General features: G+C 38.5%; 1 pseudogene; it reads right to left on the reverse strand.

Moving 5' to 3' along the window:
* Positions 1-40,236: 40,236 nt before the first annotated feature.
* On the reverse strand, positions 40,237-41,525 carry LOC109547550 (heterogeneous nuclear ribonucleoprotein A1-like; annotated as a pseudogene).
* Positions 41,526-72,089: the final 30,564 nt, after the last annotated feature.

A 72,089-nucleotide genomic window follows, 5' to 3' on the forward strand; every position in this document is an offset into this window, starting at 1 on the left:
AGCGGGTGAGCAGACAAGCCTCTCGGCTGGTGAGTGCCGGTCGGCACCGATCCTCTGTGCGGGAATCTCCCCGCTTTGCCCTCCGTACCCCTGTTGCTGCGCTCTCCTACGCAGCTCCGAAGCTCCCTCCGCACCGCCATCCACAGTCTCCGCCCAGGAAGGGGCTTCCTAGTGTGTGGAAACCGTTTCTCCTTCACGGCTCCCTCCCACTGGTGCAGGTACAGTCCCTATTCTTTTGTCTCTGTTTATTCTTTTTTCTTTTGCCCTACCCAGGTACGTGGGGGAGCTTCTTGCCTTTTGGGAGGTCTGAGGTCTTCTGTCAGCGTTCAGTAGGCGTTCTGTACGAGTTGTTCCACGTGTAGATGTATTTCTGGTGTATCTGTGGGGAGGAAGGTGATCTCCGCGTCTTAATCTTCCGCCATCTTCCCCTCGTCCCTATATATATTCTCTTAAGATAGTGATGATTTCAATATTTATTTACTTCCCTGGCCTGGTGTTCTGCTTTTGTACTTGGCCTCATAGTTTTCTTTCATTTTTTGCAATCTCAAGCTTTTATTTAAAATGTTATTTTATTTTCAATATTTTCTTCCAAACATGTAAAAGTGTTTTGTAGTAGTAGGTATCAATAATTATCATCTGTTTCACAACCAGAAACTTGTCTATCCTACTATTCTTAATATATACTATCTTCCACTTCTAAATATTTTACTATTTCCATTATGATTTCTCCTTTAGTGTAGTTTACAGTGTGATGGCATTTTCAGCATGTGAGGATCTTCCCCTGCCTTTTAAAAATTGCATTTCATTTTTATTGCATGGTGACAACATAATTTGGTTCATGTCAAATAGTCCCTTAAGTATTCATGGAAATGGTTTACGCTAGTATGCTGTCAATTCTTATTAAAAAATTAATTACTCACTTAAAAACATGTATTTTCGCATTGTTAGGTATGGAATTATGTATGCGCAAAGCTTGCTAATCATGTGCTCAAGTTTTTATATCTGTACTAATTTTTGTTGGCTTGATCTATCAGCGACATAGAGAGATGCATTAATATTTCCCTATATGATTGTGGATGTGTTGATATCTTTCATTAATCTGCCATGTTTTCATTTGTATATTTGAGGCTTTCTTTTTAGATCTCCTACTGGGTTTTTGATACTTTTACTTGAAGGCAACTGCTGTTGCATTTTCTTTTCATTTCTGGCGTTATCTCTTAGAACCTCAGTTCATATAGCTAAAGTGAATTTTTTACATTCTATCCAGTATTTCTGGAGGTTTGAAGTGGGAGGGTTTTCAGATTCTATCTTGCCAGGGCCTGAAGTTGACAGATTTCATTTAACCTACAGAACTGGATGAGATCACCTGGGGAGAGAGTGTAAAATGAAAAGAAGTGAGTGGAGAGCTGATCCACAGGGAACTCCAATATTTAGAGGATGAATGAAAATGAGGAAAACCTGAGTATGGCTTCCTTCTATTATAGAATCTCTGCAAACTCTTCCCCTTAGAGGGTTCATGAATTTCCAAACACACCAAAAAACAAATTAAACATAGGTAATAAAACAGATATCAGTCTTCCACACATACTCATTCATATCTTAACCAAATATATAATGTGATAGTAGGATCATTGGAAGATATTGTGTATTTTGTGCTCTAAGACAGTTTGTTTTTTCTTGTGTATAGAGATGTACCAAAATCATTCTCCTTTTATTGAGTGTTAAATATAAGGAAAGCTTTTATTGCTAGCATTTTATAAAAGTAATGTGATGTCTACTTTTATTTGTTTTATATTGAGCCCTCTGGCAAAAGACAGCCTAGTCATTGTTTTCCTGTCCGTCTTCAGATAGAGAGGGGAAAAAGCAGAAGGATTTCGAGCTGGTGTACTCTGAAAGAAAAAGCGATAGAGAAAATGGCAAAGACAGATAAAAGAAGAGGAGACTTACAATGTCAACTAAACTTTAGGGATGAGGAAACATGATAAGACCCATAGTAGAGCAAGATTAGGGTAGATCCATAAAGTTCTGACAGATTTGAGAGACCTACCAAACTTCCTGCGCCAAAACAAATTGACTAGAAATGTTAAGATATTTTCTCTTACAGTATCTCAAATGCTTCTGCAGTTTCCAAGATATAAAACCACATTGTGCAGAGATAAAAAATGATCTAAGGATACAGAGCCAGAGAACAATGATAAGTATTTGAACTTTGGGAAGGGGTGAGGAGCTGTAATGCTGTCATCGATCCTTTTTCTAAATGGGAAAATACCTACACGCTGCTTCAGAAAAAATGAAGGGAACTTCTTTACAATGGCTGAGATTTCAGATGAACAAATCACTTCTTCAACATTCTTAAATATATTAGACCAAATTTCATATGATTAGTGTGAAATCAAATTATTGAATGATACTTAAAATGTTTAATTTGGAATGTGTGAAAAAAGCAAAGTTAGAAAGCAAATAAAAACTAAAAATATGTGCATTTCTACCCACTTATTATGCTGTACTGCGGTCTCTGCTGAAAAGCAGTATTCTAAACTGTCTGTTTTTCTTAGCTTGGCCTCTGAGTTGACAGTATTTTACTATTAAAATATTTGCAGAAAATGTGTAGAATTCTGCACTTAGAATTATCACCTGGTTAGAATGACGATTTTCCTGACTCATAACTCTTTGATAGCTTAGTGGACTGAAATGAGATTACTAAACCATCAATGATGGAGGCCAGTTAACAGTTAGGTTTTTAGATGCAAAGCCTTTGTACATCCTGATCCCTCTACTCGGTTGCTTTTCCAGCCACCTCTCCCACTAACACCAACTCTTCCTTCGCTTCTAAGCTCAAATTTCTCTTCCCTAGATACCCTCTCACCCAGACAAAGCTTAGTTCTCTTTTTCTTTTTTAAAAAAATTGTATTGAAGTAGAGTTGATTTACAATGTTATGTTAATTTCTGCTGTACAACAAAGTGATTCAGTTATACAGATATATTCTTATTTTCCATTATGGTTTTCCACAGGATATTCTTTTCCATTATGGTTTATCACAGGATATTGAATATAGTTCCTTGTGCTAAACAGTAGAACCTTGTTGGTTATCCATCCTATGTATAATAGTTTGGGATTAGCAGATGCGAACCAATAGTTCTCTTTCTTATGCTATCACAGAAGCCTGTACTTTTCCTTCATAGATCTTATTCCCATTTATGGTGAACATTCCTTCAATTATTTGATGTATGCCTCTCTCCATCAGTGGACTGTGAGCTCTATAAAGCCAGTGATGAATGCGATCATATCCCCAATCGCTAGCACCAAGGCTGGCACATAGTAAGTAGGTAAAAACATTAATTGAATGAAATGAATGAAATATGGCCATTTGCATTGGGTCATATAGGCTTGTACCTCTAATCTCCTGTTTCTTCTCTGTGACCCCTAACTCATCTTCATCCCTTTTTCATTATCTACTGCCCCATTTTTGGATGTCTCTGTAGGTCAGCTACTACACTACATCCTGAGTTAAATATTTCAAAAATTTGTGCTCAAAAGGTGATCCATAATTTTCTCTTGCAAGCTTCCACTTAGTCTGTTACATTCATTTAGTCTCTTAAGGCTCTGGAGTATTTTTTCCTTATAGAGCAGATTCATCAAATTTTATTAGATTTGATTTTACAGGGGAAAACAGTTCTGTTTGGTTTGCAAGGAAGCCAGTAGACTCAGGTTGATTAAAAACCTCTTTTACAAAGTGCAGTAGCAAGAATGGAAAATGTAATAAAGCTGAAATCAGAGACATAACTTTATCCTTACTTTTTAGTATCACTGTAATTTCCCTCCTGGAGATTGCTTCATTGAAGTATAGTTTAATCTATTTTCTATAACGACTGATTCAGGCCAAGATGGCTGACATGTTATTGCAACGATTTAGCAGAGTAGGAGCATGTTACTGACAGAAGCAAAATCACTCAGCCTCACTGGGTGGCAAAGGTAGTACCGGGACCCACAAGGCTGAGCACCAGATTGACACTGAAGGCTGTAGGCACTGCTCAGGTGATTAGCTTCTTGGCTGACCACAAACCTCTGAAAAAGCTTTTGTTTTTTCTATTTGCATGTGGAAAAGAACCTTAGTTATATAAGCCATCCTGAGCTGCTGGGAGTTGTGTCTACAGTAGGCAGAATAATGGTCCTCAAAAGATGCTAATCACTGTGCTGAATGTTTGTGTCCCCTCTAAACTCATATGTTGAAATCCTAACTCCCAATATGATGGTATTAGGAGGTGGGGCTTTTGGGAAGTGATTAGGTCATGAGGGTGGAGCCCTCATGAATGGGGTTACTGCCCTTACAAAAGAGACCTCAGAGAGCTCCCTCACCCTTCTGCCATATGAGGACACAGTGAGAAGATGGCCATCTATGAACCAGAAAGCAGGCTCTCACCAGACAACAAATCTGCTGGCACTTCGATCTTGGCCTTCCCAGCCTAAAAAACCATGAGAAGTAAATATTTTTAAGTTTAAGCTGCCAAGTCGATGATATTTTTTTTATAACAGCCTGAATGGAATAAGATACCCTGCGAATGTTACTTTATATGGCAAACAGATTTTACAGATGTGATTAAATTAAGGACTTTAAGATGCTGAGTTTATCCTGGATTGACCAAGTGTAATCTCAAGAGTCATTAAATAAGGAACAGGGAGGCAGAAGGAGCATCACAATGATGTGATGTGAGAAGGACTCAACTGGAAATTTCTTGTTTTGAAGATGGAGGAAGGGGGCCACAAACCAAGGAATGTGAGCTGCTTCTAGAAGCAGGAAAAGGTGAGAAAACAGATTCTCCCCAGATCCTCCAGAAAGGAGCATAACCATGCCAGGACCTTGATTTTAGCCCCATAAGATCCATTTTGGACTTCTGACATCCTAAACTGTAAACATAATGCACTCGTGTTGTTTTAAGTCCCTAAACTTGTGATTTGCAGCAGCAGCAATAGGAAACAAATATTGTGGCCAATCATCATAATTAAAAACAATCTGCTGAAGGTCTTTATGATTGTGCCTCTCCTTCTTAGAGGCTCCATCTAAGACTTCCTGGACAGCTCAACCTTCACTTCCCAAATCTGAAGCTATAAATGTATTTATTAAAGGCATTTGAAGAGCAAGGTAACTAATATCTTTTGAGCTCCTCAAGGTCATTTCTGCGGTGACTTATTGTTCTAGACAAGGTTGTTAATTAAGGCTTAATTGAGCAACAGAGACAGTCTAGGCCCCTGACATTACATTATGTTGAAGGTGGAAAAAATCCTTGTAATCTTTGTTTCTTTCACTGGTTTGTTATAAGGTGAAATGTAGTCTATTATAAAACATTTTAAAGGCAGAGATTTATTCATACCTTTCTGTTTTAGATGAGGATAAGAAGGTAAGAATTTCTGGACTTATACATGCAACATGTGTGTAGTGGCAATTTAGAAATCAAATCCTGGTGGCCTGAAATCCTATACCATTGTTTACAAAGCAATAATTTATTAAATGGTGACAGCTTAAGAAAGTTAATGCAAGTTCATATGTAGCTTAACTAGCTACTAGGCAGCTTCTGGGATAATCTGAATTCAGTACTGAATCCAGCCTGGTATAATAGCATGCACAATGTTAGCTTAATTTATAAGCCAATTGAAAAACACCAAAAATAACCATAATGGGATTAGTACTAAAGAAGTTCCAATCCTAACCCATCAATTCTAAGGGATAATTAAATACTAATATAATAGCCCATTTTAAACAACTGCTTGTGTAATAAATCTTCTACATCTTATTCATTATTTGGTTCTCTTCCTCTGGGCTCACAGGAAGATGACAATTGCTCACCATCTCTTGCAGTTAGGCAGAGTCATATGACTGATTAAGGCTAATGGGTTGTGAGAGGAGTCGACATGGGTCCTTTCTGGGGAAAAGCACTTAATTGCCAGGGCATGACTGTTAATGGTTTCTTCCCCTGCTGTGGTCATCATGGAGACATGTGTTGATATGGAGGTGCCAAAAGACTGTGGTAGCCTGGATTTCTAAGCCTGCATGTGGAGGACAGCTGCAGTTAGCTGTTGCTGAATAAAAAATGCCCGAAAATTTAGTGGCTTATAATAGAAATTATTTATTACTTTTCATGAATATGGCTGGCTGGGTGGTTCTTCTGGTCCAGGCCAGCTCAGCTGGGACTGGACCATCTAGTATGGCCTTACTCCTTATTGGGGGCTTCATCTAGAACAGCTGTGGGCCCTGAACCTCTCTTTCCATGTCATGTCTCCTCCAGGAGGCTAATCTGAGCTTGTTCACATGGTGGCAGCATTCCAAGAGAGCAAGAACAGAAGCCCTATGGCTTCTAGAGGCTTAGCTCAGAACTCATACACGTTTACGTCCACAGCCTGGTCAAAGCAAATCATGAGAACATCCTAGATTCAAGATTCAAGGGATGGGAAAGTAGATTCTGCTTCTTGATGGGAGGACCTATGAAAATTTTGTGGCCATTTTTAATCTGTCACACTTGTTGATTTGTTCAGTCTTGCCAGACTTTGAATATGTGAAAAGTAATAAACCTTTGTTAGGTTAAGCTGTTGAGATTTGGGAGCATTTGTTACCATAGCCTAACCTAGGTTATCCTAATACAGCTGGTAATCAGTTTGGTTAAATAGGGAGGTAATAGTTCTTGCTCTACCTACTTATATAAAAAAGTTATTTTGAGGATTATCTGGTCAGAAGATGCCTTGAAAATTGCTTTACATACAACATACTGTATTTTAGAAAAAGGCATTGTATTTAGTTATTGTCTAAAACCACAGTCTGAGCCATAAAAGAAAAGACCCTGATTATAAATGTTTTTGCTGTGCTGCCTGTAAACTCAGAGCTTGTGAAGCTGTGGAGCTTCCTAGTATGCTTGAACCGCTTTCAGAAAGTATCTGGAATAATCTGATTTAGTACTGAATTTGTCTTGGATTTCACAGTATGTGCAATAATGAGCAATAATTCAGCTGAATGTAAAAGGTATACAATACCGAAGCAGATAAGTTTTGTTTCTGGAGACTCCAGCCACGCATTTTTTGCATTTTCTCCAGTCCTTGGATTCCTTTTCTCTCCTACTTTAAGTTTCCAATGTCTTCCTATGACTTTCAGTTTTCAGATAAGAACTTGTTCAAACTAATATGTAACCTTTCACAAATATGAGTAGATTTTAAGCCTTATTTCCAAGGATGGAGTACAAACATTTTTTATCATATCTACCATGCTCAATATATAAAATTAACAAAAAAGGAAAATATCATACCTGAAACTAATATAATGTTGTATGTCAATTATACCTCAATAAAAAAAGAAAAATATCATAATACCAATGTAACTGGATGCTATGACTACCTAAAAACAAGGCTTTTGAGACCTTGAGTAATCTTAAAACCATTTTTCTAAATTATCTAAATGCCTTCCTAGTATTTTATAATTAAGAAAAGATGAATGCTTAAAATCATTTTTATCACAATCATTGATTTTAAATGTTATTTTTGTCATAAGCTTTATTTCATTGTGACACTAAACTGTGTTTTCAGTCCTCACTATTTTGTGTGTAGCATGGTTATCTGCTCATAGTTAAAAAACATCACAGTTACTAGTTAATTTGATAGGTTAATATTTATTTACTTTGGACGTAGTGCAGGAGGTTGGCTACTGACATCAGTCTCACTTGACCTGAGCGTGATTGTGATTTATGGAGCGCACCTCCTGAAGAAAGAGGGGCATTTCATATTAAGGGGTCAGACTCTGGAATTGCATGGACCTAGGGTTAAATCCTATATTGCCATTTATATATGCTATGTGACCTTGGGAAACTTGATGCACTTTCTTAAGCCTATTTTTTAAAAATTTGTCAAATGGGATTAAAAATTGTACCAGCTTTATGGTTTTGATGGGAGGATTAAATAAAACAATGTGTTTGAAGTACTTAGCACAGAGAAAAAAATACGTGCTGTCTATGATGTTGTGTGAAGACTGCATAGATAATGCTCATACAAAATATTGAGAGAAGCATGTGGCAGGAAGTGCTACCTGCTTTCCAATATCCATTCCTCCCTTTAGACTAACAAGCCCTGGTTTTTAGCAGGCACATTGGCATTAAAAATTTCCCAACTTCCTTTGCACATAAGATAGATTTTTTAAGTAGAGGGAAGTAGAAGAGTATCCTTTATTCTCTTCTTTGTGCTGATTTGAAACACGTGTGTGATGGCTGGAACCACCCCCCCCCCCCCGCCCCCACACACACACCTTCCGTATTGGGCTGTTAGGGCAAGGGCCACGCTTGGAGATAATGGCATGGGGATTTAGAAGCAACATGGACCTGGACCGCCTCAATCAGCTGCCACAGCAACCCAAACTCAGAGAAGGAAATAAACTTCTAGATTATTTAAGCCGCTATTCATTTGTCCCCCCTGCCACCCTTTTTCTTATGTGCAGCTGAATGGAATCATAGAATATTATTACTCTTTAAACCAAAAGGCAGATTTTATTTCTTAAAGATTTTTTTCAAAGCTCCAGAAACATCTTTGTTTTAGAAACAGAAACCAACTATAGGAGGGCTAAAATCAGGTGTAGATGATTTTGAATGAGCTGGAAAGAATGAGTTCTCTAGGCAGGTGAATTCAATTCTAATGATGTGCTGGTGGAGTCCCTTTGCAGGTAACACTGGGGAGAGGAGGAAGGAGAGGGGAAAACGCACGCAGGAAGCCTAGAGAGTGAAGAGGTAGCTACATGTCGGGTGAGTCTTGGCAGAACCCTGTAGAGTGTATGTCTGGTTAAAGGCACAGGTATTACTGTGTGCATTTCTTTCCTTCTTGCCGTGGTGGGTTTGCCTTTATTTCTGGGGCTTAAGCGAAAGGCCTGGTGTCTGTGTATTATTAGGCTCTAATAAAATAGGATGGCTCCTGTTTATTTTTCTTGCTGTTTATAGACTTATTGCAGCAACAGCTTATGGTATTGACAAAGGGCATATTTCCATTTTTTCAAGTATCTTTAAGGGATCAGGGTGGATGAGCTGTAGGCAGTATATTGCAGGCAGTGCCACTAAGCATGAACTGGCTGTCAACTGGAGTCTGGTTATTTCGGAAATCAATTGCATAGAAAGATCAGAAAAGCTTTAAAATTGAGAGACAATTGGAGGATTACTGTTATAAAATACTGGGTTTTATTTGGTTGGATATGGGGTGTAGGGACTGAGGGATGTGGAAAGTAGACCAGCTCTCTTGTTTCTATTTGTTTTTGGTTTGTTTATTTTATTTTATTTTTTAAAATAATTAAGCTCAGCACTTAAAGCAAAAGGAAAAACTAGCTGCAGTACTGGGTTTCTCTGTCCTTTATTGACCATATGCAGATCTGCTGACCTCAGTTGCACTGGCTGAGTCATAGTTTGGGCTTGTTTTTGAGCTATTTTGTAGACAAATAGAGTTATTTCCAGCTTCTAGGAAACAATATATACAGTAAAAACAGGCCAATGTGTTTTCTCTCTTCAACATTCCCTTCTTCCTACCCGCTAAAACCCTGTACATATAAAAATGATGTCACTTCCTGTTATAATAGCATGGACTCTAGGTCAGTCTATCTGTGCTTTCTTTCAGAAGTGACTCTCCAGGAAGCTAAAATCCAAATTTTTGCACACACACTTGAACAATATTGATGGAGAAATCTAAGCAAGAAAACAAGGGTATGTGGTCTTACAAGCTCTCAATGATAGTGTATCTCATTCAGATTTTTTAAAACCCAAGGGCTAGTTCCTTAGTTCCTTTTTCTTTTAAATGTCCTTATGTTTCAGCTTTCCCCAAGGTAATGTTTATGGCTCCAGTTTCTCATTTTCAGTTTTCTCTATTGTTTTATATAGTGAGTGTCAAAGTCCAGGATGCTCTGTCAGCACGAACACATCTCAGAATCTCTGATGGTTTCTCCTTTTTTAAGAACTAGAACTTTTATTTGAGGACTAAAAGAAATCTTTTCATGTAGATGTTGCACATATGGTTCTTTTGGTGCTTTGAAAAGCTGTACTTTGGGAGGTGGATTCAGGATGCATTCTTTCTTTTGGAGAGTTCTGTTTGGAACCAAGAGTTAATGAACAAGAGGGATGACCAGCTTTGAGGAAAGTAGTCCCAGTTGTTATTTCATGTGAGGATTATTGCAGTGATTTTGTCATCTGTGCCTTTCAAGGTTTAGAACAATACATACATCTTTACAGAAAATGAAACTATGGAACTTCCCATACTGCCTCTGAGAGCTGATATGGCACGTTATTAATAGGCATGTGATATCTAAATTACTTGTAATATAAACTGAAAACATCCTCGGCTTTTGTGCTGGTTGTATATGATCCAGAATTACAATTATGAATAATGCATTGAGTTTTGCTGTTCTCTGTGATTGCCTACTTTGTTATGCAGGGAGGGCTTTCCACTCTAGTGTCCCAGATTTGAATTGTATAGTTCCTTTTTGTAGCAGCTGCCCCAGAATTATATGAGCTCACTGAGAATATCCATAGAAAATAGAAATCCTCACTCTCTATGCTTCACAGAGATACAATCTCAGAACTTTCGCCAAGGATTGGCTCAACAAGTGTAATTTAACATGTATTATGAACTGGATCTCCTGTTTTAGAACTTGTCAAACCACAAACCCTTGTATCCTTGAGACATTTGAAAAAAGAATAAAACATTTTACTCACGATCTGGATATGAACAATGGTTGAATTTTCATAAAGATAGATAAAGCATGCAAAAGGGCTAGGCCAACTATTTGTATAACGCAAATATAAATGGTACAATGTTTTAGCTTTCAGGGTTCTACAAGAAAGCTGTGTTGTCTTCAGTCTTAGCTAGGTTCAGAGCAAAGGTTTTTTTCAAGAACTGTATAAAAATTCTTCAGACTTTGGAACCATAATTCTAGGTCAGGTGGTAGACTACATTAAGGATGGCTAATGGCATAATGCTTTATATTTTCCTTTCTTTGTGGTTGAATATGCTCCAGAGTCTGGGCCAGTGCTAGGCTATAGGTAGAATTAAGTAGCTCTTGCCGTGGAGATTGCAGAAACACTGGGCAGGAAAGTAGGCTGGTGGTGAAACTTGTTAGGATTTGGTATGGTTGTGGTGGTGGTGAATAAATAAATGGCTTCTTTGGTCCCCCACCCTGCCCCCACCCCAAGTTGGGACCAAGTTGCAGGAATCAGTTACAAGTAAATCAAAGCATCAGGTTTGTCAGTAACACTAAAAAGTACTTATATCAGGATCTACATACCAAACAACCCAGGTCATAATCTTAGCAACACTGGCTGAACTCAATGAGGCCTGCACCAATCTGAATCCAGGTTAAATGAACTATGTGCCTTCCAAGAATCTTTGCAAGTTCTGAAATTCAGTTATTCTCTGAACCTTGTGAATTCCCTCAACGACAGAGAACTAGCACAGGTTGCCAGATCAAAGATTGCTTTACATTTCCACAGAGATCTCATGGGCATCTCAAAATTAACATAACCAAAACAGAGTTCTTGATTTTTCCCATGCTCTCCAAAGCCTACTCCTTTCCCGTGTTAATACACCACCAGCATCTATCCAATTTCTCAAGCCATTTCAGTCACTATTGAAAATAAGACTATATGACATTTATCTTATTTGTTAACTGTACATTTGTAGTCGTCAGGAAGTGGGTCTGCCCTATGAAACCTGTATTATTTGAGCCATTCCTCTCTATATAAATAATTAGCCAAATGTTTAATTGCTACTTACTGTTTGCAAGATATTAGACTAAACGTACTGCTCTTAAGAGCATTCAGACTTAGATGCCTAAATAAGGTTTGAGGACTGAGAAGAGAGATAAAGATGATGAATCAACTATGAATGAAGTATTGCTGTTAAACCTGCTGGGAAGATGCTTGCCCCCAGAGGGCCCAGGTGCTCCCCATCTTGTGCTGTCTATTTTATAGGGAAAACAGGACAAGCTAGTTGAAGAGCAAAAAGAGAGAACTTTTTTTTTTCAATAAAGAGAAAATTCTGAGACATTTTAGTGTCAGAATGATGGCTGAATTAGAGAGAGATGAGCAATTCAAATGCTCTCCCTCATAAATCTCATTCAGAAGGGAAATATAAGACAGATAGTTTCACTTAGACTACACCAATCCTAAGAGACAGGACACATTGATACCAAAGTGACAGATGCAATTTTAGCTATAAGAAAGCTCTGTCATCTGCCAGCTGAGCCAATGACTTGGCTAAAATGTAGGAAAGAGTAAAGAATTGAAATGAAAGCTCTACCAGAAAAAAAGAGGTTTGCATAACAAAATCTGAAGTTAGTTCAAGCAATAAAGTCTTGGACTAGCAGTTTCTCCCTTAATTGTTTCTAACTTTGGTATAGCATATAATAGCATCTTGCCTTTTATACTGACTTATTGTCAAATAGCTATTTTCAGGTTAAAATAAGAAATTTTTTAAAAAAGATGAAAAATATAGAAAAGTGTTGTAAAGTTATATTGTTTGCTTCTGAACAGGATTAATACATGACATTTAATCTCTATACTAGCTCAGTGTCACTGTAGGTCATTTATATCTGTCTTTATCAATAATACCTGTCTTAGGTTGAAAATTATATGTCAGAGATTTTGAGTCCTGGCAAATTGTGAAGCAGACAGATTTTGTTGTTGTTGCCACCATTTCTTCCTCACCCTCTTTTGGGTGCCAGGTGCCTCATTCATTCACTTATTTATTCAGTCATAAAAATTTATTGATTATGACTATGTGAAAGGTACTGTGTTGATTGTAAAGGGAGATGCAAATTGAGTGAAGTAAATGGTATGATAGATGTTATACAGCAAGTGCAGGAAAGCATGAAGGAGGAAGAAACTAACTTGCCTATAGTTCTCACAAAGTTGGTTTTCATTTGTACTTTGGTGTAATTCCATTCACTTCTGACAATTGACATAAAAATAGTCTAACAAAATGAGACAAAATGCAAATTGTCGGGGTTGCTGCTAATTGCCTTTCTCCTTGTACTTTGTGTGAGAATCCCCAGAAGATATTCCCATCTGCTCTTAATACCAAGAACAGTTGTACTTCTCCTGAATAATTGGTAAAATTTTATCTTATGGACGATGAAAGTATGGTAACTGACAGTGCTACCTTTTCTATTTAGCAAAAGCTGAGCACAGTGTATAGGTAATTTGTATATCTGTCCCGTCTATCAGCTATCATCTATCTATATCTATGTTGGTCTTGGTTCACTGAATACATTCACATTTGTTTGTCTTTTACTTTCACCTAAAGAGAGAGAGGGAGAGAGAGAGAGACAATTAGAGGATTACTGTTATAAAATACTGGGTGGGAAGGTTTTAATTACAAATATAGTTTCTTTATTGGGTATGAAATTATTCAAATTTTCTTTTTCTTGTATCCATTATGTTGTGTTTTTCTAGGAATTTGTCCAGTATATCTACAATTTTATATATTGTCTTAGACTTTTCAGGCTGCTATGATAAAATACCAAAGACTGGGTAACTTATAAACAACAAGAATTTATTTCTTGTGATTTTGGAGGCTGGAAGTCTGAGATCAGGGTGCCAACATGTTGGTGATGGAGGGAGGGTTGGCTCTGTTCCAGCCTGGATCATTATATCCTCACACAGCAGAAGGGGAGAGGGATCTCTTTTATAAGGCACTAATCCCATTCATGAGGGCTCTACCCTCATGACTTAAGCACCTCCCAAAGGCCCCACTTCCTAATACCATCATAGTTGGGGGTTAGGATTTCAGCATATAGGTTTTTGGGGTACACAGATATTCAGACCATAATTCATATATTGCATAATCCTTTTCTTATCTTTTCAATATATTTAGGTTTCCTTTCTCTTATTGGTTATTTATGTTTTTTCTAATCTTTACTTTTAACTAATATTAGGACCTTATAAATTGTTTTATTCTTTTCAAAGAATCAAGTTTTTAGTTTGTTAATGTTCTCTGCTACAGAAAACCTCAAATATTTTCTGTAACAAAGTTAGATTATGTAAATGCAAAAGATCAAATCTAAAGTAAATAAGACAGTATAGTATTGGCAGAAGGTTAGGCAAATAATACAATGGAACAAAATTGGGTATAGAAACAGATTCATACACAAAAATAGTTTGAGTTCTGGCAAAGGTGTCATGGAAGTACATTTGGGAAAGGATGATTTCTTCCATAAAAGATGCTGTGTTAATTGGATGAAGTGAAAAAAAAGTTGATCATTACTTCTCACCGCACAAAAAATTCAATATGAGATAGAATGTAAACATAACTTTTATAGCTATAACTATAAAAATTCTTGAATAAAATGTGTAAAAATTTGTTCATCACCCTGGAGTAGGCAGTGATTTTTAAAGCAAAGCATCAAAAGCATTAATGATAAAGGGAAAACATGATAAAATAAATTACATTAAAATAAGGAACCTCTTATATTAAAATAAGGAACCTTAAAATACACCAAAAAGGAGATGGTGTTTGTAATGAATACATATGGATATTTGTAATCACAAAACTTCTTTCTTGAGTATAAAGAAATCTTACAACTCAATAAGAAAAAGAAAAAAATCAATGAATAAATTGACTTGAATAGGCACTTGACAAAAGAGAATATCCAATGGCAGATACACATATGAAAAGTGCTTTGCCTCACTAGTCAACCTTAAAAATCTAAATTAAAATTATGATGATATATCACTGTGTACCCAAGAATAAAAGAAAAAGATGGCAAACAGGTAAAATCATTTGGGAAAACTGGTAGTATCTCCTAAAGCTGGCTTCTACTTAAATAAAATTCAAAAATGGGCAAAGCTAACTATTGTGTTAGAAGTCTGTGATCTTTGGGCTGGTAGTGATTTCGAGGGGGTATAAGGAAGGCTTTGAGCTATCGATAATATTCTGGAAGCCTTTGAGCTATTGATAATTTTCTAAGTCTTGATCTGGGTGCTGGCTATGAGTATCTTCACTTTGTGAAAAATCACTGGGTGGTTCAATTTAAAATTAGGTACTTTTGTTATGCATGTTGTACTTGAAGAAAAATATATTTTAAAACAGGTTATAAATAAGTGCCATTTTAACAGAGAGAAATGGTTTCAATAAAGATTTGACAGTTGTTACAATTTGAAGAATCGTCTTGAGTTCTCCAGGCAGATTCTTCCAGGCAAAACTCAACATCGTTTTGCTGCTGCCTCACCATATTGCTCCTCTTTCTCTGCCCCATTTCTGCACTCCTTCCTCCCATTAAAACTTACCTGCCTTGCATATGTTTTCTTCAGAGACTGTCTACCACTAGATAGTTTAGTAAGTTTAATATGTTATCATTCACAGTTAGATTGAGTTATAGACTTAATACCTTATTCTAAAAGTAATTGATATGGAAATTTCTGATATCTAGGCAGGCAGGTGGGGAATTTTTTTTTTTTTTTTTTCTGACAAGAATCTCTTTAAAATCACACCATATGGGGTATGGCCAGTTTAGTTTACAACACGGATGAATTCCTATAGTGCCAGGTATTTTTCCACACATAAACAGGCATTTCCAAATATTAAAATAGCATTTACCATCATTAGCTTTTTCTCCAGAAGGATTCCAACGTATCCCTAATGAATAAATTTTACCATCAGCATCATCAAATGTTTACTTCGCTTGCAATGACTTATTAATAAAATCCAGATTTCCCAAGACAATTTAAAAAAGAAGTAAAGTAATAAAGCATATAGCTTTTGTTTAAAAATTGCAGAGGAGGATTAACATCATGTAATAGGATAGATCCTATTATGGAACCTATTTATGGTTCTGAATTAACTTGATTTTATTAAGAATTAAAGAATTGTTTCTGAGGAATGGAGAGAGAACAAATAGGATAGTTTTTTCCTCAGGTTGCTTTCTTTGGTTGGAAGTGAGGGTATAAGACAACTAGGTTCATGGGTGTTAGAATTAAAGAATCAATGCTGACAAGTGAATATTTAAATAAGGATCTATTTAAAGAGTGATTCATTTAAAATAAGCTTCTTTAGAGGCAGGTTTCATTCAATGGAAATAACCTTAAGTGGGATACAGGGGTTTGCAATATGTCTGCTTTTCTGTGCATACCTGCTACACTCAGTTTATTATTTTTCTTCCAAAGAATCCAGTTTTTCAGGGTGATTTGACCTGATGAGGGCAGTGTGTACCTTTCTGTCTCAGAAGAAGTCTCAGTGTTTAACATGGGAGAAAAGTAAGTTGGAGTGAGAAACGCGGTACAGTGCTTAGGAAAGGCTGCCAAAGGCTGCTGGTGACTTTACTGGCTCTGAAATGGCAGCTTGCTTATGAACAAAACAGAGAAGGGATCAAAATGAAAAATCAGATTTTGTCAGGTTTTCCACAGTCCAGTACAAGAGCTGCTTATCAAAAGATTATTTTGTAAAGCTCTCTAATAGGCTTTCCCAAGCTCTTTCTTAATGCAGTCAAAACAGAGATAATGAAGTCTCCCCAAAGATCTGCCTTAAGAACAGCTAATGGATTTTTAGGCATTCACCATCGTCATGATTTGCTTATTAGAAGTAGACAGTTCTCTGCACATGTGCTTGTCTTTATCTCACTCCTTTGATTGGAATATAAGCAGAAAACTCTCTGTTGCATTAACTGGGAAACTTTTGCTTTTCTGAGGAATATCACTGTCCAGCCAGGGCTATTCTGAGTATGTGTGGGAAGCTCTAATGATTAGTCTGGAAAGCTTGTTTTTTGCCTTTGTCTGAGACAAATATATTTTCTCTTTCAGCCTGTTTGGCATGAGGCAGAAAGAAAAATGGACTTTGTATAGGCAGCCCCTCCAGATGCCTCTGTCCTTATATTCCCTTCTCACAATGCCTTATTATGATGGCTCACATTGGCCGGAACTGGCCATTTAGAGTCCACTAATTCTATACTCTGTAGCAGAAAGGAGAAGCCATTTACTGAAATGGAATGCTGTCTCCTCCTTCGATTTCTGTGTACTTTCTGAAGTGCTTCTAACTTCAGATGATTAACACTATCAGGGCTCATTTGTTTATACTTCAGCAGTATTTTTTCAAAAACTTTTTTGGTGTGAAATATAACAAATGTGCAAACAAACACACAGTAAAAAGATATAAAGCATAATGGTTTATCACAAAGCAAACAACTAGGTTAAAAAAAAAAGAGCATTATCTGTATCCTGTAAGTCTTCCTCGAGACTGCATCTTCCAAACCACTGACCCCTCCTCCTCCCCCAAATGCAACAAATACCTGTAACCAATATCCTAGCAACCACTGCCTTGCTCTTCTTCCTAGCTGTCCTTCCTAAGCATGCCCTTCCAGGGATCCTTGTCCTGTAATTCTTCCCAATCTTGCTGCTGTCCAATGCCTTTAGCAGCTATCTTTAAAAAGTGTGCAAGTTTTCTTTAGTAGAAGGATCAGTTTGTATTACCCGGCCCAACATTCCTGGAAATGGAGCCTCCTTTATTTTTCAATTCAACAAATATTTATGGAGTGCCTACCAGCCAGGTACTACGCTAAGAGCTTGGGACGCAATGGGAATAAGATAGATGCCCTTTCTGTTCTAGGAGAGGGTTGTGGTCCCGTTGGAGGGTTCAGACAAACATTACAACAGTCATCTTTGAAGCTCCTGCACAGTTACAAAGTGACATTAAATAAATCATATCATGAAAATAAGTAGTAGACAGTAGGTTAAAACATGTAATAAACATTGATTGTACAATAACACTTTCCTTTACAATAAGGTTCATAACAGAATTTCATTACAAGCAAAGTATTTAAAATTTTTAAAAAGATATACTACACTACACTGGACATGCAGACACATGCACCCCTCAGGACTATTCAGAAATACCATTTGTAGTAATTCTATTATTTCTTCAAATAAGTTTTCTGCCCCTTTCTCTCTCACTTTTCCTTCTGAGGCCCCTATCATATGAATGTTACTGTGCTTCATTTTGTCCCAGAAGTCTCTTAAACTATCCTCGTTAAAAAAATTTTTTTTTTCTTTTTTGTGTTCAGCTTGGGTGATTTCCACTACTGTCTTCCCATTCACTGATTCATTCCTCTTTATAATCTAATTTAGTGTTGATTCCGTTTAGTATATTTAAAAATTTCGGTTTTTCTTCAGCTCTGTTTGGTGCTTTCTTGTATTTTCTAACTCTTTATTAAACTTCTCACTGTGTTCATCCATTCTTCCGAGTTCATTGAGCATCTTTATGATCAATTACCTTGAAGTCTTTATTGGGTAGATTGCTTATCTCTGCTTAGTTCTTCTTCTAGGGTTTTTTCTTGTTCTTTCGTTTGGGACATATTCCTCTCTCTCCTCATTTTGCCTGATTCTCTGTGTTTATTTCTATTTATTAGGTAGATTGGTTATGTTTCCTGATCTTGGAGAAGTGGCCTTATGTAGGAGACATGCTATGGGGCCCAGCAGCATGCTGCCCTTGTGTTACCAAAGCTCTAGGCACGCCCCATATGTGGGGTGCATGGGCCCTTATGTTGTGGTGGGACTGACTACTGTGGACCTACTGGTAGGTGGGGCTGACCCCGGCCCGGTTGGCTGCCAGGCCCTGCCACGTGTAATAGCTGTCAGCCTGCTGGTGGGCAGGCCCAGGTCGTGGCATGGCTGTCTACAGGGTCCGGGGGTCCCAGGGCTGGTGCCGACATGCTGCTGGGTGTGGCTGGGTCCTGGTGTGGCTGACTGCTTGGCCCTAGGGGTCCCAGGACAGGTGGTAGCTCTCTGGTGGGCAGGTAGGCACCCCACCCCGGCCCCCGCTAATAGGCTGTAGGGAGGATTCCAAAATGGAACTTTGTACCAGTGTCCTCCTTGTAGAACAAGCCACCAGCATCTGTGTCCCCAGGGGTGTCTCAGTTGTCTCCTGCCTCTGTGGAGGCTCTCCAAGATCAGCAAGTAGGTCTGACCCAGGCTCTTTTCAGATTACTGCCTCTGCACTGGGACTCGGACCATGTGATTTTGCATGTGCCCTTTAACAGGGAAGTCTCTGTTTCCTACAGGCCTTGGCTTTCCCTTACACAAGCCCTGATGGGGCTGGGGGCTAGTCTTCTGGTGGGTGCTGAACCTGTGGGCTGGGGAGCCAATGAGGGGTTTGTATCCTTTACTCCTTGGGGAGAACCTCTGCAATTGTGATTATCTTCTTGTTTGTGGGTTGCCTATGCTGGGGTGTGGGTCTTAACTATACCACATCTCTACCCCTCCCCACCATCTATTTTTGGTTCCTTCATTATATCTTCAATTGTGGAAAGCTTTTTTTTTTTTTTGCCGGTCTTCAGACTATTCTTATAGATGGTTTCTCTGTAAATAGTTGTAACTTTGTTGTGCCTGGGGGAGGAGGTGAGCTCAGGGACTTCCTACTCTGCCATCCTGGCCACACCTCCTCTTTCTTTTAATGATCAAGTAAAAGTATTGTTTATTTTTGTGGAAAATAAATAAAAAAATTTCATAAGCATATCTGAAATATAGCTAGAATACTGAAACCAGAAACTGTGCTTTGAGTTCTAAAGTTGTTGGTATCAAGGTAATACTGGCCTTGTGAGATGAGTTTGGAAGTATTCTCTCTTCTTCATTTTTTGGGGAAGAATTTGAGAAAGTTGGTATTAATTCTTTGAATGTTTGGTAGGATTAACCAGTGAAGCTGTCTGGTCCTGGACTTTTGTCTGTTGGAGGGCTGGGTTTTTTTTTTATTATTGATTCAATCTTCTTACTAGTAATTGATGTGTTCAGATTTTCTATTTCTGTGATTCGGTCTTGATAGGTTGTATGTTTCTAAGAATTTATCTTTTTCTTTTAGGTAATCCAATTTGTTGGTATATAATTTCTCATAGTAGTCTCTTCTGATCCTTTTAATTTATGTGGTATTAGTTGAAATGTCTCCTCTTTCATTTCTAATTTTATTTATTTGAGTCCTCTCACTTTTTTTCTTGGTAAGTTTAGCTCAGAGTTTGTCTATTTTGTTTTCTTTTCAAAAAGGCAGTTTTTAGTTTCATTGATCTTTTCTATTGTCTTTTTAATCTCTATTTCATTTATTTCAATTTTGATATTTATTTCTTCTACTAACTTTAGGGTTAGTTTGTTCTTTTTCTAGTTCCTTGAGGTGTAAAGTTATGTTGTCTATTTGAGATCTTCCTTATTAGGTTATTTATTTGAGTTCTTCCTTGTTTCTTCCTTGTTCTTTCTTTCTTTCTTTCTTTTTTTCTCCCTTTTCTTCTGAGCGGTGTGGCTGACAGGGTCTTGGTCCTCCGGCCGGGTGTCAGGCCTGTGCCTCTGAGGTGGGAGAGACAATTTAGGACATTGGTCCAGCAGAGACCTCCCAGCTCCATGTAATATCAAACGGTGAAAGCTCTCCCAGAGATCTCCATCTCAATGCTAAGACCCAGCTCCACTCAGCGACCAGCAAGCTACAGTGCTGGACACTCTATGCCAAACAACTAGCAAGACAGGAACACAACCCCACCCATTAGCAGAGAGGCTGTCTAAAATCATAATAAGGTCACAGACACCCCAAAACACACAACCGGACGCAGTCCTGCCACCAGAAAGACAAGATCTAGCCTCATCCACCAGAACACAGGCACTAGTCCCCTCCACCAGGAAGCCTACGCAACCCACTGAACAAACCTTAGCCACTGGGGGCAGACACCAAAAACAATGGGAACTACGAACCTGCAGCCTGCAAAAAGGAGACCTCAAACACAGTAAGTTAAGCACAATAAGAAGACAGAGAAACACATAGCAGATGAAGGAGCAAGGTAAAAACCCACCAGACCAAACAAATGAAGAGGAAATAGGCAGTGTTTTTTATCTTTTTCTATCTGAAAAAGAATTCAGAGTAATGATAGTAAAGATGATCCAAACTCTTGGAAATAGAATGGAGAAAATACAAGAAACGTTTAACAAGGATCTAGAAGAACTAAAGAGCAAACAAACAATGATGAACAACAAAATAAATGAAATTTTAAATTCTCTAGAAGGAATCAAAGCAGAATAACTGAGGCAGAAGAATTTATAAGTGACCTGGAAGATAAAATAGTGGATGCAAGAGGGAGGAGATATGGGGATATATATATATGTATAGCTGATTCACTTTGCTATACAGCAGAAACTAATACAACATTGTAAAGCAATTATACTCCAATAAAGATGTTAAAAAAAAATGGAGAGTTTTGCCTTCTTTCTGCATCTGTTAACATTTTGCCATCTGCCCCAAGCACTGGTTCAATTCCTTTCTTGTTTTTCTTCAGTTTTGAACTTACTGCAAATGCATTCTCCCCCCTCTTATTTGTAGCAGGTTTTTCAAGTCTTTGCTTATTCTACAGTTCTTCCTTCTTGAGTCATTTCAGAGATTTGTATTTTCCTTGGCTATGCAGACATCTTTCCATTAATTAGACAGCTTCCTTACAGACAAATTAATTTCACTTGTTGCTTTTGCCCTTTTCTTCTTCTCCAGGATGATTTGTAATTGTATTGTTAGATTTATAGTTATCAGATCTTCTTAATTCATTTATACCTTCCTTTCTTTTTTAGTCTGTGTACATGGGCTTATATTAATCTTTCCTGTTTTTTTGTTGTTGCTTTGTTGTTGTTGATAACTGCATAGATAGTGCATAGAGAGTCCTTCCCATTATTGCCTCCTTGGTTTTTATGAATTTGAAGAGAACATGGCCACTTTTCTTAAAGATTCCTGTTGCTTCTGGTGTTAGGGTTATGTAATGGTTCTTTCTTGCTGTCAGAATTCAATTCAGACTTTATATTTGATATTCACCATTTTTGTAATTAAATTTTGCTTTTGTTCCATTTTCATGATCATTTTCTCCATTGCCAGAATAGATCTACAGGTATTTCTGAAGGATTTATTAGAACATTAATAAAATGTCTCTGAACACAATTTCAACCTGTGCGTGGGTTTTTTCCCACACGACAAACAAACACTGATCAGATACCAGCAGTGTGTCTGAAAATTCAATTCAGTTCTGACACTATCTATGTGGAGATAGTATTAGATTCCCCAGGTTAAGGGCTCAGTCCTATAAGATGTTAATCACAAGCCCAGGTTGTTACCTGTACTTCTGACTGGCAATTCCCTCCTTGCTAGAGTGACTCACAAAACTCAAGGAACATTTTACTTACTAGGTTAGCAGTTTGTTATAAGAGAATATAACTCAGGAACAGCCAGATGGAAGAGATGCATAAAACACAAGGTGTGGGAAAGGATGAGGAGTTTCCATGCCCTCTCCAGGTGCACCACTCTCCCCAAATTTCCATGTGTTCACCAGTCCAGAAGTTCTCCAAACACCATCCTTTTGGGTTTTTATGGAGGCTTCATTACATAGGCATGATTGAGTAAATCATTGGCCATTGGGGATTGAACTCAATCTCCAGCTCCTTTCTCCTCCCCAGGGGTCAGGGGTTGGAACTGGATGTTCCAACGAACCCTCTAATCACAAGGTTAGTTCTGGCAACGAGCCCCCATCCTTAGGTGTTTTCCAAAAGTCTCTTCATTAGCATAAAAAATGAAAGCTTTATTGCTCTCATCAGTTAAATTCTGAGGGTTTTAGTAGCCCTGTGCCAGAAATGGGGATGAAGTCCAAATATATATTTATTATTATAAATCATAATATCATGAGATACAAAAATAGAATCCAAGATAATTTATATCAGTCATGTAGATTGTTCATAAACTTCAAATCATAAATGAGGCCAGTTGATTATGCTTTTTCTACATGGCAGTGTTCAGCATAGACGCATTAGCAAAATAAACTAGTCAAGTTGTAAAGCAGGTTTAGTTGTCCCTAATGTACCTCCAGCTCCTGTTCTGATGGCTTTATTGTCTTTAAATTTTATATTGGGAAACCTCATGCTCATGTTTGATTCTTAGGGCATCCCATCATGGTATTGCCTGACTTAAAATGATCTTTTCTGTGTCCTATTTACTCAGAGTTCTCTTCTTTCTTTGCTTATCTGAAAAAGAGATGGTATTACATGAATTCCTGGGTAACATACTTGCATGTTAATAGGATAATTATGGACAAAATGTTTTAAATCGTATAAATTTTACCAGTGTTTTTTGATAAATTATGGTAAGTCAGTGGGATGAGAGGTATTATAGAGAAAGAAAAATCTTTGAGAATCTTTTAAATTATCCTGTAACTTTCTCCATGTCTTTGTAAAGGTCTGAAATAGCCAAAGTGAGTTGTTCCAGTTGAATAGGTGAACTTTGGCTAATGCTTGGTTTAAGTTTCCTGTCAAAATCCAGGGAAAAGTTTCTAACATGATATTGACACAGGTAAATTCCATTCAATACCCATAACCATATACCATGGAAACCAATTTTTCTAACATTTGCATCCTTGCCCTTTTCCTTCGAAGGCACATTGGTCCATGAAAAGACTAAAAATTAGTCTGATGTTCATTCAACAAATGGAACAGGAAATTACATTTCTGTGTGTAGTAATCATATTTCTTTCATTTTCATTTCCTTTATGGTATTGGCAAATCCTGTTCTCTCTGTTTTTACTTTGATTCTTGCTAGAGGTTCATCAATCTTATTGACCGTTGCAAAGAACCAGCCTTCGGCCTCATTAATTTTCTCTATTGCTTTCCTCTAATCAATTTCATTGATTTTTTGCTCTTTATTATATCCTTCAACTTAATTTGCTTTTATTTTGTTTTGTTTTTCTTATTTCTTAAGGTAGAATCTTATGCTGATTTGAGACATTTCTTCTTTTCTCTTATAAAGATATAATACTTTGTTCTAAAAGATATTTGCAGCATCTCACAAATTTTATTATGCTATTTTTCCATTTTCATTCAGTAAAAAATATTTTAAAATTTCCCGTGAGAATTCTTTTTTGACCCATGGATTATTTAGAAGTGCTGTTTAATTTCCATGTGTTAGTAGCTTTTTCTGTTATCTCTCTGGTTTTGATTTTAAGTATAATTCTGTTATGGTCTGAGAATATATTTTCCATAATTTCAATTCTTTTAAATATCCTAAGGTTTGTTTTATGATCCAGGACATATCTTAGTGAAAGTTCTATGTACACTGGAAAAGACTGTGTTGTTGGGTGGAATGTTCTATTAATGTCTATTACATCCAATTGGTCAGTGGCATTGTTCAGTTCTTATTTATCCTTACTGAGTTCCTGTCTACTAGTTCTATTGTTACTGAGAGAGGAATGTCAAATTCTCTAAACATAATCATAGATTTGCATGTATCTTTTTTCAGTTCTTTCAATTTTTGTTTCATGTAATCTGAAACTCCATTAATATGGATAAACACTTTGAATTGCTATGCCTTATTGTGAATTGATCCTTTTATCAAGAGGTGATATCCTTCTTTATCCCTGGGAACTTTCTTTGCTCTGAAGTTTACTTTGTTTGATATTAATGTGGCCACTACAACTTACTGTTGATTAGTGTTTGTAACCTACGTATATCATTACTACTACTATTATTATTCTTGGCCGTGCTGCGTGGCATGTGGGATCTTTGTTCCATGACCAGGTATCAAACCCATGTCCCCTTCATTGGAAGCATAGAGTCTTAACCAGTGGACCACCAGGGAAGTCCCAGTATATCATTATATTTGAAGTGAGTTTAGCATGGACAACCTAGAGTTGATTCATTATTTTTTGACCATGGTGACAATCTGTCTTTTAACTAGTATGCTTAGACCATTTACATTTAATGCATTTATTGATATGTTTGGATTTAAGTTTACCATTTTGTTGTTCATTTTATGCTTGTTCCCTTTGTTTTTGTTTGTTTGTTTGTTGGCTTGTTTCCTTCTTTGCCCCTTTCTGGACTTCTTTGGGTTATTTCAGTATTTTTTAGTGTTCTGTGTTAATTTATCTGTTGTGACTTTTTAGTATATCATTTTGTATAATTTTTTTTGGTGGTAGGTCTAGGGCTTCCAAAATGCATAATTCACCTTTTCTTTTATTTTCATAATTCACTTTTAACAGTATAATTCAATTGATATTTTGCCACTTCAATTGGAATGTAAAAATCTCACCACCTTTTAGGTCCCTTTGTCCTCACCCTTCATGCTATAGTTGTCATATATACTATATCTACACTGTAAATCCCATCAATTTCAAATTAAAATTTTTGTTTTCAATTGTCAAACATAAAGAATTCAAGAAGAGAATGGTCTATTAAGTTTATCAAGGTATTTATCCTTTTTATCTAGTTATTCTTTTTTTCTTGTTGTTCCAAGTTTCCTTCTAGTGTCACTTTCCTTCTGTATGAGAGCTTCCTTTAGCATTTTTTAAGCAAGATTTTATTTTATTTTATTTACTTATTTTTTTAACATCTTTATTAAGTTTCATTAGGTCCAATTTGTTTATTTTTGCTTTTATTTCCATTTCTCTAGGAGGTGAGTCAAAAAGGATCTTGCTGTGATTTATGTCCTAGTGTGTTCTGCCTATGTTTTCCTCTAAGAGTTTTATAGTGTCTGGCCTTACATTTAGGCCTTTAATCCATTTTGAGTTTATTTTCGTGTATGGTGTTAGGGAGTGTTCTAATTTCATTCTTTTACATGGAGCTGTCCAGTTTTCCCAGCACCACTTATTGAAGAGGCTGTCTTTTCTCCACTGTATATTCTTCTTTTTTTTTTTTTTTTTGCGGTACGCGGGCCTCTCACTGTTGTGGCCTCTCCCGTTGCGGAGCACAGGCTCCAGATGCGCAGGCCCGGCGGCCATGGCTCACTGGCCCAGCCGCTCTGCTGCATGTGGGATCTTCCCGGACTGGGGCTTGACCCGTGTTCCCTGCATCGGCAGGTGGACTCTCAACCACTGCGCCACCAGGGAAGCCCTCCACTGTATATTCTTGCCTCCTTTATCAAAACTAAGGTGACCATATGTGCATGGGTTTACCTCTGGGCTTTCTATCCTGTTCCATTGATCTATATTTATGTTTTTGTGCCAGTACCATACTGTCTTGATTACTGTAGCTTTGTAGTATAGTGTAAAGTCAGGGAGCCTGATTCCTCCAGCTCTGTTTTTCTTTCTCAAGGTTGCTTTGGCTATTCGGGGTCTTTTGTGTTTCCCTACAAATTGTGAAATTTTTTGTTCTAGTTCTGTGAAAAATGCCAATGGAAGTTTGTTAGGAATTGCATTGAATCTGTAGATTGCTTTGGGTAGTATCGTCATTTTCACAATGTTGATTCTTCTAATCCAAGAACATGGTATATGTCACCATCTGTTTGTAACATCTTTAATATCTTTCATCAGTGTCTTATAGCTTTCTGCATATAGGTCTTTTGTCTCCTTAGGTAGGTTTATTCCTAGGTATTTTATTCTTTTTGTTGCAGCGGTAAATGGGAGTGTGCCCTTGATTTCTCTTTAAGATTTTTCATCATCACTGTATAGAAATGCAAGAGATTTCTGTGCATTAATATCATATCCTTTACCAAATTCATTGATTAGCTCTAGTAGTTTTCTGGTAGCGTCTTTTAGGATTCTCTATGTATAGTATCATGTCATCTGTAAACAGTGACAGTTTTACTTCTTTTCCTGTTTGGATTCCTTTTATTTCTTTTTCATCTCTGATTGCTGTGGTGAAAACTTTCAAAACTGTGTTGAATAACGGGTGAGAGGGGGCAACGTCATCTTGTTAGTGATCTTAGGTGAAATGGTTTGTTTTTCAGCATTGATAAAGATGTTGGCTGTGGGTTTGTCATATATAGCTTTTATTTTATTGAGGTATGTTCCCTCTATGCCTATTTTCTGGAGGTTTTTTTTTTATCATAAATGGGTGTTGAATTTTGTCCAAAGCTTTTTTTGCATCTATTGAGATGATCATACAGTCTTTTTTTTTTTAAGTCTTTTTTTTTAATGAGGTTTTTTATACTGCTGCCCAGAGGATCATACAGTCTTTATCCTTCAGTTTGTTAATATGGTGTATCACATTGCTTGATTTGCATATACTGAAGAATCCTTGCATTCCTGGGATAAACCCCACTTGATCATGGTGTATGATCCTTTTAATGTGCTGTTGGATTCTGTTTGCTAGTACTTTGTTGGGAATTTTGCATCAATGTTCATCATTGATATTGACGTGTAGTTTTCTTTCTTTGTGAGGTCTTTGTCTGGTTTTGGTATTAGGGTGATGGTGGCCTCGTAGAATGAGTTTGGGAGTGTTCCTCCCTCTGCTATTTTTTGGAAGAGTTTGAGAAGGATAAGTGTTAGATCTTCTCTAAATGATTGTTAGAATTTGCCTGTGAAGCCATCTGGTCCTGGGCTTTTGTTTGTTGGAAGATTTTTAATCACAGTCTTAATTTCAGTGCTTGTGAATCGTCTTTTAAATTTTCTTTCTTCCTGGTTCAGTCTCGGGAGGTTGTGCTTTTCTAAGAATTTGTCCATTTCTTCCAGGTTGTCCATTTTATTGGCATAGAGTTGCTTGTAGTAATCTCTCATGATCCTTTGTATTTCTACAGTGTTAGTTGTTACTCCTCCTTTTCTATTTCTAATTCTGTTGATTTGAGTCTTCTTCCTTTTTATCTTGATGAGTCTGGCTAATGGTTTATCAATTTTGTTTATCTTCTCAAAGAACCAGCTTTTAGTTTTATTGATCTTTGCTATTCTTCATTTCTTTTTCATTTATTTCTGATCTGATCTTTATGATTCCTTTCCTTCTGCTAAATTTAAGGGGATTTTTGTTCTTCTTTCTCTAATTGCTTTAGGCGTTGTTTATTTCAGATGTTTTTTGTTTCTTCAAGTAGGATTTTATTGCTATAAACTTCCCTTTTGGAACTGCTTTTGCTGCATCCCTTAGGTTTTGTGTCATCGTGTTTTCATTGTCATTTGTTTCTAGGTAGTTTTTGATTTCCTCTTTGATTTCTTCAGTGATCTCTTGGTTATTAAGTAGTGTATTGTTTAACCTCCATGTGTTTGTATTTTTTACATTTTTTTTTCTGTAATTGATATCTAGTCTCATAGCGTTGTGATCGGAAAAGATACTTGATATGATTTCAATTTTCTGGAATTTACCAAGATTCGATTTGTGACCCAAGATATGATCTATCCTGGAGAATGTTCCATGAGCACTTGAGAAGTAAGTGTATTCTGTTGTTTTTGGATGGAATGTTGTATAAATATCAGTCAAGTCCATCTTGTTTAATATATCATTTAAAGCTTGTGTTTCCTTATTTATTTTCACTTTGGTTGATCCTTCCATTGGTGAGAGTGGGTTGTTAAAGTCCCCTACTATGATTGTGTTACTGTTGATTTTCCCTTTTATGGCTATTAGCATTTGCCTTATATACTGAGCTGCTCCTATATTGGGTGCATAAATATTTACAATTGTTATATCTTCTTCTTGGATTGATCCCTTGATCATTATGTAGTGTCCTTCTGTGTCTCTTGTAATAGTCTTTATTTTAAAGTCTATTTTGTCTGTTATGAGAATTGCTTCTCCAGCTTTCTTTTGATTTCCATTTGCATGGAATATCTTTTTCCATCCCCTCACTTTTAGTCTGTATGTGTCCCTAGGTCTGAAGTGGGTTGCTTGTAGACAGCATATATACGGGTCTTGTTTTTGTATCCATTCACCCAGTCTGTGTCTTTTGGTTGGAGCATTTAATCCATTTACATTTAAGGTACTTATCAATATGTATGTTCCTATTACCATTTTCTTAATTGTTTTGGGTTTGGTATTGTAGGTCTTTTCCTTCTCCTGTGTTTTTTGCATAGAGAAGTTGCTTTAGCATTTATTGTATAGCTTGTTTGGTGGTTCTGAATTCTCTTAGGTTTTGCTTGTCTGTAAAGGTTTTAATTTCTCTGTCAAATGTGAATGAGATCCTTGCCGCGTAGGGTAATCTTGGTTGTAGGTTTTTTCCTTTCGTCACTTTAAATATGTCCTGCCACTCCCTTCTGGCTTGCAGAGTTTCTGCTGAAAGATCAGCTGTTAACCTTATGGGGATTCCCTTGTATGTTATTTGTTCCTTTTCCCTTGCTGCTTTTTATATTTTTTCTTTGTATTTAATTTTTGTTAATTTGATTAATATGTGTCCTGGCATGTTTCTCCTTGGATTCATCCTGTATGGGACCCTCTGCGCTTCCTGCAGTTGATTAACTATTTCCTTTCCCACATTAGGGAAGTTTTCAGCTATAATCTCTTCAAATATTTTCTCCGTCCCTTTCTTTTTCTCTTTTTCTTCTGGGACCCCTATAATTCGAATGCTGGTGCATTTAATGTTGTCCCAGAGGTCTCTGAGACTGTCCTCAGTGCTTTTCATTGTTTTTTGTTTATTCTGCTCTGTGGTAGTTATTTCCACTACTTTATCTTCCAGGTCACTTTTCTGTTCTTCTGCCTCAGTTATTCTGCCATTGATTCCTTGTAGGGAATTTAAAATTTCATTTATTGTGTTGTTCATCATTGGTTCTTTGCTCTCTTTAGTTCTTCTAGGTCCTTGTTAAACCTTTCTTGTATTTTCTCCATTCTATTTCCAAGAGTTTGGATCATCTTTACTATCATTACTCTGAATTCTTCAGGTAGACTGCCTATTTCCTCTTCATTTGTTCGGTCTGGTGGGTTTTTACCTTGCTCCTTCATCTGCTGTGTGTTTCTCTGTCTTCTTATTTTGCTTAACTTACTGTGGTTGCAGTCGCCTTTTCACAGGCTGCAGGTTCGTAGTTCCCATTGTTTTTGGTGTCTGCCCCCAGTGGCTAAGGTTTGTTCAGTGGGTTGTGTAGGCTTCCTGGTGGAGGGGACTAGTGTTTGTTTTCTGGTGTTAAGCTGGATCTTGTCTTTCTGGTGGGCAGGACCTTGTCCTGTGGTGTGTTTTTGGTTGTCTGTGACCGTATAATGATTTTAGGCAGCCTCTCTGCTAATGGGTGTGGTTGTGTTCCTGTCTTCCTAGTTGTTTGGCATAGAGTGTCCAGCACTGTAGCTTGCTGGTCGTCGCGTGAAGCTGGTTCTTAGCATGGAAATGCAGATGTCTGGGAGAGCTTTTTCCATTTGATATTATGTGGAGCTGGGAGGTCTCTGGTGCGTCAGTGTCCTGAAGTCGGCTCTCCCACCTCAGAGACAGAGGTCTGACACCCGGCTCTAGCACCATAACCCTGTGAGCCACACGGTGAGAAGAAAAGGGAGAAAGAAAGAAAGAGAGAGGAGAGAGGAGAGAGGAGAGAGAGGAAAAGAAAAGGAAGGAAGGAAGGAAGGAATGGACATTTTGAATAGTACATTATGAGAGTCTGAGTCTTATTTAAATTCTGTAGAGGATGTAACTTTTTTTTTTTAAGCAGGCAATTAATCCAGACAGTCCACAAATTCCTACCTACCTTCTATGGGTTATAATTTCAATATCTGTTCAGTTTTCAAAGCCTTTGTAATGCTCTTTGGATATATCCTGGGTGAGTACCACTCAGCGGTCAGTCTGAGGCCTAGGCAGTCGTTTCTAGTTAGTTCAGTTCGCAAAGTCTTTGGTATACTAATTTGGATCAGAGTCACACAGTTGCAGGTCCAGAGTGAGCCCAGGAGTTCATAAACAAGTTTATGGAGTTGCTTTCCCAAGCCCTTCCATCTCAGTCATTTCCTAGGTAAGAAACTCTTTGGTCCTCTGTCCAGACACTTGGGGCTTTAGTGATCCCTCTCTTGCACTGCTGTGTTTGGGCTTACATTCTAGAGAGAAAAAAAGCAATACGGTTTTGTTCTACCTTCTTTCAGCTGCAGCTTTGAGGATCATGGAAGAGGGTTCCTTTCCCTAGGAATTTTGGCTCTTGCAGGGTCTCGTAACTATTACTGTCAATTCTGCCATGGGATTGCCTGGGGGCTGGGCCATGGCAGAGAAGAGAAAATAACCTTTTCCCCTTCCTGAACACTGAGTGTCCTTCCCTAGTTCTGAGCCAGGTCTAGAGTGCTCCTCCTGGAGTCTGTCTGAGCCACAGTGCTTACTTCCGGGTTATGGGCTGCGTTGGATTCAAGTTAGAGGCTACTGGCGATGAAGAATGGTAACTTCACTACTGATGCTGTGGTAATTCAAATTCTGGTGACCTTCCTGATGTGCCTGCTGCTATTTAATTTTCAGAGATTTCAAATAGTTGCACCATGCATTCTTTCTGGGCTTTATAGTTGTGTTCAGTGTGAAAGAAAGGGTGAAGCATGCTTACTCCGTTTCACCTGGAATGACAGCCATGAGCTGAAGTTATAATTGTATTTATTTTTAATTAATTTAGATTTAAATAGTCACTATGGCTAATGGCTATCATATTGGGTGGCACAGTTTTAGAATGAATGATACAAAAGCAACTGTGCGTTTCTCAAAGTCATTAGACCTTACAATTTGAATTCTCTGGAAGTGTAGAATATGCTTAGTGGTTAAATTATTAATCAAATTCTACCAGGAGACGATGGAAATTCTTTATAAAACAGATATAGAAGATCTAGAAGCATAAAACAAACTCCATGATTTTCGTAATATCATATTTACAAATAGAGACACTAAAATCTCTGTTATTTTTAACTTTTAAGAGTATATAAACCATAGGAAAAAAGCAGGAAAGTTTGAATTATTCATTTGCATTACCAGAGAATAATGTTCATTTGGAAATTTGCTAATAAGGCACCCATCTATATGACTAGATTTTGATGTAACTTGGAGCAGAAGAAACCATTCAGTATTTTAATGGATAAGATTTCAGTAGTTTCCTGGTTGTTTCGTCTGTTGCACAAATCTGTAAGTAAAAAGTAAAATAGGCAATGAGTTTTTATGTGCCCTAATTTTGAGCTTCAGCTTTGTTTCACACAGAAACTTTACTTACAAAGGGAATTGGTGATCAAATGCAGATGCTGTCACAATCCTGGCTCCTAAACCCATATTTCTTATAAAATCATTATTTTCCCTAGCCAACTGTAAGATGACCAGAAAACATGATGGATGATGGAAATCATCTTTATTTTTAGGATATCACTAAAATGCTTTTTCCAATATTATGTGTTAGAACCTTTCTACCATGTTATGTTGAAGATTAAGACTGAAGGATAAGTCTTTTATAATGACTGTGGTATATTCTCAGTAGTTAACCTCTTTGGGAATTGATGGTAAACCCAATTAAGCTGAATTTCAGGTTATAATTCCAGGCATGCTGGGAGAGCTTTAGTATTATATTTATGGCTATATGTATGTTCTTTAACTCTAGACATGTCTTACTGTCATATTTATTTTTCTGTTATCCAAATGAAATCAAATATGTATTTAAAGTTGGTGGTTTTCTTGCACTGTTGGTGGGAAAGTAAACTGATACAGCCACTATGGAGAACAGTATGGAGGTTCCTCAAAAAACTAAAAATAGAACTACCATATGACCCAGCAATCCCACTACTGGGCATAAACCCTGAGAAAACCATAATTCAGAAAGCATCATGTACCAAAATGTTCATTGCAGCTCTATTTACAATAGCCAGGACATGGAATCAACCTAAGTGTTTGTCAGCAGAGGAATGGATAAAGACGATGTGGCACATATATACAGTGGAATATTACTCAGCCATAAAAAATGAAATTAAGTTATTTGTAGTGAGGTGGATGGACCTAGAGACTGTCATATAGAGTGAAGTAAGTCAGAAAGAGAAAAACAAATACCATTTGCTAACACATATATATGGAATCTAAAAAAAAACAAAGGTTCTGAAGAACCTAGGGGCAGGATAGGAATAAAGACGCAGACATAGAGAATGGACTTGAGGATATGGGGAGGGGGAAGGGTAAGCTGGGACGAAGTGAGAGAGTGACATGGACATATGTACACTACCAAACGTAAAATAGATAGCTAGTGGGAAGAAGCCACATAGCACAGGGAGATCAGCTCGGTGCTTTGTGTCCACCTAGAGGGGTGGGATAGGGAGGGTGGGAAGGAGACGCAAGAGGGAGGAGATACGGGGATACATGTATATGTATAGCTGATTCACTTTGTTATACAGCAGAAACTAACACACCATTGTAAAGCAATTATACTCCAATAAAGATGTATTGGGCAAGAAAAGGAGACGTAGACCTAGCACAGAATAACAAGATAATAACTTCTAGTAATCCAGCTACTAGAATAAAGGCATGATATTCCAAAAACATATTTTTAAGTGTCTATCCAGCTTTAGTTACTGAATAAGATAGGCAAAAAGATTGCCCACCTTGGAGCCGACCTTCAGGTGAAGAGAGTCAGAAATTAAACAAGATGAATTTGTTTGGAGTGTCATGGCAGAGATATATGTGCAACATTCAATATTGTGGTTAGGGATGTCCTCACTGAGAAGTTGATGTTTGAGAAGGGTACAGTGTTAGAGAGTGACCAGCCTTTAGGCAATCAGGCTGAGCTTCTTTTGGGGTTCTAGCTTTGAAGATTAGGAACTCTGGTTCATGAAGTTGAGAAGTCCTATTTATATCTAGGCAATAACCATGAAGAAGTCAAAGGACTTAGGAGTTCATTCGAGGCTCTGCACCTGGCCAGGTTGGAAGCTGACATCCCTCGGAACAGAAGGACTTGGAAAAAGGCTGCACTAGGCAGATCGGTAAGGTTAAATCAGCTACTGGGATGAGGGGATGGCTAAATCAGGACGCCAGAAGCAAAATGGGTAATAGGGCGTCTGCAGGGATAGCTTCCTGTGCTGAACTTCTGAAGTACTATCCAGGCTGATCTGTTGGCTCTACTCACTAGGTGGGACTTCCTGGATGGTAAAATACTCACATATTTAAGGTAAATTTTGACATTCATGGGTTATATAATCTCCTCTCGTGGCAGATCCACATGCTTGAGTCTGACCTGACTAGGGTTGCCAGTTAAGGAACAGGGTGTCCTGATAAATTTGAATTTCAGATAAACAATGAAAAGCCTTTTAGTGTAAGTATATCTCAAATATTACTTGGGGTATACTATAATAAGTATACTTACACTAAATATATTCATTATTTTCTGAAATTCAAATTTAACTGAGCATTCTATGTTTTTATTTGCTAAATCTGGCAACCCTAGATTTGAAGCTCATTTGGAGGTCCAAATCCTTGATAGGCCAGGCTTTGGGGTGTGTGATAGAAGCTGAGACCTCCTTCCTCTTTAGCAGCATTTGTTGTTTAAAAATATTAGCATCCTCTATATCTGGGGTCCTAAAATGGATATTATGTACTTTTTAGAAAACTCTACTATTCACAGCAGTGGTGTGAATAACTAGCTAGTGAAGAATTGTATGGCCCTAAAGCAGCATTTAACTTTTCACACCACAACATCAATGTAGAAAGTATAAAATCGGAGCAGTGCTAGGAGTCTTGAACCACACCTACTGGGTCTCTCTATCTTCTGTGGTGGGTTGTAAAGCATGTCTGTGGAAACCTGGGACTCCTTGCTACCCATTTGGAAAACTACTGCTTTAGTATCAAGAATTAGCTGAAAAGATCAGATGAGTCATTAAAAAAAAAAATCCCTCCCCACTGTGTTTGGGATCAAGCATTCTAAGTACTCGGTGGGTATGAGAGAATTTAAAGGTATGAGACAATTTTTTCTAAAGAAATGAATATTAATGGGATATATTTCTAGCAGTGAGTGTCTGGGAAAAGTATATTAACTTGGCAAGGAGGGAGTCCTACATACCCCCTCCCCCCCCACTTTTATTTTGCTGTAACTCTCTCTATAATGCCCAAGTTATTTTTTTTCCGTAGGGAATTAGACCCTATTTTATTCCCAGCACAAAAGATGTAGCATGCCTTTTTATTTGCTATTTGATTAAATTCTCACCAGTTTTGAAGATCTGCAAATAATTACTCAGTCATAGGTCAGTTAAGAATACTGAAGTACAACCAGACAATACATATGGTATTTCAATTAATTTTCATGTGAATTTCTATCATTTCTTTTCTTTGCACTGTTGTCATTGTTGGATAATTTAACATCTGTATGAGCATACTTAATTACAGCTGGCTTCAGAGTGGGCAAGGTCACATGGAAAATGCCATCACGAGAGGCCAGATTTGTACTGTGATTCTCAGAATTCACTCTGAGAATCATCTGTTAAAATCAATGGTGCGCCCAAATGAGGGATACCATTTTTATTTCTGACTTATTTTCAAGTTAAGATGCTATGTAGATTTGATGTGTAATATGTTATCACAGAGTACGTCTTGACAGTCCTGATTCAGGCAAAACTTGATGCTGGAGTCTCAAAGCTTTGTCCTAGGCTCCCCCCACCATCATCCCTTCCCCCATGTCTTTCCTTCCTGTCCTGTCCCTTTCTTTTCCTTTCCTTCTTCCCCTTTCTCACTTGCTCCCTAAATGATCTTATCCATTTCTATAGACTGTCCTCTTTCCCTCCACCCAAGATAAAAATCCCTGGTACTTGACTTTACTCTCTTTATTGGCAATTGGAGTGGCAATTGGAGTGGGCAGGTGGGCTTGGCAAATAAGATGCCGGTGCCTGGGTTTGAACTGAAGGTTGGTGACCCAAAGAATCAGGGACAGTAGAGAGTTCATCTGGGTGGGAACAAGCAGCATCCAAGTCCATATCCTGGGGGCAGCCTGAACCGTGGTACCAGTGGCCACGTTCAGTGTCTAGGGCCAGCCATGGTGGCTGCCATGGCCTCAGCAGAGGAACAATGGCATAATTTTCACTGTGTTCTTTGCTGACCAGTGTTCTGTGGTTTCTGCTTATTTTCTGAGTGTGTTTCTCCAAACTTCTTGGAAATTCTATGAGCTCTCCAACATCTTTCCAATACATTTCTGTTATGCTTAAACTAGCAAGAGTTATTCCTATTATTTGTTGATTGCCATGATGATGGGGTTCATAAAATTAGTCCAGACTTCTTTTCTGAGCTTTAAAATCAAATGCTAAGTTAAACTTTCAACTTGGATGTCTCGCATTAGAGTCATCTCAAAATAATGTGTCAAAACTGAACTTGTGTTCTTCTCCCAGGCCTGATACTTCCCCAGTCTTCCCTGCTCCATAACCGTGACTCAGTCCAGTCATCTGGCATCATGTTGGATGATGGATTGTTGACCTGGTCTGGCTGCACCAGGCTGGAGACCAGCAAATAGCCAGAACAATTGAGTAGGAGAGAATAAAGACCCTCTGAGAAGGCCTCAAGGTTACCTTCTCAAAGGAGGTGCTTCACTTGGGTCTGATGTTGTGTCTGCGTCCATCATTGTTACCTTGAGACGCCCATGCACACCCTTCCAGTCTGGCCTCATGCCACTCCTGTCCTTGATGACTGTGGTCCAGACTCACTGGTCATCTTTCAAGTCCTTGAACATGCCAGGCTCTTTCCATTCTCAGGCCCTTTGCTCAGGCTGTTCACAGTGTTTGGAAAGCTCTTTCCTTCTCTTTACCTCACTAATTCCTTCCTGTGCTTTAGCTTAAATAAAATTTCTTTGCCTTTTCTAACCCCTCAAGCTAAATTATATCTTCCTGTTTGTTTTTGCATTTTCCCCTATAGGTAGTAACCAGAACATTTGAAAGTCTATATTCCATTTGAAAGTCTATATTTATTTGCTTAACGTCTGCTAGGCTATATGCTTCCTCAAGGTACGGGCATTGTCTCCTCAGTGCTTGCACAGAGTGAGGCATATGGTAGATGTTCAACAGATATTTGTTGTAAAAATGAGTAAATGAAAGAAAATCATAAATTTAGGGGAATGGAAGTGAGGAGGAGAGGATAAAAAGGAAGTACCATTGCTCCTGCCCTTTAGTTAATTTATCAACTTACATCCTTACCTCATGAAAAGAGTTCTTTTTAAGTGGCTGGCATTGCCAGCTCAAGGCAAATATGATCTGGTAGGTCTTTATGTAGAATATTCTAGGCCTCTTGCTCCTTTGGCCTTAGCCCTGCACATATGAGTACAACCAAGGAGCCTCCTCTTTAGGACCTGGGCAGCGTTCATGATCTTCATTACTTACTCAGAGTGGTACCGAGTTACCCATGTTTTTCACCATCTCTGCTGCTCTTCCTGGGTGCTTCTCTCTCTAACATTGCTGAAGGCAGGGCCTTGGTTAGATCAGCTGTGGGTTCCCCCTGCAGCATCACCTGTACACCACTTGGTCTACTGCCGTTCATAGATGCCTTCCTTTCCAGGTTGCACTGGGGTTCATTTTCCACCATAATAAATGCTCCTCCTGATGTGGATCTTTCTAGAGATGCTGAGGACTCTTCTTATTTATTAGAAAAGAAAAAAAATTCTGTTCATGGTATATAGGCACCTGGGTTCTGCCAGCTGTCTCCCTTTCTCAGGTTTATACTGGACTTAGAAGACAACCCATGAGTGTCATGGTCTTCCTGTTTCCCACACTGGGTTATTCCCTTTGTCCATCTACTCTGGCAGGTGACAGCTAAGAGGAGCCACCTACCTGTCTAAAAGACATGCAGAAGACAGTGTCCCCTCAATTCCCTGGCTCCCAAGCCTTCTCCGTGGGGAAAGACATCAGCCAAATTGTCTTTGGGCAACTGCTCTCCAGAAAGCCACAGTGTATACCCATTTTCCCTGTCATCTTAACAGCCTCGCCATTAGAAATAGGGAAATCCTCGTTTCTCCTATGTTTAGCCCTGTCTTATGCTCTCAGGCTCCCAGGCATGGGTCACCAGAGGCCATTTGTAACACAGCCCCCTCAGTCACTGAACAGTGAGTTACAGGTATGGGATAGAGAGTTTTAACTCATCAACTTCTCGGTAGCATTAATCCTTTTACAACATAACTCAATAACTCTTCTGATTTTTTTAATATGAAGAAATGAATTTTCTAATAAAGAACTTGTTAGGAATGGTCTGAAACCTTAGGAGAAGGTAAGGCTGAAGAGATAGGTTCTTCTGAATTTGTAAGTTTGCAAATTGCTGGGCCAGAGTTCTCCCCTGAGGATGACGCAACTCTTGGAGTCTTGATCATGTCTGGCTCTTAAAAATTGTAGTGATATACCTTTTAATACTCAGAGTGATGATTTAAATAATTGTCTTGAACAGAAAGCACTTCTGAGGCATGACTGATTATGAATTCTAAGTCTTGAAGCTCTTAGAATTCAAAAAATATAATCATAACACATTTTATTTTAACTAATATTAATATTTTTATGGATTGTATTATCCTTTAGTCACTTGGAAGTGGGTTTAAGTCTATAATACCAACACTGGGGAGGATAACTAGTAATATGGACAACCCAAAATATGAATTATTTTTAAATCAATGAGATGCTTTCTATCTTGTAATGTAGCAGACCTAACCTATTTATTTATGTTTTGGTTGGGCTGACATTAAGAGCAATTTATAATCCTTGAACATATATTTATGAGTGCTAAGGTACATGATGTGCAGGTGTTTTATATTCCTAATCCATGAGGGCCTCCTGCTTTTCCCTAAGTCTAGCCCCTTACCGTTTCTTCACCCTTCCCACAAGACCTTGACCATCAACCATTTTCTCATTGCTCTTGCATCTTCTTTGTCTACTTTCCATTGATTCTTTCTTCTAAGCCTATATTTTGGGGATATTGGGGGATATGTACACACACACACAAATTCTTTTGAAACTGTTTTCTCTTCAGGTTGTCTCAACACTCATTTGTTTAACTGACAACCTTTTTGAGATAATGATATATACTGTCTACCTTCACTTTATGTTTTACTCACTTTTCATGCATTTAAAAATTGTTTTTACCCTCACTTCTATATTAGTTTCCTATGGCTGCTATAACAAATAACCACAAACTTGGTGATTTAAAACAACGTAAATTTATTCTCTTATAATTCTTGAGGCTGGCATTCAAATCAGGTTAACTGGGCTAAAACCAAGGGGTTGGCAGGACCGCACTCCCTCTGAGAATCCGGGGAAGAATCCATTTCCTTGCCTTTTTCAGCTCCTAGTGGCCATCTGGCTCCTTCTTGCATCTTCAAAGCCCACATCGTAGCATCTTCTGCTGAGGTTATTGTGTCACTTTCTGTGCCAACTCTCCTTCCACCTCCCTTCTCTAGAGATACTTGTGATTGCATTTAGGGCCCACCCAGATGATCCAGGAGAATCTTCTCACCCCCAGATCCTTAACATAATCACACCTGGACTCTGTGGGAGTCATTAATCAGCCTGCATCACATTTCTGATCACAAACCTGAAGTCATGACTCATCCCTTTCTCTGCCTTTGTGCAGCATTTAGAGACTGGCTTCTTGAAACACCCCTCTGTCTAACTTCTGTGTCAATTACTCCTGTTTCTCTCACAAGCATGTTATGTCCTTCTCTTCTTCCTCTCACTTCTAAATGTAGGTTTTCTTCAGTATACTCTCCTAAGTTTTATTTTTCTTGCTTTCTGGACTACCTTCCTTGACCGTCTCCTCCATATCTACACCTTCTCAATCTTCATCTCCTGGGCAAACCCCCTTCAGGACTCCAGCTGTGGTTTCCAGCTGCTTGCTAGACATCTTTCACACGGACAACCCTGAGTAATGAGACTGAACTCATTACCCACTCTCTAGACCTCTTCTGTCTCCTTAATCAGCATCACAGTTAATGACCTACCATTCAGAAGAATAATATAAGCTCTTTCTCTTTCTTTGTCGTGGCCACTACCTTATTTCAAACCCTAGATGACTCTGATATAAACTATTATCAGTAATTTCCTAACAGATTTTCCTCTCTGTGATTCTTAGCAATTCCCTACTTTGTTTTGAGAATCAGCTTTCTAAAACCTAGCTGTAACTGGTATAAATTTTGCGTTCATAATCCTCAGCACCACTGCCCCCCCCCCCCCCCCCCCCGCAACCTTGCCCTGCCCCAGCATGTTCTGATTAAAATCAGATTTGTGGCCTTCAAGGCGCTCTTCAACTTGATTTCAGGTGTAACTTATAGATTTATCCCCCACCGCTATACTCACCGTAGACTCCTTCCACAACCTGCCAAATGTGAAGAGTTCATGTCTCTGTGCCACTGTGTATTCTATTACACCTATTTCCTCCTTTTTCATTATGAAAATCTCACAGTGCAGACCTCCAGGCAGAACATAATATGCGAAGACAAGACAGTGAAATGTATTTTAAATTTAAACAATTATTCAATCTTCTCCTTGCTTTGCCATTGAAAGTGCTAGTACTCTCTGCTGGGCCTTGTTAAGGAATGCCTTCATCAGACTTGGAGGTCCTGTCTGAATTTTCTATTAGTGAAGGGAAGGCTCTACTTAGTCAAAGGCCTAGTTTTTTTGTTTGTTTGTTTTGTTTTGTTTAAAAAAAGACACATTTATTCAGTGTCATGATCAGACTATTACATTTAGCAATCAACAGCATGGGTGCCAAAAAAAAAATCTACATTAAAACCCTTTGTTGGAATGCTTTATACTTTCCACAGAAAAGAAACTAAAATAACCTGTTATACAATTAGTCACAAATACAGTCCTCGAGTCTTTTTGCCCATACACATGAGTATTGTCTAAAACATGTCTTCTTTGTAGCAGCTGGGCCCTGCCACCACTGTGCTCGGCTGAGCTCACAAATCTGTTGTAACCTGTAGCTTCCCTGTCACTTCTCTGGCTCCCCTCTCCTGCTAAGCTTTGTTTCCTGGCAGTAATCAAAACCTTCTGCCACTGCCACAGCTACTGCTGCTGCTGGAACCACCACAGCCACCTCGGTTTCGGGGTTTGGCAAAGTATTGGCCTCCACCACCACAGGGGCCAGAACTTCTGCCTCCAAAGTTTCCTCCTTTCATGGGTCCAAAATTTGAAGATTGATTGTTGTAACTGCCAGAATCATTGTAGCTTCCACCACCTCCAAAACTGCTTCCGTCATTACCAAATCCATTGTAGCCATCCCCACTGCCACCATATCCACCGCTACCAGGGCTGCCACCAAAGCCACCTTGACCACTGAAGTTTCCTCCATGACCAAAGCTGCCATTCCCACCAAAACCACCTCCACGACCACCACCAAAGTTTCCAGAACCACTTTGACCTCTTTGGCTGGATGAGGCACTAGCCATCTCTTGCTTAGATAGGGCTTTCCTTAATTCACAGTTGTGGCCATTCACAGTGTGGTATTTCTAAATGACAATCTTGTCTACAGAGTTATGGTCATCAAAGGTTACGAAAGCAAAGCATCTCTTTTTGCCACTGCCTCGATCAGTCATGATTTCAATCACTTCAATTTTCCCATACTGTTCAAAATAATCTCTTAGATGATGTTCTTCAGTGTCTTCTTTAATGCCACCAACAAAAATCTTTTTCACAGTTAAGTGGGCACCGGGTCTTTGAGAATCTTCTCTTGAGACGGCCCTCTTTGGTTCCACAACTCTTCCATCCACCTCGTGTGGCCTTGCCTTCATGGCTGCATCCACCTCCTCCACAGTGGCATATGTGACAACCCCGAAGGCTCTGGAGCGCCTGGTGTTTGGATCCCTCATCACCACACAATCTGTGAGCGCTCCCCACTGCTCACAACGGCTCCTCAGGCTCTCATCGGTTGTTTCAAAGCTCAGACCTCTGATGAAGAGCTTCCGCAGCTCTTCGGGCTCTTTGGGTGACTCTGACTTAGACATGACGGCAGTGGAGCGAGGGCAGACATCAACGATGCTTACTCGGCGGTGTCCACGGGCAGAAAGGAGTAATCTACCGAACGTATCTCCAAAGGCCTAGTTTTAATGTTAATTTCTTTTATCCTTCTTTATTTTATACATTAATTCTACAACTCTTTAATGAATACCTACTGTGTGCTAGATACTATTCTAGGCCCTGAAAGATAAAATAACAAGCAAAACTAACATGATCCCTGCCTTTTGGAAGTTATAGATTAGCGGGAAAACAGTATTAATCAAATACAATAAGATAGAAGTCAATGACATCTATGTCAAGTGCTAAGAAGAGGTGCCCAGTTTTATCAGAGTGTATCATTGGGGTGCTGACCTAGTTGGGGGGTTCAAAACAGGCTTCCCTGAGGAAAAAATGAATGAATAGCAAAGGGGAGGGAGGCATTCTGAAAAGACCTTATCCACGTGTTACACAGAGACTAATTTGGGGAAGAAAAAAACCCACCTAAAATATACATTTAGCTACTAATTGGGAATGTGCATATAGTTAAATGTAGAAATTATATCCTCTAAATATACCTCTGAAGATATAAAGCTATGTTAGGGCCAAAATTGGCACCAAGAGCTAGCTCAGCACTTACAATGGATGTGCTGGGGTATAAATATCTTTACAATGTTACCTGGGATCCCGTAAATAGCTTTGTGAGAAAGGTCAATACGTTTTGCCTTGCCAAAGTGTTTCAGAAATGTTCCATAGGAATAATTCTTACTTCCTTAGGAGCACCTGTCTTGCTCATTGTTTGTTCAACAGCTGCAAAACAACTTGCTCTCTTATTGCAGTTTTTCTTTCCCCTTTAATGCGAGAAATCAGAGAGTTAAGTGTTAATCATGCTCCAGGTTTATCAGCATCGTCATCATCAGAGCACAAAATGTCTCTTGTTTCATGTTTATATTTCCCCCATCTTCCTTTGTTCTTCCTATTCCACTGCCCACACCACATATCTCTTTAAATATACATGTATTAGATTCAATGCATCCAAAATGAACTTGCTCTGCACCCCAAACTGCTGTTCTTCACTTCTAGTCTCACAGGTCAGAACTCTGCTAATGGGTGTCAATGACCCCACCTCCCAGATATCTCTGGACTCCACCCTTCCATCCATCCATGCTGCCACTCCTAGATTCAGGTCCTTGCTATTTATTTCCTGCACTACTGAAACTGATCTCCCTGATTGTCTTCCTAACGCTAGTCTTATTTGCTAAATGCAACCAAAATGACTTTTCTAAAATGCATATCTGATCATACCACTCCTCTGCTTAAAAACCTTCCATGGCTCACAGTTTTCTGATGGAAGTCCTTAAAATGGTGTCAAGGCTCCTCACCTTTGATCCCTGTCTGCAGTTCTGGCATCACTGTACCCTCTTCGTAAGCATCCACTTTGCCTGCATCTTGAGCTACTTGGCAGCCCCCTACATGTACCTCTTGTTTCTTGCCTCTGTGCCTTAGCACATGGTGTTCAAAAGTCAGAGATGATTAGAAAAAGGTATTCCAAATAGAGAATCCAGCAAAAGAGCAAAGGCACTTGGACCGTCAGGGTAAACAATGTTTAGGAAAGCATTTATACAGAGTAAAAGACATAAAGAATCAAGGAATTGTGCACTTAAAACTACTGTAAGAAACAGCCAGTAGACCAGTTAGGGTAGGACATAGTTTCTACGTGACAGGATTAGAAGAATAAGGGAACTGGGGAGGATAAAGGAAAATTATTGAAGGTTTTTGGAAGAGAGAGTGATATGAGCAGAGTTATTGGCTGGTTGTGTCATATAGATTGAGCTGCACAGAGAAAGGATTGGGAACAAGTTAATAGGTTAGGAGCCAGTTGGGATAGTTTAGGGCCACTGATTAGAGGATAGACAGGGGCTCATCCTTAAAGATGGTAATGAAGTGTGTTTTCATATTCCACTGAATAAACTAATTATTTGAATTTTTCCCTTTTAAAGTGCATCAGTTTGAAAGCCTCCTCCGGTTTATCCAGTATACACGTGTGGAAGTTATAAGTTGGATGGGAATTTATCACTTAATTTAAAATTGTTACATATTTAATCATATATTGTTTAATCTATACACATAATGTGCCCATTGTTTACAGTCATGAAGCATTAGGAATGTTGACATTGACATTTAAGAATCTAATGAAGAGGGTGAAATTCTAATAAATCTCCAATTTAGTTTAAAACAATTTGTGACAAATCTGTAATTTGGCAACCATCTAATGAAAATTCTTATATAGCAAAGCAAGATCTTGTAAAAAAAAAAAAAAAGATAGCAATGATCATATTCCTCTTATGATTTCCTTGGTTGGGAATGGAGCCTGTTTCCAGCCAAAGTGTGTTACTTGCCCATTGCATACTGAGAATTTATCTTTCATCTTGTTATTTACAATCAAAACTCAAAAATATAAAAGTAATCCAGCTGAATTTTATAAAGGCAAGGACTTCAAATAGTGAAAGCATTTTAGAATCCATTGTTAATATTGAAACACATAGTCAAATTTCAATGCAATTTTAATATATGCTCCCAACCGAAATGTTAGCAGGACTCCTAGAGATGAATGAGAAACTGACTTTTGATTCAGTTCCCGTGAACTGAGTTCAGAAATGCCCTTGGATCAGCCCCTATTAGACTAGGTTGAGAGTACTTTATGTCCTGTGCTTTGTGGTCTTATGCGGTATGTTGATAAACTTGAGAGACGTGGGGTCACTGTGGGCCAGGTTCACACTCAGTGAGTCTACCTGTGGTAGACTATGCTGCCAGCCTTGATCTTCCTGGAGGAAATAGTTATCTTCCAGAAGGTGTGATATGACTCTCAGTCAAATATCGGCAAACCTGAGCTCCCAGGTGGGGACCCTACCCTATGCTAGGGGGTGTTGGTGATTACTGTGTATCTTGACTGTCCTGGCTTCCTTCAATATCCTTTGCTATAGAAACCCTGTTTGACTTATCCATGTCGTAGCTGGGTCAAGCCTTTCTGTCAATCCTAGACTACTTATCAACATAGCCAGTATAGCGGTTGAGCATTATAATGTCATTTAAAAACATTTGGGTTGAATCATGCTGTCTCCTAAAGAATTAGCTTAAAATAAATTTAGTGGTCATTTGTTAAATGGTAAGAAGTAAGGATTTGTCTTCATATTTTGAAATTTTAAGTGCATTAAAATCAATATCTTTATCTAAAATAAAAATATGCAAAGGAAAAGTGGTTATTTAAAGTTCTTATGGGGATAGACAGAAATTATTTAGAATGTAAAGTGTTTATAATTCAAAAAGTTGGGAAATGCTGGCCCAAGAGAAAAGCAATCCTATCCTGAACTAGACTGTTCTTGATGGGAATTGAAAGGAGAACATGAGAGAAAGAGATCTTTCCATCACTTCCAAATGTCACAAGTACCTAATGGAACATCCAAGGGATGATTCCACGCAGGTAATTAGTGAGACTCCAAAATTCTTCCATATATTTTTTTGTACAGAAGCAGTGCTAATTGCAAAATTCTCATTGTGTACTCAGCCCGATGCAGACAAAGCAAAATGCTGCTCTTACATATCCGACGTGTCTGCTGTCCCAAATATGATTTCAGTTCCAGGGTTTTGACAGGAGGAACCAGCATTGATATAAGATTATCGATCTGCATTATAATAAATTATTTGCACCAAGGCTAAATGTATATCCAACCTTCATGCTTTTACCCACTTTTAATACTTTATAAGAGTTTATGAAAAATTTGAAACTATCATTTTAAAATAAGAAAAAAATGAAGATACCAGTTAACAAAAGAATATCTTGCAAAGTTAAACTTTACATTTTTTAGGGTTGCATAAATTGGCCTTTCAGAGTAGAAAGATCAGAAATTGGTAGCTCCATCTTTGTGAGGACCTGAGAGTCTAATCAATAAATGTAAAAATTTCACACTTTTGCTTCACTTAGAACTAGAGATTCTATTTAAAATGCTCTTAGAAAAATTTTCTTTCTTTTTTTTTTTCCTGGAAATAAGACCTAGGTTGTAGAAAACACTCCAGCTAATGTTCAGTCCCTGAAAGCAAAAACCTCTCACTAAGGACAGTGATATGAGATATATCATGTCTCCTGATGAACAAAAAGCAGATTTTTACATTTAAGATGGGAGAATGGGCAATGGGTACTCATAATAGTGGAAAGAGGACAGCAGCTAATGACTAAGTATTTTAATGACAAATTGTACCTGTTACAGCTGGACTGAGAGCTGGACTCAGAAGTGACAAACCCTATAAAAGCCATTAGCCACTCAAAATTAACATCCCTTCTAAATCTTCAGAAGGGACTAGAAGAGTAAAAAGCCTGATTCCATCTTTCTAAATAGGATATTTCCCCTTAGAGGGGACTGCAAAATTCAGAATCAATCTGGGAACCAACCATGGCTTGTAGTTTCAGGGTGGGGGAGAGTAGAATGCGGAATGTTTGCAGTCCCTCCTGAAATTAAGTGGGATGAAACCCAGCCTTACCCTGTTGTGTCCGCATAAATGCTTCACGAAACTTTGCCACTTTATCTAATGTTCCACCTTGGCTGGAGAAATGCTACATTATCTCAGTCATTCATTCATGTTTCCTATGTCTCTGTTTTCACTTAAAAAGGATGTCTGACCCATTGGTAATTTTCCTATCTGGTTTCACAATCCTTTGCCACTTTAGAGTCATTCAGAAATCTTTATTCATCAGATTGCTATAGCACTAATTGGACTTTTGATCAGTATAGCAGATTGATCTTACCTGATTCTGATTGCCCACACTAAAAACAGAAATACTGGGTAAAATATTTTAGAACGTGTATTTAAGCCATAAGTGACATAGAGAGGTTTAAAAGCAAGATAGGGAGATTTCTAGGCGCCAGAAATGAGATAGGACTCTCTGGTTTTGAAAGGAGTTGAATCTGCATGGTCCATGTATCAGGTGCGGGGATAGAATCTTTAAAGGAGACTGGAAGTCACTGCTCACCAGCTTGGCATTATGACTGAAAGTGAGCTGTCCACTCTAGGCCAACAGAGTGAAAAAAAGACACTGAAACACCAGGAATTCCATGTGTGGATGTGAGGGCACATCTATGAATGTTTTATCGTGGCCCTTCTCTGGGAACTCCAGAGAGATTTGATCTTACAATCCCAATATCAGCTCCATAACAGCTTCCAGTAAATTTCATTTTCCCTCTATTCCCTGAGATGTGCCATTTCACGTGTACCTTTCTGACTGTCTTCAAACTTTTTTAAAAACCATGCAGCTCTAACCCTATCAAAACCTTTTCTTGGACAATCTGCAACCATTATAACTTGAAATGTTGTTTCTGCCCTGTTTTCTTCCCCTTCTGGGCCTTCAGTTATATATATGACGGATTTTTTTTAGTTAAAAAAGGCTATATATCACTAATACCCTTTCCGGTATTTTTCATTGTCTTTGCTCTTTTTGTTTCTGCTTATGTATTTTCAACTGACCTATTTTCTTTATTTTTTTTTTGAAGAAACTACAATTATTTTTATTGAAAGATGTGAAAGTGAAACATTATTGCATTATTTTTTAAAACATCTTTATTGGTGTATAATTGCTTTACAATGTTGTGTTAGTTTCTGCTGTGTAACAGAGTGAATCAGCTATATGTATACCTTTATCCCCATATCCCCTCCGTCTTGAGTCTCCCTCCCACCCTCCCTGTCCCACCTCTTTAGGTGGTCACAAAGCACCAAGCTGATCTCCCTGTGCTATGCAACTGCTTCCCACTAGCTATCTATTTTACATTTGGTAGTGTATATATGTCAATGCTACTCTCTCACTTTGTCCCAACTTACCCTTCCCCCTCCCTGTGTCCTCAAGTCCATTCTCTATGTCTGCATCTTTATTCCTGTCCTGCCCCTAGGTTCATCAGAACCATTTTTTTTTTTAGATTCCATATATATGTGTCAGCATACGGTATTTGTTTTTCTCTTTCTGACTTACTTCACTCTGTATGACAGACTCCAGGTCCATCCACCTCACTACAAATAGTTCAGTTTCATTTCTTTTTATGGCTGAGTAATATTCCATTGTATATGTGTTCCACATTGTCTTTATCCTATCATCGGTAGATGGACATTTAGGTTGATTCCATGTCGTGGCTATTGTAAATAGAGCTGCAATGAACATTGTGGTACCTGACTCTTTTTGAAATATGGTTTTCTCAGGGTATATGCCCAGTAGAGGGATTGCTGGGTCATATGGTAGTTCTATTTTTAGTTTCTTATGGAACCTCCATACTGTTCTCCAGTATCAATTCCCATCAACAGTGCAGGAGAGTTCCCTTTTCTCCACACCCTCTCCAGCATTTATTGTTTGTGGATTTTTTGATGGCCATTCTGACCGGTGTGAGGTGATAACTCATTGTAGTTTTGATTTGCATTTCTCTAATGATTAGTGATGTTGAGCATTCTTTCATGTGTTTTTTGGCAATCTGTATATCTTCTTTGGAGAAATATCTATTTAGGTCTTCTGCCCATTTTTGGATTGGATTGTTTGGGTTTTTTTGATATTGAGCTGCATGAGCTGCTTGTAAATTTCGGAGATTAATCATTTGTCAGTTGCTTCATTTGCAAATAGTTTCTCCATTCTGAGGGTTGTCTTTCCATCTTTTTTATGGTTTCCTTTGCTGTGCAAAAGCTTTGACGTTTCATTAGGTCCCATTTGTTTATTTTTGTTTTTATTTCCATTTCTCTAGGAGGTGGATCAAAAAGAATCTTGCTGTGATTTATGTCATAGAGTGTTCTGCCTATGTTTTCCTCTAAGAGTTTGATACTCTCTGGCCTTACATTTAGGTCCTTAATCCATTTTAAGTTTATTTTTGTATATGGTGTTAGGGAGTATTCTAATTTCATTCTCTGACATCTAGCTGTCCAGTTTTCCCAGCACCACTTATTGAGGAGGCTGTCTTTTCTCCATTGTATATTCTTGCCTCTTTTATCAAAGATAAGGTGACTATATGTGCATGGGTTTATCTCTGGGCTTTCTATCCTGTTGCATTGATCTATATTTCTGTTTTTGTGCCAGTACCATACCGTCTTGATTACTGTAGCTTTGTAGTGTAAACTGAAGTCAGGGAGCCTGATTCCTCCAGCTCCATTTTTCTTTCTCAAGATTCCTTTGGCTATTCGGGGTCTTTTGTGTTTCCATACAACTTGTGAAACTTTTTGTTCTTGTTCTGTGAAAAATGCAACTGGTAGTTTGATAGGGATTGCACTGAATCTGTAGATTTCTTTGTCGTCCAAGAACATGGTATATCGCACCACCTGTTTGTAACATCCTTAATGTCTTTCATCAGTGTCTTATAGTTTTCTGCATACAGGTCTTTTGTCTCCTTAGGTAGGTTTACTCCTAGGTATTTTATTCTTTATGTTGCAGTGGTAAATGGGAGTGTTTCCTTAATTTCTATTTCAGATTTTTCATCATTAGTGTATAGGAATTCAAGAGACTTCTATGCTTTAATTTTGTATCCTGCTACTTTACCAAATTCATTGATTAGCTCTAGTAGTTTTCTGGTAGCATCTTTAGGATTCTCTATGTACATTATCATGTCATCTGCAAACAGACAGCTTTACTTCTTTTCCAACTTGGATTCCTTTTATTTCTTTTTCTTCTCTGATTGCTGTGGCTAAAACTTCCCAAACTATGTTGAATAATAGTGGTGAGAGTGGGCAATCTTGTCTTGTTCCTGATTTAATGGAAATGGTTTCAGTTTTTCACCATTGAGGATGATGTTGGCTGTGGGTTTGTCATATATGGCCTTTATTATGTTGAGGTAAGTTCCCTCTGTGCCTACTTTCTGAAGGGTTTTTATCATAAATTGGTGTTGAATTTTGTCCAAAGCTTTTTCTGCATCTATTGAGATGATCATATGGTTTTTATCCTTCAACTTGTTAATATTCTGTATCACATTGATTGATTTACATATATTGAAGAATCCTTACATTCCTGGGATAAACCCCACTTGATCATGGTGTATGATCCTTTTAATGTGCTGTTGGATTCTGTTTGCTAGTATTTTGTTGAGGATTTTTGCATCTATGTTCACCAGTGATATTGGCCTGTAGCTTTCTTTTTTTGCGACATCTTTGTCTGGTTTTGGTATCAGGGTGATGGTGGTCTCATAGAATGAGTTTGGGAGTGTTCCTCCCTCTGCTATATTTTGGAAGAGTTTGGAAGGATAGGTGTTAGCTGTTCTCTAAATGATTGTAAGAATTCGCCTGTGAAGCCATCTGGTCCTGGGCTTTTGTTTGTTGGAAGATTTTTAATCACAGTCTTAATTTCAGTGCTTGTGAATCATCTGTTTATATTTTCTGTTTCTTCCTGGTTCAGTCTGGGGAGGTTGTGCTCTTCTAAGAATTTGTCCATTTCTTCCAGGTTGTCCATTTTCTTGGCATATAGTTGCTGGTCGTAATCTCTCATGATCCTTTGTATTTCTGTAGTGTTAGTTGTTACTCCTCCTTTTCCATTTCTAATTCTGTTGATTTGAGTCTTCTCCGTTTTTTTCTTGATGAGTCTGGCTAATGGTTTATCAATTTTGTTTATTTTCTCAAAGAACCAGCTTTTAGTTGTATTGATCTTTGCTATTGTTTTTTCATTTCTTTTTCAGTTATTTCTGATCTGATCTTGATGATTTCTTTCCTTCTGCGAAATTTGGGTGTTTTTTTTTGTTCTTCATTCTCTAATTGCTTTAGGCATAAAGTTAGGTTATTTATTTGAGGTGTTTTTTGTTTCTTCAGGTAGGATTGTATTGCTATAAACTTCCCTCTTAGAACTGCTTTTGCTGCATCCCTTAGGTTTTGGGTCATCGTGTTTTCATTGTCATTTGTTTCTAGGTATTTTTTGATTTCCTATTTGATTTCTTCAGTGATCTCTTGGTTATTAGGTAGTGTATTGTTTAACCTCCATGTGCTTGTATTTTTTACATTTTTCTTCCTGTAATTGATATCTAGTCTCATAGTGTTGTGGTCGGAAAAGATACCTGATACAATTTCAATTTTCTTAAATTTACCAAGATTTGATTTGTGACCCAAGATATGATCTATCCTGGAGAATGTTCCATGAGCACTTGAGAAGTAAGTGTATTTTGTTGTTTTTGGATGGAATGTTGTATAAATATCAATTAAGTCCATCTTGTTTAATATATCATTTAAAGCTTGTGTTTCCTTATGTATTTTCACTTTGGTTGATCCTTCCATTGGTGAAAGGGGGTGTTAAAGTCCCCTACTATGATTGTGTTACTGTCGATTTCCCCTTTTATGGCTGTCAGCATTTGCCTTATGTATTGAGGTGCTCCTATGTTGGGTGCATAAATATTTACAATTGTTATATCTTCTTCTTGGATTGATCCCTTGATCATTATGTAGTGTCCTTCTGTGTCTCTTGTAATAGTCTTTATTTTAAAGTCCAGTTTGTCTGATATGAGAATTGCTTCTCCAGCTTCGTTTTGATTTCCATTTGCATGGAATATCTTTTTCCATCCCCTCACTTTCAGTCTGTATGTATTCCTAGGTCTGAAGTGGGTCTCTTGTAAACCGCATATATATGGGTCTTGCATTTTATATCCCTTCAGCAGTCTTTGTCTTTTGGTTGGAGCATTTAATCCATTTACATTTAGGGTAATTATTGATATGTATGGTCCTATTACCATTTTCTTAATTGTTTTGGGGTTGTTTTTGTAGGTTTTTTTCCTTCTCTTGTGTTTCCTGCCTAGAGAAGTCCCTTTAGCATTTGTTGTAAAGCTGGTTTGGTGGTGTTGAATTCTCTTAGCTTTTGCTTGTCTGTAAAGTATTAATTTCTCTGTCAAATCTGAATGAGATCCTTGCTGAGTTGAATAATGTTGGTTCTAGGTTTTTCCTTTTCATCACTTTAAATATGTCCTGCCACTCCATTCTGGTTTGTGGAGTTTCTGCTGAGATCAGCTGTTAACCTTATGGGGATTCCCTTGTATGTTATTTGTTGTTTTCCCTTTCTGCTTTTCATATTTTTTCTTTGTGTTTAATTCTTAATAGTTTTATTAATATGTGTCTTGGCATGTTTCTCCTTGGATTTATCCTGTATGGGACTCTCTGTGCTTCCTGGACTTGATTAACTGTTTCCTTTCCCATATTAGGGAAGTTTTCCAGTAAAATCTCTTCAAATATTTTCTCAGTCCATTTCTTTTTCTCTTCCTCTTCTGGGACACCTATAATTCTAATGTTGGTGCATTTAATGTTGTCCCAGAGGTTTCTTAGACTTTTCTCAATTCTTTTCATTCTTTTTTCTTTATTCTGCTCTACAGTAGTTATTTCCACTATTTTATCTTCCAGGTCACTTATCCATTTTTCTGCCTCAGTTATTCTGCTTTGATCCCTTCTAGAGAATTTAAAATTTCATTTATTGTGTTGTTCATCATTGTTTGTTTGCTCTTTAGTTCTACTAGGTCCTTGTTAAATGTTTCTTGTATTTTCTCCATTCTATTTTAAAGATTCTGGATCATCTTTACTATCATTACTCTGAATTCTTTTTCAGGTAGACTGCCTATTTCCTCTTCATTTGTTTGGTCTGGTGGGTTTCTACCTTGCTCGTTCATCTGCTGTGTGTTTCTCTGTCTTCTCAGTTTGCTTAACTTACTGTGTTTGTGGTATACTTTTTGCAGTCTGAATGTTTGTAGTTTCTGTTTTTTTTTTTGGTGCCTGCCCCCAGTGGCTAGGGTTGGTTCAGTGGGTTGTGTAAGCTTCCTGGTAGTGCCTGTGTTCTGGTGGATGAGGCTGATTATTGTCTTTCTGGTGGGCAGGACCGCATCTGGTGGTGTGCTTTGAGGTGTCTGTGACCGTATTATGATTTTGGGCAGCCTCTCTGCTAATGGGTGGTGCTGTGTTCCTGTCTTGCTAGTTGTTTGGTATAGGGTGTCCAGCACTGTAGCTTGCTCGTCCTTGTGTGAATCTGATGTTAGCACTGAGACGCAGATTTCTGGGAGAGCTTTCTCCGTTTGATATTACATGGAGCCAGGAGGTCTCTGGTGGATCAATGTCGTGAACTCAGCTCTCCCATCTCAGAGGCACAGTTCTGACACCCGGCTGGAGCACCAAGACACTGTCGGCCACACGGCTGAGAGGAAAAGGGAGAAAAAATGAATGAAGGAAAGAAAAAGTAAAATAAAATAAAGTTATTAAAATAAAAAATAATTATTAAAAATAAATTAAAAAGTAATAAGAAAGGGAAGAAAGAAGAGAGCCACCATACCAAGAAACAAATCCACCAATGATAACAAGCAGTAAAAACTATACTAAAAAAAACAAACAAAAAAATGGACAGACAGAATGCTAGGACAATGGTAAAAGCAAGGCTATACAGACAAAATCACACAAAGAAGTATACACACACACACTCACAGAAAAGAGAAAAAGGAAAAAAAAAATATATATCATTGCTCCCAAAGTCCACCATGTCAATTTTGGGAGGATTTATTGTCTGTTCAGGTATTCCACAGATGTAGGGTACATCAGGTTGATTGTGGAGATTTAATCCTCTGTTCCTGAGGCTGCTGGGAGGGATTTCCCTTTCTTTTCTTAGTTCACACAGCTCCTGGGGTTCAGCTTTGGATTTGGCCCCGCCTCTGCCTGTAGGTCACCCTCTGGCATCTGTTCCCTGCCCAGACAGGACGGGGTTAAAGTAGCAGCTGATTCAGGGGCTCTGGCTCACTCAGGCCGGGTCGGGGTGGTGGTGGTGGTGGTGGTGGAGGGAGGGGTATGGAATGCAGGGCTAGCCTGCAGCGGCAGAGGCAAGTGTGATGTTGCACCAGCCTGAGGTGCACCGTGCGTTCTCCTGGGGAAGTTGTCCCTGGATCACAGGACCCTGGAAATGGTGGGCTGCACAGGCTCCTGGGAGGGGAGGTGTGGATAGTGACCTGTGTTTGCTCACAGGCTTCTTGGTGGCGGCAGCAGCAGCCTGAGGGTCCCATGCCCATCTCTGGGGTCCGCGCTGATAGCCACGGCTTGCGCCCGTCTCTGGAGCTTGTTTAGGCGGTGCTGTGAATCCCCTCTCCTCGTGCACACTGAAACAATGGTCTCTTGCCTCTTAGGCAGGTCTGGACTCCCTCCTGGCTAGCTGTGGCGCACTAGCCCCCTTCAGACTGTGTTCACGCAGCCAACCCCAGTCCTCTCCCTGGGATCCGACCGAAGCCCGAGCCTCAGCTCCCATCCCCTGACCGCCCCGGTGGGTGAGCAGAGAAGCCTCTCGGGCTGGTGAGTGCTGGTCAACACCGGTCCTCTGTGCGGGAATCTCTCCGCTTTGCCCTCTGCACGCCTGTTGCTGTGCTCTCCTCCAAGGCCCCGAAGCTCCCCACCTCCGCCACCCGCAGTCTCTGCCCGCGAAGGGGCTTCTAGTGTGTGGAAACCTTTCCTCCTTCACAGCTCCCTCCCACTGGTGCAGGTCCCATCCGTATTCTTTTGTCTCTGTTTATTCTTTTTTCTTTTGCCCTACTCAAGTACATGGGGGGTTTCTTGCCTTTTGGGAGGTCTGAGGTCTCCTGCCAGCGTTCAGTAGGTGTTGTAGGAGTTGTTCCACGTGTAGATGTATTTTTGATGTGTTTGTGGGGAGAAAGGTGATCTCCACGTCTTACTCCTCCTCCATCTTGAAGGTCTCTCTGATTTGCCATTTAGATGCATGTTTTTATTTTAACCCCTGGCACTATCCTAGGTGCTTTATCTTATTCACTTTGGTTGTTTGAAATGACTCCTAATTCATTGGTACAGTAGAACCTGAGCATTTTCAATATGCTGGACGTATATCTAGGTACTGGTGGTATGGTGGGGACATAGCAGTGAACCAAACAGACAATAGTCCGCATACTCACAAAACTTATAGTAATTAAAGATCGTTCTTAACAACTTGTGGTCACTGACCTTCAAGGACGCTTCTGGATCTCGCCATTAGGTTAAATTCTCAGTCTGGTCCAGCATCTCTTGTCTTGGTTGTGCATTGCATATGTATGGTCTTCTGCTATCTGTGTTCTTAATGAGAAAATCTTCCATGTATTCTAAGTCAGCATGGAGGTAACATCCAGAGCCCTCACAGGGTCAACAAACTACAGCCTAAGTAGCCACTTGTTTTTAAAAATAAAGTTTGTAGGCCCACGACCATGCCCATTTGTTTAGATCTTCCCTGTGATTGCTTTCAGGCTGTACCAGCAGAGTTGAGTAGTTGCAGCAGAGACCATAAGACCCACAAGCCTAAAATATTTACTATCTGTCCCTTTAAGAGAGTTTGTCAATCGCAATCTATTCTAGATCATTGACTGCAGGCTTTGAGTTCTGAGTTCTCACTCTGTGAGCCTGTATCTCTCTATGGTTGTTCTACTGTTAGAAGAGAACACTATTCCCCCCTCCTGATGTTTCATGAGCATGGAAAAACACCTAGATTTAATACCCCTGATTTCCCTATCTCCTCTCTGCTCCTTCCCAGGGACAGTGAATGACCTCCCTGACTGGCAGGTGTGGAGGAAGCACCTGGACATGAGTGGCTTAGCCCCTTCTCTTTGCTTGTTTCGGATCTGCCTGCCTGTGGAGAGGTCATTCTTGACTGGCTGTTCACCCTGTAGGAAGCTTAGTGGAGAAGACACTGTTGCTGCAGCAAAGTCAGGAGCAAGTTCAGTCAAACTGGTGCATGTGCATTCTCCAAAGGGCATTATGACTGTGAATGGAGATACTTTAATCTTATCTGGCTGATCCCTTCATCTATCTTTCAACTGGTTCCAAGCTCAGGTGGGGAAAAATCAAGCCTTAATAAAACCTCAAATTTTGATGCATCAGCTAGTAGCTTTGAGAACTAACACAGCAGCTAATGGAGGCTTTGTCAGGAAAGTGGCTGTTTCTTAATGGTGTGGAGTTTAGTAAACTCTTGTTACAGGGCCCCTAACAAATGCTGTCAATCGGACATTTTGGTAAGCGTGCAAACCTGAAGTAACGTTTCAAGTAAAGGGCAAAAAGAATCTTTCTGTAAGTAGGCTTTTTGAGTATTAGGATACAGAACAAATTTTACTGCTTTTACTCAGTTTTTCGGCCAGATTTACAGGCCAGGATATTAAACTGAAAAGCATACTTTGCAGGTTGTGCTCAATCAGCTTCCAGGCTTGCAGTTGCCACCTTCCTTGGAGGACTGCCCTGGGGCTGCTCGGGCTGCCTTACCTGGACGGGGAACTGGCAATGCCTGTGAGTTACAGAAGTCCACTGCCCAGTCCTCTTTTGCCAGACACCAAGGTGCAATTTATATTTGCAAACTGTCTGAGGGTTCAGGCTGAGGCTGGAACTCTATCTGAAACTTTATCATATCTTTTCTTGGCCTTTTCCCCCTTCTCTGTCCTACTTTCCTTAATCTTTCTGTCCTGGGAGCACTTGATTCATAAATCACTTGTGTTCAAACTCTTGACTCAGGATTTTTCTGGGATAACCTAACCTAAGACAATATTTAAAAAAAAAACGAGAACAAAAACACAAAAGACCAAATGCCTGGACATGAAAGAAAAGGGAAGGTAAGAGAAAGGAGGCTCTTGGATCCAGAGAACTGTACTAGCCCCACATGTAGTAGAGACAGAAAGGGATTATCTGAGCAGGAGGTGAAACTAAATCTACCTAAAAGAAGTTGCTGAATGAAGAAGACAAAACACTGGAGATATATCCCACTACTGTGGAAAACATATAGTAAAAAAGAAATGCTATGCACAACTCAGAACATTCAGTCCTGAGGGAGGGTGTTGTCTTGATCACATTGCAGAACTGTGGATCCTCACAAGGCCCCTAGAAGCACTAGATTCAGAAACATCAATAGAGGTTTTGGTTCAGGAGTCTTCTAAGGGTGATTTTCCATTTGAAGTAAATGTGGGAATGAAAGTGAAACCTGCCCTAGGAGGTGTGTTTTGTAGGCCTGAGCATCTCCATCATAAGAAGCCATGGAAGCAGCCTGAGTGGCGCAAAACTGAAAATACCTTTTCAAAAGACATGGTGAAGTCCATCGTAAATACAGTACTCAGGAACACCAGACTCAAAGGGGAACTGTGTTTTAAGAGGTTTTAAAAATGGCAGATGGAAAGATGATCACAAATATGCCTGGGAGAGTGGTGCTGCTAATATTGTAAATTTGCATGGTTTGCAAAAAAAAGCAGCGATGTCTTAATGAAGTGATCTGACAGAGGAGATTGCAGGCATAGGTGCATGTTCCTCCCGAATAAAGAAATCATGGCATCATCATACCCTCCTGCTGGCAGTTTCTGCTAAGTGAGTTTGCCCTCTGCTCATGGATTCTAGAAAAGTTTGGCATCCTGGTGAGACTGAAAGGAGAAATGTTCTTCATTTACCTTCCTGCCCTCAGGTCCAATGAGTGTCAGCAGTGGGTTTTGAAACATCAAAGGTCGGGTTCTGGGAACATAATGCTGCCTGGGTTAACTACTCTCAGAGGGTAGAGATTGCTGTCTTTTCTAAATTCAGTGGGTATTGTGTGTGGAGCATATAATCTTCTATGTCTATCAACTTTTTGGATATTTTTAAAAGTGGGACACACAGGAAACTGATTTTAATTCTGAGGTCCTAAGGAACTACACACATTCTCAAGGAAGATAATAACCCAGGCAGTAGCTGCTGAAGAAACCCAAATATTCTCAGGCTCAGAATAAGACATCTCTATCTGCGACTGAGAAGGAGAAAAGCTTTTGAAATAATGATAATAATGATTACAGGGCTTTAACTTTAGAATTTTGGATTTTAGTTTCTTTGAACTTTTACTGGCAAGGACAAGAAAATTTTATTTTGTACTATAATGACTTTGGACATTAAACTCACAGACGTAAGACAATTTGATTTTGGATTGAATTACTTTAGACTTTAAATCCTGTGGACTCGTAAGGGAATTTAATTTGGGGACATTAATGTCTCTTTAGGAAATTACAATGGAAGGTAATTTGTATTCAAATTTATGGCTCCTATATGTGTTGGCATTTTTTAAAATGGCATATCTTGATGTTGTTATTCAATTTCTTTGCAAAACCTTTAATAACCTATGTTGGATGTGGCCAGACATAACTCAGAATAAGAAATTTAGACATGGCCTTAGCGTTAATTTAATTGGTGACTATTTTCAGAACCTTTCAGGGACAAATTCAGTGCTATTTGCCAGCATTATCTGGGGAATCCACAAGACAACCATAGCTTGTATTAGGGGAGAGGGCTCATGAAGGTGGACCAGAACTGCCAAGACAGATTTCTGCTCTCCTGTCAGAAAGGAATAATACTCTCCTGGTTGACCATAAGCTTGATAGTTAAACCAGTGGGTTAATAGAACAAACAGCTGTGGATTATTAAGGGGAAAAACTGCTCAACTTCATAGGTCTCATGTGGAGGGACTTCTCTAGGATAACTCTCCTGACATTTTGCCCCATGGAACAGGAGCTAGGTTCCTGATAAGTGACTGACAATCATGGGTGTAACATTCTTGATTGGACATAGCTGATCTGTTACTGTGGATCCTGTTTTCTTTTCTGTTTCTTCCCCAGTCTAGGCCTTTGTGGTCTGTGCACCTAAACTTTCCACTCTAGTGGCTTTCTCAATTGCAGAGAGTGTTGGCGAGGCATTTTTGATCTCAGCCCTAAACCACATTCTCCAAATATTTGTGTCTGTGATAAAAGTGATATTTTGATTTGCATTTGTTTACCTCTTAATGGGTTTAGAACTTGTGCAAGAAAGAGAGAGGTATTATATATTGGACACATTGAGATGCCAACTTTAAACTTTGACTTTACTGAGCCCGGGTCTTCTGGCTTGATTTTCTAACTTGATCTACTGCCTGCAACTTGATCATTTTTTTCTACAGTATATCATCTGCCAATTGTCCTTATAACCATCCTAGTATCAATAATGTAGACATGGCTGTACTCTTTTTATCTGAAATGCAATTTAGCAAAAATTACTTAGGAAATATTAACAGTAAGGTGGAACAACGTATTTAGCTCATGTAAATGGATGAACCAAATTTTGATAGGATGGATTTGCAACCATTCAGGTATTAGACATTGTGTAGATAAAACATTTACCTGTTTGTTTCACTTTTTATCCAAAAGTTTTGTGTCATATAGATGGAGTAAAATAACATTGGATTAAATTCCAGCAACCGTGTGGTTGTAAATTCTCGTATCTCTAATCTAAACCCATCCTAGGAATCTGCCCACATGCTGAGGTTATTGCTTTTTAGTTTGTTTTTGATCAACTTTTCTTACTTTAAAGGATGTTTGCATCCAAACTTTATAGATAACAAATTCCACATAAAATATATATGACTATAGTTCTTAATGCTCTTTTGTAGCTTCTTGTTTCCTTTCAACAAGGAAACAAGAAAGCAGGTCATTTTTTTTCACATTGAAGAAAAATCACACCATTAGATTTTCACATTCAAGAGAATTTAAAAAGTTGCTAAAAGGCACTTCTAATTCTCTCTCATTCACTACTCTTTGGGGGATACTGCAGTCTAAGATTGTATCTTCCCTCGAGCATATTTTTTAGGTATGACGTTTCAGTATATTTTATAATTACCTGTTTCCATGGCCCCTAATTTATATTTTATTGCCTTTAAATGAAAGTGTAGGAATAGTCTTATATTAATAAATAAATAAAAACTCATGAATTTATTTGATCTGGGTGAAAATAATGAAAAATAAATTTAAATAAAATCTAGTGACCAAATATAAGTGGATATATTTTGTCTTTTTTTTCTATTGAAATTATGGACATCAGGTACCCAATTGCAGAAATATTTAATTTCTGAATTTTCTCCTTCAAATTTTTAAAAGTGTTTCTTTACATAGGGTGCAAGTAGTTTTTATTTTTTTTGCGGTACGCGGGCCTCTCACTGCTGTGGCCTCTCCCGTTGTAGAGCACAGGCTCCGGACGCGCAGGCTCAGTGGCCATGGCTCACGGGCCTAGCCGCTCCACGACATGGGGGATCTTCCCGGAGTGGGGCACGAACCCGTGTCCCCTGCATTGGCAGGCGGACTCTCAACCACTGCACCGCCAGGGTAGCCCCTGCAAGTAGTTTTTAAAAGAATGTGTTTCATTACTCAGTTAACCACAGGCCTTTATCATTCTTGAAAGGGTGGCAAATATGCATCTTTTGAGATATCTGTGCAGGATTTACTTTTAAAGATGGAAAAAATATTTCAAAGGCAAATATAATGCAAGAATTGATCAATCTCGTTCTCTACCCAAGGGAAATTAAAGCTTGACAAATCCTTTGTTAGCTAGTTACATTTTCAACTAAAAATAAGAAAATACAGATGAGAGAACTACGATTTCATGCAAGTCATGAACAAAGTTACCATTTATTTGGGAAACATACTGTCTTGTTCATGGCATGAATCTTATTACTGTACATTTGTCTTTGTAAACATAGTGTCAGTATATCTAAGAGCAAGAAATGATTTTGTGTCCACGGTCTCAGATGAACATCACCCTCTTGATTTTCTTCATTTTAATGGATTTTGAAATAATCAGTGGAAAGTGGATCACAGCTGTAACTGCTAAGATGCAATTTGGCCAAAGGGGCTGTTCAGCTTTCATCCTGTAATCAGAGCTGACAATCTAAGAAACATAAAGATCTCGTGTTTGCTGGATGGGTACTAATAAAAACCACCAACAGAGTTCAAACATCCATTTAATGCACGGGCCTATCTGGAGAACTATTCAAGACCAGTTTATCAAGTGATAGGTTAATAGTGAACATTATTCCACACCCACACCCGTACACTAAGCATCTGTATTTTTTCTCCTTGAAACAGTGACAATATTGCATCACTCTTTTACATTATTTTTGGAAATATTTGAAAACTGAAACACACTGGAGTAGCTTACTGACCTCCCAGTCTGAACAGATCAGTATGAGCATGCCCTCTGAGCTCTGCGTCAGTGTGCAGAGAGATGAGGACTTTTGTTTTTAATCTACATGTTCATTTAAATATAACATAGTAACAAAGAAGAATATAAATAGTAGATAACATTTAGAGGGCTGTTGAGACTAGAGTGATCAACTTCTGAAAACAAGCAATACTTTTAAATATAAATTAAAAAAATAAATGCTTTAAGAAATTTAATTCAGTGTTGGGGTAATGATGGCAATTATAATAGAAGTGACTAGTTGATACTTTTGGGTCAAACAAATCTGAGTTCAAATCTAGGCTTATCTGACTACTAGCTGTGTGATACTTGAGTAAGCTGCTTAACTTTCTTCATCTATAAAATAAAAATAGATTAAGTGTTTTTTTTTCCATCATGGGTCAAGAACTAAGACTGCACATAAACTTTTTAGCACTGTGCTTGGCACACAGCAAGAATTCAATATTAGCTAAAATGATATGAACAACAGTAATAAAAATATTAGTAATCATAAGGAACATAAAAAGGTTGGGAGGAGTGCTTTGTTTTACGGTGCAGCAAGATTTATAGGGGTATCAAGATACCAAGGTAAGATGGCTATTAGTGGTTCAGGGAATTGAAATCTGGTGGGGAATTTGGGGTTGGGTATCTTAGAACCTGGAATTTCACCCTTCATCACCATCCTGGGGATAGTGCATTTTGAGACAGAAAACAAGGTGGCTTGCTTCTGACAAATGGTGAAAGTGGCAAGGATGGGACATGTGGAAGAATTACAAGGACTTAAGTTGTTAACTGACAAGGGGAGAGTGTAGTTTTATTTTTGTTATTATCATTTGTTTTTTAGCTCTAAACTTCTCAGAGTGATTATTCAAAGAAAAATTGATATAATTGGAAATAAGTTTCAGGCTAAAAAAGGGAATAAGAATAGATTTTATTTATTTATAAAAAATAAATAGGTTATGTGTTGGGGGTGCTTTTAATGTAATACATGATATTTTAAGAGAATTTGGAATATAGCCGTTAATTGCTTCAGCATTGCTACAGGCTTGTGGTGGAGCTCAGGAATATAGAATTTTACAAGCGCCGCCGCAATAATTGTAACTCATATGTCCTTGGACCCCACTCTGAGAAACACTGTCCTAGACTTTACTACTTAAACTGTGGTCCTTGGACCAGCAGCCTCAGCCTCCCATGGCAGCTTGTTAGAAATGCAGAATCTCAGGCTCCATCTTAGACCTACTGAGCCAGAACCTGCGTTTTAAAAATATCTCTAGTGGTTTGTACACACAGTAAAGGTTGGGAAGCTCTGCTCCAGATACTTCTCCGCTCCTCAGGGACATTCTGCTGACATAGGGGCTACGACCCCCGAGCTGCAGAGCATCTGATGGCACCTGTGCAGGGAGAGCAGGCAGTTCATTTCCTTTCCTAGACATGAAAGGTTGGAACAGTGTTCCGAGCCCTTCCAGCTCTGGAATTCTTAGATTTTAAAAGTTGTTCTAATATCAATTTCACCTAATATTGGTTCCTTTATCTTCCTTCAACTTACTTATTTTCCCAAGCACTTTTCATTGCTCTAGTGTCCTTCAGCTTATACCTACCTTCTTTTCAGAATAAAGCCTTAGCTGCTGATTTGATACCTTTCTTTGCACACTGTGAGGACTAATTCCTTCATATTAACGCCATCCCGCTTGCAGTTCAGACCTCATTTCTCCTTTTCTTTTCAAATGTTCTCTGCCTATTTTACTATTTTATTCCTGTTTTCAAAAACAAAAATGTTCATGAATATTTGAAAAACACTAAACAAATAAATAAATAATAATGACTAAACAAACATTTAACAAGTTTGTTTTCATAAATAAGATATAAGAAGAAGCCTAACAGAAATTGTATGCACTTAACCAATGAATCATCACTAATGAGTCCAAATGTCCCCTTGTGCACAATGCCAAGGCTGGGCAAACACAGATAAGAAGATAGCCTCTGCCGGCAATCCAGTGGGGATTTCAGATGTACAAACTGTAAAATTCTTTTATTATATACAAGTAGAAATGCAAACCCTGAAAAATTAAAGTTCCAGGAAAATCTATCAAGCTATTTCACCAAAACAGTCTCTTCTCTTCTCTCTCTTTTTTTTTTTTTGGTTTTATTTCCTCTCCTTTCCTCTTCTCTCTTTTTCTTTCTTTCCTTTCCTTTTCTCCTTTCCACTTCCTTTCTCTCTCTGCCTCTCTTTCCTTCTTTGTTTTTCATTTTTATCATACTCAGTTTTTCCTTTTAAGTAAAAGCTGCAGAAGGCATAGCATAGGTACAACATAAAGCAACTAATGAATACTTCATCTTGGTTTTTAGGCGACTAATAATGATACTTTTATCATTCAGCATACATAAAATCTGAATTGGGTGAAATCAATCCTGAGGACATTCCCAAAGAATGAATTTTGTGTTTTGCATTTTTAAGTTCTGTGTATGATATTTCTGAGGATTAAGAGAAAGCTCTAAGGAGCAACCCACGTTTCTGAATTGTAGCTGGTTTATCGCACTCAAGATTAATATTGTCTCTGTACTCTTACTATTTTGGCAACCATTTAAAAAACTTTTCTCAAAAGTATTTAAATAAGTTAAAATATTTAACTTAAAATGACACACATGTTATTTACCTTGTTGTTTTTACATAATCTCTTTGTTCAAAGAACACAATGTGATATCTGTAAGGGAGTTTAGAATAATTGGGAACATGGGGAACAACAACAAAGAAAGGAGAGGATAAGTTTCTTCAGGGAAAAGCAATACAGAAAATTAACAATAGTGGCTTCATAGAAACAGAGGTAGCTAAATCCTTGTTTTATGCAGACACTGGAAAGGCAAATAGAATTCCCAGCTCTTAGGAGGTGAGGTAGGGGACATGCTGGAACCTGGTAAACTGGGAAACTTACCATGTTTCATGATTCTAAAACACATTTCCCCTCCACATTTTATCATCTCTAAATTGGAATAGGTCTGACAACAGATGGTCTATTATTGTTTAACTGGCAATATTTTCCCCTCTTTTCTAGCAGGACATAAAATAATGGTGTGGTTTACAGACAATGGTTGCTGAGATTCAGCGAAGTACAGGTGTAGTGGTGATTTCAGTAGTACCTAGATGTATTCTAGCCCCCATCCAAAGTATTTGAGGGTTGCAGCTGCTTAGGTTACTGATGCCTAAAATTTCATTAGTAGAACTTATTTACTTTGTAGGCTTTAACCAGGGATGAGCACACACCAGGTTGTACCACTCACCTACGTCTTTCTTTGAACAGGTTTAGCAGAATTTCCGACTGTGGTGTTCTCTGCAGTTAGACTTGCTAGTAGCAGTCATTGATATGTGCTAGTGCAGGCTAGTCAGTGGCTTATGTCCTCCACTGTTTCTGATCATTGACCCTCATCTTTTGGGAACAGAACTGTGTTTAGCTGCAAGAGTCCTCTTAGTTAACAACAAAGTCATCTGAAGAATGAAAAATGCCCCAACCAACAAATCTTTGCACTTATCAGAATCAAAGGATTCCACCCCTGCTTCTTGACCACGGATTTAGTTTGTTCTCGTCATAAGACTCTTGAGGAGTCCTCATCTCAGGTCAAGCCTGTACCTAAGTCACTCTCACCACATCTGAAACAGTAGAGACTGCTTGTCTCTTTAAGAGTGATGTTGAATATTGGCAAACCAAGTTGTTGCTTTAGAAGGTCCTCAACCTCAGTGCCCCTACTCTGGAAATTTTTATGTTAGAAGAACTCACTTTTATATCTTTGCAAGCAACCAGGAATATTGATGTAGTTTAAACTGGAATGCAGAAGATATATATATACCTAGGAGACAAATTGCTGCATCTGGGTTATATGTACCTTCCATCTTAGTCGATATTGTCAGGTTGTTTTCCATCCTGGTTTACCAGCAGTATATGCGAAATTCATCTGCTCCACATCCCCTCAGTTTTTGGAATTGCCTGTCATTTTCTTTTTAGCCATTCTTTCAGGTTGTGGTAGTAGCTCTTTGTGGTTTTAATTTGAGTTTGGTTGATGACTAATGTACCTGTTTATATGCTTATTGGTCATTTGGATCTATATATCTATCTATCGTTAATCTCCCATTCAAGTCTTTTGCTCATTTTTCTACTTGGCTGCTTGGTTTTTTTTATTGACTTATGGAAACTATTTATAGAATTATTTTTATATTATATATGTTGCAAATATTTGCCCCCACCCTGTGGCTTGCCCTTTTACTCTCTTAGTGGCGCTTTTGATGTAGTCTAATTTGTCAGTTTTCCCCTTTATGTTCAGTGATTTTTTTGGCATTTGGTTTGACAGAGGCCCTGGGAAATTACCTTTATTGCAGGGATTTATTTTGATGGTGCCCTGAGTCATCATCGTCTGTGCTAGCTCTATCCAGGCACTTAGTGCCACATGGATAGAGGGTGATAGAATTGAATTTATGGGAATTACTCTATACAGATGACCTCATAAGCAATTGCCTCTAATTAGTCACTTGAAGTCAATAACACAGAGACATTTTGTAGCACTCAGCCATTCTTGGGAATAAATTATAGGTGTCTGAAAAGGAATCTTGGCCCCTTTCATGGTGCTACCCATTCCATGAACTCTGTAGACTCAACTTGTGATTTCATTTGATAGTGTGAGAAGAAAATCAAAGATCTATTGATGTTTTCAACAGACTTTGCTATGTGAGAGCCATTTTTAAAGTTTAGCAAATGTTAATTACCATATATTATGTGCCAGGAGCATTATTTAGCCTTGGGGAGAGAGAGATGTCTAAGACACATTCTCTTCACTCAAGAAGTTCATAGTGTAGTTTTACCCTTAGACAACTATAGTAAGAGACAGGAGACCAAAAGCACACAAGGAGCACTTTGTGACATGGGGGTATACTGACAGGCAAAGGTATATTAAGAAAAACTTTGGTAAGGTGTGCATCATTTGAAGGGACCCCAGAAAGGGTCTCTTGCTCACGACTGAATCTTTAATGGACGCTGTCTTCTTATAACATTAAAAATGATTTCATATGATATTGCATATTTCCTTAAGAGTATATATTCCTGTATACCCAGACCATTTTATGGAACTTTATAAATCTCTGTCAAATCATGGGCTAAAGTCCCTTCAGCTTTCTGTATTCTGAGCTACCAATTTCTGCTTTAGAAGCTGTAAATTCTTTTGATTCTTTTTCTGAGCTGTTTTAAGACCAGTGAATAACTTCCTTCAAGCAACAGGTAGCTCTTTCTAAATATCCACAGCTACAATATTGATATGTCTCTACCATTGCTCAGAGGGGTGGTTGGAGCTACTCATGTATATGTCAGGGCCTGTAGTCTGTCAGTCGACTGTGCTTTCGTTTTTCTTTTACATACTTACTCTGGGTACAATTCTCTCAGAGGTACTTTTGTGGCGGCCATCTCAGCCATGGTACTACTGGCACAGGCTTATGTCTTTGAACTTCAGACATCTGACAGCAAGAAAGTTCTTGTCAGGGATTCTCTTCTGTATTTGTCCAAAAATTTTGAAACTTTTTTTTTTTGATAGCCTCTTTAAATGTCAGGGAACATCACTGCTTTTCTTGATGCTTTGCACTTTACAATGTATTTTTAAAAATAGCTTAAGATATGAGTTCTTAGATACTTGATGTATTATTCAGAACAAATTCATTTGAAGGTGCATCAAGCCTTTACTATTAGAACCACTTTTTCACATTGCCTTTGTTTCAGTTCGCTCAGTATCTGGGTTTTAGTCTAGAATTTATGGTATGTGCTCATCCTGTTGGGGAAAAATGTCTTTTGAAACATCATGCAAAAAAGCTGAAAGCTTGCTCTCCCTTTTTGGTAGCCTTCATATAAAGAACCTAGTTGATAGAGGCCCAGGAGCTCGTCCTCCTGTCTTCCAAGAAGCAGGAGTTTATAAAAACTGTGCTAACTGCCTGAAATTTCATCACAGTCCACTGAATAAGTAAATGCAGTTTTTCAAAAAATAGTCATCTCAGTACCATATGAGAAATTTTAAAGCCAATTTTTGACTTTATTCACAAGGTTTCAGTGGCGTAACCTGGCAGTAGCAGAGTTCAGTTCTCCCCACATTGTGTGTGTGTGTGTGTGTGTGTGTGTGTGTGTGTGTGCGCGCGCGCGCGCAACAGAGAGAAAGGAAGAGAGGGAGAGAGAGAGGCAGACCTGAAGCCTGGGAGTCATGGAAACGTAGCACAGCTTGGCTTGCGAATGTGTGCCTTTATAGTAGAATTTTACTGAAGGAGGCAGAAGGATAATGTGGAAAGAATTCTAACCTTGGTTTTGTCCCTTCCTATTTTGTGAACTTGGATAAGTCACTTGGATGTTCTGATCTGGAATTTAGATCTATAAAAAACAGCTTGGATCAGATGAGGTCTCAGCTTCCTTCCAGCCCCAGACTGTAGCATACTGTGACGGTACCATTAGTGTCACAGACTTTAGAACAAACATGAATCGGGGAGTCAGATTAACTTGGGTTTTAATCTCTGCTCTGTTCTTTATTTTCTGTGTAACACTGGGGAACCTTTACCTTTCTGATGGCCTATTTCTTCCTCTTTAAAATTGGAATTCTAGCTTCAGCTTGGTTGAGAGATCTAAAAATATGTCAGGTAGGTAGCCTGGTACCCGGCACAGAGTAGGTGTTCAATGTTGAAGGTTACGATTATTAATGTTATGAGAAAGATGACCATTCTTTCAGTTTGGCGATGAGAATTAGGTGGAGCTGGGCTTGGAGCATGTGGTTGAATAAGGAGGTGATTGTTGAACAGGTCAGACGATCCTGATAACTTTGGTTTGTGATGACACTAGTGCTTGTAATGCATTTGGAATTGGAGACCCTGTGTGTTTTATTTTGTTCTTCTTGATTCCTTAAGAAGGTGTTTCAAACAGGGCCCTTCTGTCTATCTGCTCTCCTGTTCCCCAGCTGTAACAAAGATAAACTCAATGATTATATGAGAGCAATCAATCCCAGAAGCCACGTAAATCTTATTTATTTACCTCGTTAAGTAGCTCCATTTCTCACAACACGTAAGCTTCAAATTTTGGATACCTTATTGTTGTTTTGTGATTTTGCTCCACTATTAATAAATACTAGTTTTCATTTGTTGGGCTGTAGCTGTGCCAGAAACTGGTGCTTTGATACAATGTACATGTGTGTCTTCTGCTTCCATCTTCACAGAGTCCTCAGGTACTTTTGTTATTATGTTTCCCAGATGAAGAAACCAAGGCTTGAAAATGTTGAGTAGCTTTCCAGATGTTATTCAGCTTTGAAGTAGGAGGAAATTCATGACTGTTTCTAAAATTTGGGTTGTTCCTACTAAGATTTACTGTATCACATACAATCAACCTTTCAAAAATTTTTATGTTTTTTTTAAAAATATTTATTTATTTATTTGGTTGTACTGGGTGTTAGTTGTGGCAGGCGGGCTCCTTAGTTGTGGCATGTGAACTTTCAGCTGTGGCATGCAAACTCTTAGTTGTGGCATGCATGTGGGATGTAGTTCCCTGACAGGGGATTGAACCTGGGCCCTCTGCATTGGGAGTGTGGAGTCTTATGTACTGTGCCACCAGGGAAGTCCCTAAAATTTTTATATGTTTTAATGCTTAAATCATAAATTAACTTGAACTAAAGATAGCTTTTTGTTCAATATTTTGAGAGTTTTTCAACTACCTCTGAGATATCTAAAAACTGGCTCTAAAATAGCTTAAACATTGCGACTGGAATGTTTTGCCAAATCAACTCGTTGTAGAGATGAAAGAGCAAAATTTTAAGTATGATACAGTAGCAGAGGCTGAATAAGGATTCCAATTTTGGACTCTGAGTTTCCCATCTGTTTATTAATTCCCAGGCTACCTGAGTCCTAATTTTATGTGGAATGTGAACCTATATTTGGAATAAAAATAAGAAAGAAAAAACCAGCTTTAATGATGTCAGGGATTAGGACCTTAAGCTTTTTCTTTAACCTCAAAATGTTTTTAGTCAATTTTATACCTTCTTTGCCTAAAAATGTGGGTATTTTTCCATATTCAGTTCATCACTATACATCATGTATATGCCAATCATATTCTTTGTGGCTCTTCACAAATCTTAAAAAGCTTTACTTCAACAGTGAAGATATAATGCAGCTGAAGTTTATGGGTACCATTTGAGCTGAGCATCCACATAAAGAAGGCTCTAATCATGACTATGACTAAATGCATTCAGGAAGAGAAAGAGGGCCAATAGGACCTTAGCCGTATCAATTAATAGAAGAGAATGATCGGTACCAACCCTGGTAAGCAGCAGGAACAATAACCAATCCAAAGCATCATAAAACTCCAGTGAGTTGTAAAATATGGACCTCTCCTTTTTTGAGATATTTCTAATATCTTTATTAGATTGAACATCTGTTTTAAAAACAGGATTCTGCTCTTATACTGTAGTTTACTGGCTAAAGCCCAGTGGTTTATAAATCAGAACATACCTCAAGCAAGGTGTATCAGTCTGGTTTAGCAGTAATGCAACCTAACAACCAAACCCTAAATCTCATTGGTTTAAAATAACTGATTTATTTCTGGGTCATTGTTCTGCTGGTCAGCTAATGGGGTTCTGTCTCAGGCTGTGTGTTGAGCTCAGGTCGGCTGCAAAGGTCTTTTGTTTTGAGGTCAGTGGCTCTCTGAAGCTTGTTCTTCTTGTGGAGGATGCCATAAATTCGCAGGGAAAAACAGAAACACGTGATGCTTGTAGCTGAGAATTGACATAGTTTTGCTTCCACTCACTTTCTCTCAGTGAAAGCAAGTCACATGGCCAAGCCCACCTGCACTGGGGCATTGTAGCATTTGCTGTGGTTTACCCAACAGTGAACCATGATAAGGATGTGGAGGGGTGAAAACTTGAGCAAATAATGCCACCCAGTACATGTAGTGACTGAGTGTTAAGCTTTCTGAAGACACAAAGAAAGTGAAGCCACAAAGTTTATAACTGTGCATCAGTGCTGTTTCTAGGGATACTGGGATTTGGCTGCTGTTTGCTTAGTTCCCTGGAAATCCCAAGGAAAAGGGGTATAAGAAGGGAGAAGAAAGAATGGATATTCAATGAGAGAGTTCTAACTGGTGAAGAGACTTGCATTCATGGCAGCAGAGATGACTTACTGAGGTGTGATGCACAACCAGGTCAGCCCCACACCTCTGAAGACTGTCACCTCTGGAGCCTGATGCTGTTCTGCTCATTAGCATATGTACTTCCCAAGCGCCTCTTAAGTTCACGACACTGGGCCAGGTGCTTTGGAGAAGAAGGGATGTAGTGGAGAAAATTAAGAGAGGCTTAAATAAATCCAGGTGAGAAAAGGTGTTTTGTAAAGGCAAAGTGATGAGGGAGTGGGTGGAGTAAAGAGCATTGATATTCAGGTGCTCAAGTTCCTGAGGAAGGAGGGAAGTTGGAGAACGCCTGTGTGTATGTGTGGAAATATCTTTCCTTTACCCTTCTGAATTCTCGGCTGAGGCCCCTGATTAACAAGAGGAAAGCATACACATTTATTTAATGTAAGTTTTATGTGACCTGGGAGCCTTCATAAGGAAATGAGGAACCAAATAAGTCGTTAAATCTGAGTGTTTTTGTGTGAGGTTTGATGAAGAGCTGTGGAAAAACGTGATGGGCTGAAAAAGGGTACAAGCTAAAGGCAGTGAACAGGGGGAACAGCAAGGCCTGTTTATTCCGGTTGCTCTTGGTGTCTCTCTGTCTCCAGAGATAAGGACGCTCCTTTCCTCTGGGTGTAGGGAGGGCACTTCTCACTTGAGCATCTTATGACCTGCCTCAGGAGAAGGTCAGAGAATCCTTCCTACGCTGGTTGTTTCTCAGATTCTTTCAGCTTGAAATGTTCACTATGCCAAGGTGCCATATTTTGGGGCAGCTTGTCCTGAACCCTATCACCTGTGATGAGAATGGGAAGACAGTGGTACGGGATTCAGTGACTCATTCATTTAGCAAATATTTATGAGTATCTTCAATGTCCTAAGTCAGGAAATATATTATGTGTCAAGAATACAGAGGAGAAGAAGACGCAGTCCTTACCTTCAAGTCATTGAGAGACTGAAGGAGGAGTCATACAGGTGAATAGACAATGATTAAGAGGTCTTTTAAGTGCAAAATAATGGTAAATATGAAGTCCTTCAAGAATCCAATAAAGGTATCTAATTCAGGATGTGAGGAAAGATTTCTAGGGTCCACTGATTAAGCCAGGGTACAGAAGGACTTAAGATGACAATATAGGCTTCAAAACAAGAAAAATAACAGTGATAGCAAAGGAACAGAGACTAGAAGTAGTGACAGTGAACAAGGAGGCTACAGTGTCCTGAATCTAAATTGGTGATCGTGGAAGCAGGGAGAACAGGACGTAAAAGTTGGGGTACCAGGTGTGGGGCCCAAACCCTCCGCTCCTCAGGGGGCAGCTGGGAGTGGGGAGTTCCCTCCCTGTTGTTTGTCGCTGTGCTGGGGTGAGGTTTGTGGCAAGGTTGTGTTTCAGTCCCTCCTACGTGTTTCAATGTGCGTTGTTTTCTCATTTGCCCCATGTGTAGATGACACTTAATGGGTTTTTCGATTTCTTTCAGAGGGAATTGTTCCATATGCAGCTGAAGATTCGGTGGGTCCATGGGAGGAGGTAAGTTCACAAGTCTCCTATGTCAGTATCTGAAACCAGAACTCCTGTCACATTCCTTTTAAAGGTTTTCATTTGCTACTTTTTAATGCAGTAACTATCTCATTAATTTATGCCCTGCCTCTTCAGGTACTTTGTATATTCTTGAAGGACAGTGAGCTTGTAGTGCATTGCTTTTACTATTTTTTTTTAAATATTATATATAGTGAAGTGGTATTGAAATATATTGGAAATAAATGTAAGTGAATGTAAATAGTGAAATGGGTGAAAAATGTATAGGTTCTATTTGGTAAAATGTGGAATAGTGGGATGAGCAGAGATTCTAAAGCAGAAAGAATTAAAAGGGCAGTTGAAACAGACATTTTTATGTTGATGGATGGTGAAGATTATATAAATGGAACTAAATAAAACAAATGCAATCGATACATAATATTGTAATACTAGTTCTAATGAATAAGCTTCTTATAGCAGTGATTCAATATATGGAAGTCTCTTTACTATTAAGGTTTTCAGGGATTGATTTTACACCCACATTAAACCTTCCATAGACTTGAATGTAATTGTTTTCAGGGATAACATGAACGTAAAATAAATAAATTTATAGAATAATTTCATTACAGTATTGATTTTTGTGGGACACAATCTCAAAGATATTCCAAGGAAAATAAGGTCTTATACAGTAGGTGAAACAAATACAGAAAAGTTTAGTACTTTAAGTCAATATCAATCACTATATTGAAAACTGAATTGACTGAGAACACATTAAACATATTAAAGAACTGGGCATTAATTTAATGCTGGCATACCAGGAGAAATTAAAGATCTCATCAAATTTAGCCTTTTCTTATATCTTGAACCCTCTATTGTAATATTAGAGAAAAAAATTTCTGTATATGAACAAATAACCCAAAACCTCCTACCTACCCACCCACCCGATCAA

This window comes from Tursiops truncatus, chromosome 13, assembly GCF_011762595.2.
Source record: "Tursiops truncatus isolate mTurTru1 chromosome 13, mTurTru1.mat.Y, whole genome shotgun sequence".
Taxonomy (NCBI): domain Eukaryota; kingdom Metazoa; phylum Chordata; class Mammalia; order Artiodactyla; family Delphinidae; genus Tursiops; species Tursiops truncatus.